The sequence below is a fragment of the Hibiscus syriacus genome, unplaced genomic scaffold, assembly GCF_006381635.1.
Source record: "Hibiscus syriacus cultivar Baekdansim isolate YM2019G1 unplaced genomic scaffold, ASM638163v2 tig00110030_pilon, whole genome shotgun sequence".
NCBI lineage: Eukaryota > Viridiplantae > Streptophyta > Magnoliopsida > Malvales > Malvaceae > Hibiscus > Hibiscus syriacus.
The window spans coordinates 1,295,893-1,367,981 of record NW_024062572.1 but is presented as its reverse complement, the minus strand read 5'-3'; the positions used below and the strand labels follow the sequence as shown (position 1 = coordinate 1,367,981).

The 72,089-nt window shown below is 34.5% G+C and overlaps 2 protein-coding genes across 2 annotated transcripts; one reads left to right on the top strand and one right to left on the bottom strand.

Annotated features, from left to right (window-relative positions):
* Positions 1-38,419: 38,419 nt before the first annotated feature.
* On the top strand, positions 38,420-39,589 carry LOC120213557 (inositol-tetrakisphosphate 1-kinase 1-like). The gene has a single exon (XM_039211664.1). It carries the CDS (start codon positions 38,536-38,538, stop codon positions 39,445-39,447), a length of 912 nt encoding a protein of 303 aa, XP_039067595.1. The 5' UTR covers positions 38,420-38,535; the 3' UTR covers positions 39,448-39,589.
* An 11,707-nt stretch (positions 39,590-51,296) lies between these two features.
* Positions 51,297-51,929, bottom strand: LOC120213556 (norbelladine synthase-like). Its single transcript, XM_039211663.1, has 2 exons — positions 51,701-51,929; positions 51,297-51,626 (listed from the first exon to the last, which is right to left on the bottom strand). The coding sequence occupies exons 1-2, from the start codon at positions 51,888-51,890 to the stop codon at positions 51,334-51,336; spliced, it is 483 nt and encodes a 160-aa protein (XP_039067594.1). The 5' UTR covers positions 51,891-51,929; the 3' UTR covers positions 51,297-51,333.
* Between the last annotated feature and the right edge of the window lie 20,160 nt (positions 51,930-72,089).

The window sequence follows — 72,089 nt, the reverse complement described above, 5'->3', positions numbered from 1 at the left end:
GAAGCCATTTCTTTGTCGTTTACTTTGGGAATTAGTGGAGCTTCTTCAAGGATCGTCTCAAGGTTGTTAAATCTTCTAATGAGTCAAACTCTTATACCAATTATTGGGATTATGAAGAGGCTTAATTGAACAACCGACAAGGTGCAAAGGGGTTTAATTGATAAAAATTAAATTTAGGGAGTAATGAGAGAAAAATATAAGACAATTTGGCACAATGATTTAAAGTGGTCCAACTTATCAACAAAGTCTACATCCAATACCTTAGCTCCTCACTAAGGATTTTCTAACAAATTTACTAATTTGTTCTTTATTTTTCAAGGACAAGGAGATAACCTTTACACTCCCTATCTTTTCAATTGGCTAAGATTGAACCAAAAACCCTTTACAAAAAGGAAAGAAATATAAACAAGAAAACCCTTACAAGGTAGGTGTTTACAAATTGAAGCTCACTAAAACACAATATTTACAAGAGAAATGAAAATAAGATTGAAAAATTATTCTCTTGTGTTTGATTGCTTCGATAAGTGTTTTTAACCCTTCTTCAAGTGTCCTCAACTTGTATTTATATATTGGAATGTTGTTGTAACCGTTTCTAGCCATTGGAGGTGGTTTGGAGCCGTTGGTGATCAATTTTCGTGCAAAATAAAGTTGCCCAGACCAAGGGGTATCGATACTCCTAAAGGGAGTATTGGTACTACCTTTGTTTATATTTAAATCAACTAGTCGTTAATAGCCATTGGGGCCTAATGGTATCGATAATACTATACAGAGTAGTATCAGTACCCCTTTGGGTATCGGTACCATTTTTGCATTCTAAAATTTGAGCAAAGCTGGTAGTATTAGTACTACCTAGTGAGTATCGATACTTCCCTTACCTTGGTATCGGTACCATATGAATAGTATCGGTATTTGTTCATGAGGTATCGATATTGTAAGAATAGTATCAGTACTACATGTACAAAAACATATTTTGTGCTCAATTCCACTTTTAAGGACTTTGAATTATTTTTGAAAAACTTTGAAAACTTTCGAATAAATTCAATTCAAGTCCAAAAAACATTTTGCCTTAATTGTTATATCAAAATATAGTTCAACAATTACATTTATATATTTTAACTAATTTATAATTATACGTTGATCCTTTAGAATTTTAATTTTTTTATAAATTAAATTAATGATGTTCACCCATCATATTTACATGTCGATAACTATGTTAGCATTGTAAACTATCATGTCTATATCATAACACCAATGATATTTTTTAAACAATGGAAATAGGCCAACGGGAGAGGTTAGGAAGCTTGGACAACAGAACCTTTCATTTGCCGTAAAGGTATTGTAAACATTCATTCTCATCTGGGACTTTGTTATGAGTTTTAACACACACATATATATATATATATATTATAGTATATTTTTAAAAATATGGTTTTTTGAAAATATATATGGTATAATATATAATATATTATTTATTATATATTTTTGAAAACATATAGTTTTTAAAAATATGTTTAATATATATAATTTTTGAAATCATACGGGTTTTGAAAATATAATATATATTATACAATTTTCAAATATATAGTTTTAATATACATATATATATATATAGTATATTGTTAATATTATTATCTTCTTTTCTTTTCCTTTTGTTTAATTTTTATCATTATATATTTTCCAGATCCAAAATGATGTCCAAAGTCCAAAAGTCCAGTGGTCCAGCTCCAGTCATGGTCCAAAACACAGGCCTGCCTGCTTAACCCAGTAGAGGAGCCTGTTAGGGTTTCACACTCAAGTCAAGCGCCGTACAACGAGGGACCGCACGATTTAAAGGAAATTAACGATCAAGATCAAAGGTTGCTACGGGTTTTAAACCCTAAAGTATATGGCATCTGAGCAACCAATCCTAGGCTATTAGATATGCAGCCAATCAATGGCCAGGAAGGCCCCAGAACATTCTAGAAGATAGAATACCACCAGCAAGTAAAAAGACGACACGTGAAGTTCACGTGCCGACTTGAACATCACTCTTAGATTTCCTCAACTACGATTTCAGGGGAAAACTTCCCAAAACACTGATCGAAGCAACAATCAACACAAAGCAAACATCACAATCAAATCAAAACAAAACTGGGAACAAATATTTTCCCGTGATTCCCTGCCAACACGAACAATAATAAACCTGAGTAAATCAGGGATAAGGGAAACAACCCCCGTCGAGGGTATATATATACCAACAAATTGAACAAGAGAAAGACATAGAGGAGAAGCATCAAAATACCAAACAAAATTGAGCAAAACATCTTGTAAACCGTAAAGAAAAATCATGAAACCAATACTTAGTCTCGTGTTTGTTCGAAGGATGAAAGGTTGCCAAAAGTTGAAGAGACACGTTGGAAAAGGTATTAACTGAGTGTTTATTTTAAATATACGCTATTAGGGTTTTTTTTTAGAAATTTGGGCTCGGTTTTGGCTTCAAGATGTTGAGAGGAGTGATTTAGGCTAGCTTTTAGGACTTTGGCCATCGATGGCGGTGGCCGAAGCGGCGGTTCGGGCAGTGGGGCTTCGTCGGCAGGTGGTCGACTTTTGGCCAGTTTGGGAGAGAGTTGGGAGAGTTGATAGAGGGTTGGAAGAGTTGAAAGAGAGTTTGGGTGAGTTTAATTTTGAGAAATGGTTGAAAATGAATGAAATTTGTAATGTTTGGGCTATTTATAGTGGACCTTTGTGTAATTACTAAAATTTTAAATTATTTTTGCACTCCCTGAACTTTTGATGAGTAGTTCATTTTGATCACTAATTGTAATTTTTCCTTTGAATTTTGAATTAAATCAATTTAATCCTTTCATTTACTTTTATAATTTTAAAAATTGTTACCATATACCATTTTTTACTTTACAATATTTTTATTATTTATTTATTTCTATTTAACACTAATTGTATATTTTTAGGCAATTTTAAAACATCAAAAATTCATCAAAGGTAAGCAATTTGGATCAAGTGTTTAAATTTTAATTTCAATTTCAATTTTCGCGTTTAAGACGACCGAACAATCATGTTGGTACCAAAAGGGCAAAACAAGGGTGCTCATCCTCCCTTGACTGTAATCGACTCCCGAATCTGATTAATTTTTGGTAAGTTGTAGATCAAATAAATAATGAATTTTAGGTTTCTGGTCAACCTAACCCAATATGATAGTTGGCAGCTCCATCACACTAATTTAAGTCGAAACGTAATTCTGGGACCACTAGAAGGAACGTTACGATAGCTTGGTGACTCCGTTGGGGACGGTAACAGAGTCAGGCCAAAAATGATTCTCGAATCTCTTTCTAAGTGAAAGTTGTAAGTTTGGATTATAATTTATCTTTTTGATACTTGTTATTTACCTTTGATTATTATTTTTCAAATAATTAGTTGGACTAATGGTTTTCTAATGATGTCAGCCTGTTTTAAAAAGACATATCTAATATCAAGCTCTATACTTGAGCTCCAAACCATTTTTAAATGGGGTGAAAGTGACTCATTCGTGAGAATTTATTCTCCGTATAGGTTTAGCAAGTAACATTCAAGATTCATTTACCTTATTCCTTTGTGTGAATTTATTCTCCGTACAGACATAAGGGAATGTATCCTATCGAGTTTAACTTGGTCTATATGAGTTAGTGATGGGCTTAGGATTGGGGATCTGGCAGGCCCAAGGGGGCACCGACAAGGAGAACCCGAGTACCTTTTTTAGAACCAAACTATGATGCTGCAAGGAATTATAGCCCTCCCAAAAACTTCCTTCAAAAACTAGGATGCTTTATTTATTTCTTGCTTTATTTTTAATGTTCAATGCATGCGAATTAGAAATATATGCTGTTGGGATTCGTTTAAGAAAATAACATGGGGATAGAAATCATGTCCGGGTAGAAAACAATGATGTAGGGTAAACATCATGAGGGATAGAAATTTCTATTTTCATTATTATTTTAATTATTGTTTCTATCTTACTAACTTGTTTCCTTTCATTTTTTATTTTATTTCCTTTTTTTATCATGTTCATCATTTAAAGAGGTGTTGATCCGCAAAGTGTTCGTTAAACCTGAATAGTTTATATTAATGGACAAAGGGGTTGTAAGAGATAAAAAATGCAGAAGTACGGTTGTGGTAAGAAAAGACTCAGACGGAAAAGGGAGACAGACTGAAAGATAGTTATGTGTCAGACCTGGCTGGCTACGCTTCTATCAGCCTCAAACGAAATTATATTCAGGAGTTGCGGAACATTTGGGACAGTTAGAAAAATGATAAGAAATAAAGGTTTTACTAGCAATATAGAGATATCGCACACCTGGTCTATTTCAAGATAGACGAACCTCTAATTTGAGCCCTAATGCAATTTTGGAATCTGAGGTACAACTGCTTCAACTTCAACCAAGAAGACATGGTGCCCATAATTGAAGAATACACTACCCTGCTACATTGCAAGGGAATTAGAATGGATCGAGTCTTCATCAAATACATCAAAAGTTAGCCCTTCAAAAATGGATTGGAAAAGATTGTAGGGGTTGATGAAAAGTGGGTAAATAACCGAAATCAATACAAAGGGAAATGAGAAGGAATTGCTTGGGTTCACATTAAGCAGTTAATGAAGAATCACCATGATGAATGGAAGGTGATCGATCTTTTCACACTAGGTATCCATGGCTTGGTTATATCCCCAAACACTTTCGGATACATTTATGCAGTTGTGGTAGAACTATTCAAATAATTGCCTAAAAGAGTGAACCCTGCTCTAGCAATTCTAGCTGAAACTTTCCATTCACTAAACACTGTAGGAGGACGGGTGGAGGATATTTTATAGGATGCATACAATTACTTCAGGTTTAAATTTATAGTCATTTTTGAAAAACTGATGAGATTTCCTACCGTCGGTTTAGTACGATATACTATCCTTTTGAGGAATTCCTTACACAAAAATGGCGAGAATACATTTCGAAGGAAAAGTGGGTAAATATATTTATGTACCTACAGGACAAAGACATAGTTTGGAAAGCACCTTGGCTGACTCATAGTGCCATTTTTTATCAGTGTGGAGATTCAGGGTAGTAATGCTACTTGGGTTGTGAGGAGGAATTGGATACACTCCGCTCTTTGTGCTCCGGTAGTAGGGGACACATCAGTTTGTCCTAATCACACATAAGATATATGGATCTGAGTTCACATATATCATGAGGATAATTACAAGAAAAAAGTTAAAGATGTAGCTGAGTCATGGAAGAAAATGATACCATTCCCATACCAGATCATTAAGACACTCGGACCATTGAGGAGCATTTTAAACCAGTTTTATCTGATATAGAGATATCAAAGAATGAGTTTGAAGCTGAAAAAGATGAATTGAGGCAAAGATTGAAGGAGTTAGAGGCTGAAAAGTTCCAATGGAAGTTGGACGCCGATACTCAAAAAGACCGAGCAGACAGGTTGGATCTGAGAAAAGGGTATCAAGAACATGTAAAAAAGTACTAGTTTGAAAAGATCTTCAAAGTATTGGAAAGATTAAACCGATAACATGAAGAGGAAATTCGAAGCACAAGATGACAAGGAAGTGCTGAAAGAACAGTTAAGTACTTCCCAAAGACAGTTATCAAAAAGTCAATACAAGAACAAGCGGTTGAAGACCAAAGTTACTGTTATGGGGAGGTCCCTTCAAAGGCAACAAGAACATGATAATAAAGCTATGAAAAAGCATATAACCGAACTGGAGAGCATCGTGGACAAGTACATAAAGCAAACAAATGAGCTCAAAATAGTTTCTTTTGATGGAGATAACCAGTGGTGTTTCCGTCGGGAACAGGCTTAGCAAAGGGTAAAAGAAAGGGATGTAGTCATTCAGGATTTTTTAGAGTAGGTACAGAAAGCATCCCGTCACTTGTATGTTTTGGAAAGCGAAGCTAAGGTGGTTTGAAAAGGTATTCAGCCAGTGACAGATGAAATAAGAAGACTTATGAACTGATTAGAAGCCATTCAGGGTCTAAAAGATCTAGCTATAATGTACCTCTAAAATGTTTTTGGCCTCTTAGTAATAACATTTTTGTCTCAATGAAGACTATTTATAATAACAGACTCGTATTGGATCAATGCCTTGAAAGTTTCATGCATCTTGAATTTTTACATTTTTTTATTTTTTTTACATTCAAAATCAACTAACAGAAAATGTCTTATCGAAAAAAGGAACAATCACTGGACATACCTCATCCTCATAATGCCCGCTCAAAGAATAAGAAGATGGAAGCTAAGATCGCTCAACTTGAGGAAAACATGTTGAAACTGCAAAGAGAACTTGAGGATAAAATAATCCAGAGTCATCAAAATACTCTGGATTCTATCACTAGGAACCAAGATTTATTGGTTGATCAGATCGTTACAAGGTTGTCTGGCTTGATCAGATGAATGCTCCTGGAATAGGGGCATCTGAAGGGGTAGTTGTACCACTCACTCTGTAACTCGTTATTTCACTTGGAATCTTACCTGAACTTCAAGGGGACTCATCTGTTGAAAAAGCACAAGCTTCTGTAACCAACCCTCTGAATAATCTAGAAGATTACCGCATTCCAGATTTTGATTAGGATGACAAATCAAAAAAGATAGAGAAAAAGATCAAGCATTTGTAACACCAAATGAAAACAGTTAAAGTAGAGGACACCTTTTATGGAGTCGATGCTTTAGAGTTAAGTCTAGTCTCGGATTTGATTCTTCCCCCAAGTTTAAAACTCCAAAATTTGAGAAATTTGATGGCAATAGTTGCCCCTCAACTTATATTACCATGTTCTATCGAAAAATGACAGGATATATTGGTAATGACCAGCTCCTGATTCACTATTTCCAAGAGAGTCTGGTGGGTTTAGCCATCCGGTGGTATAATAAACTGAATCATTCTCACATAAGGAAATGGAAAGATCTTGTCAAATCGTTCTTGGAACAATACAAGCATGTGAATGACATGAGACCATATCGTGTTATGTTGCAAAGTATGGAGAAAAGTATAACGAAAGTTTTAGGCAATATGCACAATGATGGAGGGATTTAGCCATGTAGGTTCATCCACTTTTGGATGAAAAAGAAACAAGGAAGCTCTTTGTAAATACTTTGAAGGCTCATTTCTTTAGGTATCTGGTTGTAATCACATATGAGAATTTTTCTAATCTGTTTATGGTCGGAGAAATAGGGACGACCAATAAGAAAGGGATAATAGAAGTGGGTGAGTTAAGCAGAAGACCTCCTATGAAGAAAAGAAAAAGAGAGATAAAAAAATGTTGACACTTATAACACCATCCAAAAGTGTTACGATCTCTAAATAAAAACCAACTGCAGTTGCATTGTCAGGTACTTCTAGACAAGATTTGAGGGAACCAAGGAAAGAAAGAGAAAATGAGCATTTCAATCCTATTTCTATGACATATAAAGAACTTTACCAATAATATTTCGACACACACATGGTGTCACCATACCTAGTGGAACCTATGAAGCCCCCGTACCCAAGGTGATATGATGAAAATGCACATTGTGAATATCATGGTGGTGTAACGGGACATGCTATTGAAAACTACCTCGCCTTTAAAAGGATTGTTCAAACAATGTGCAACAAGAACTGAATTCATTTCAATAATTCATAATCACCCAATGTTGCACATAATCCTCTGCTTAATCACCAAGAGACCTGGGTTAATGCAATTATAGAGGAAAAAGGAAATAAGGTTAAGACCAGTGTTTCTAAAGTGAAATCTCCTCTAGCTTGGGTATGGAAATAAATGGTAAATATAGGGTTTCTTACACCACATCCTAGCACATCAAAATACAAAGGTGGCAATAATTGTTGTTATCACAATAAGGAATGAAATGATGTAAAAGAGTGTTTCAATTTTAGAACTTTGATCCAACTAATGATGGATAAAAAAAAGCTGGAGTTTTACGAGGAAAACAAGGAAGCGGATGTTTGTGCAACTGGAGATTCATCTGAAAAGGGAAATGGAATGTGTCGTCCTTTGATAATTACCCCAAGGCAAAGATAATGGATAAGGTACCGACAAAAGTGGTGATAGCAGCAACAAGACCTTTCCCTTATAATGGCATTAAACATGTGCTTTGGAAATATGAATGCCAAGTGAGTTCTATAAAAGAAGATGTCATTAAAGTGGGGCATTCTATAAGAAGTGGGAGGTGCTACTCTCAAAAGCCTAACTTACCTCAGAGAACACTTGAGCCATTTGAAGGAGATGAAACAACAGTTAATGAACCAATAAAGGAAGAAGAAGTTGCAGAGTTCTTGAAGTTTCTAAAACACAATGAATACAACGTTGTGGAACAACTACATAGCTTACCATCTCACATTTTAATATTGGTATTACTGCTAAGTTCGGAGGCACACAAGGAGGCATTACAAAAGGTCCTGAATTAAACTTATTTGCTAAAGGACATACCAGTCAATAAGTTGGACTGACTAGTTAACAACATCCAAGATGATAATCTTATCTCATTTTCAGATGATATATTCCATCTAAGAGAATGGGTCACACCAAAGAATTACACATTACTACACATTGCAATGGGGCATGCTTTACCAAGTGTACTAATTGAAAATGGTTCCACCCTTAATGTAATTCTTGTGGTCACTCTTAAAAGGCTACCAATGGATACATCCTACATGAGAACATGTCAAAGTGTAGTTCGGCCATTTGATGGGATAAAAAGAGAGGTGGTTTGGAAAATTGAAGTACCATTAACCATTGGATCTGTCACTTACAATATAGAGTTCCTAGTGATGAACATTATTCCTTCATATAACTGTCTTTTAGGAAGGCCATAGATTCATCAAGTTGGGGCAGTACCATCAACATTCAACCAGAAAGTCAAATTCGTTATTGGCATGACTCTTATAATCATCAACGCTAAAAAATACATGGTGGAAAGTGTAACCACCGATGCCCTGTATGTTGAGGTGGACGATGAGGCTCTAGAATGTTCATTTCGCTCATTACATTTTGTCAATGCCACATTTGTGGCTGATGGGGGAAGATTTCCAAACTCATACTTTCAGAATGCACCAAGATGGAGATCAAGCAAACCTTGGGAAGAGGTGTAATGATAGGAAGTGGGTTCAGAAGTTCTTTGTAAGGAAGAATTAGCTCTATTCACCCAATTGCTAAATTGGATCAGTTTGGACTTGGATTCTAACCCAGTCACCAACAAAGAAAGAATGAAATCTAGAAGTTCCAGGAAAGAATAAGAGCGAGATTGACTGGAGAAGAAGTTCAACGGGAACCAATGGTTTTTCCTCATCCTTACGATACATTCAGGTATAGCGGTTATGTGTTTGAGGGAAAACAATGATGGCCTTACCTGAGTTGGAGGAAGCTCTAAAGGATTTGAATATCAATTCTATAATAACAAATGGTGCTAAAGAGGTTGATAGAGTTGGAATCCTTCCGTTACCGCCAGGGTTTATGCTTAATAATTGGATTGCTGAAGAACTACATGTGGTTTTCAAATCTCTTTCAAAGTAATGCTCAAGCTTTCCCTATTTGCCTATACCCGGGGCAATAGGTGATCTTTTGTAAGGATAGACAAATTGTTTTTATTTATATTTCAATAAAAAATGTAATTTATTTTCTAGAAAACATATTTTCCTTTCACCTCTTTTCATACATTGGTTTCCATGTTCTATGTGTGATTTTTATCTCTCACATGTATATATTTCTATTTTATTTTCCTTTCATGTCTTTAAATGTAAATGATATGGATGACGATGATGATGACCTAAAGGTTGATTTTGAGCAACCCAGGTGTCTTGGTCAAACAATGAGTGTGATAATGAGGAAGAATGCAACCTACCTTCTAAATGATTAAGAATGGCAGAAAAGGAAGAAAAAAAATTGTTTCATACGAAGAAAAGATCGAAGTTTTGAATTTGTGAACAGAGGAAGAAAAGAAAGAAGTTAAAATCAGCAAAACACTCTCATCTAAAGTAAGAAAAAGGTTGATAGACTTACTTCAGGAGTACAAAGATCTGTTTGCATGGTCATACCAAGATATGCTTGGATTGGACACGGTTATGGTAGTCTATAAACTACTAATCAAGCCAAAATGCAAACCCGTATAGCAAAAATTAAGGAGGATAAGGCCTGAAATGCTTCTTAAAATTAAAAAGAAGAAGTTAAGAAGTAATTTGATGATGGTTTTCTCCAAGTAACCAAATATCCAGAGTGGGTGGCCAATATAGTGCCAGTACCAAAGAAACATGGGAATGTGCGTATGTCCGTGGATTATAGAGACCTCAATAGAGTAAGCCCTAAAGATAATTTTCCATTACCGCACATAGATACTTTGGTGGATAACACTGCCGAAAATTCTTTTTTTCTCATTTATAGACGATTTCTCAGGATAAAACCAAATAAAGTTATCATGATGAAATGGAAAAGACCACATTCATCACAATATAGGGGACATTTTGCTACAACGCGGTGCCCTTCGGACTAAAGAATATTGGGGTAATATACCAAAGAGCCATGGTGACATTATTTCATGACATGATGCATAACGGGATTGAAGTTTATGTTGATGATATGATTTTCAAAGCCCAAACTAAAGATGAACATATCGAGAATCCGAGGAAACTCTTCCAAAGACTGAGAAAGTTTCAGTTGAAACTGAACCCAAACAAATGTACCTTCGGAGTAACGTCCAGAAAGCTATTGGGCTTCATTGTTAGAAAAAACAACATCGATATTGATCCAGACAAAGTCAAATCCATCCAGAATTTACCTCCTATACGTACACAAAAAAGTTTGAGGTTTTCTGGGTAGGTTGAATTACATTGCTCGGTTCATATATCAATTGACAGAAAAGTATGATATGATTTTTTGTCTCCTTTCAAAGAATAATTATGAGGCATGGGATTATGATTTCTAACTCGCATTCGAGAAAATAAAGGAGTATTTGTCTCCCCCTTTTTTAATTCTCTTATTCCAAGAAAACCTGGAAAACCATTTTTATATCTATCAATCTTTGAGAATTCAATAAGAGTTGTCCTGGAATAACATGATGAATCTGGGAAAAAGAAAAGAGTCATTTACTACCTTAGCAAGAAGTTTACTGATTATGAGGTCAGATATCCACCAATTAAGAAGGTTTGTTGTGCTCTAGTATGAGCTACACAAAGACTCAGACAATACATGCTATACCATACCACTTGGTTATTTTTCTAAGTTGGATCCATTAAAGTTTGTGATGGGTGTACCTATTCTCTAGAAGGTTGGCTCGATGGAAAATGTTATTATCAGAATTTGACATTCAATACGCAAGTCAAAAGGCTATAAAGTGAAGCCTCGTATCTGACTTCCTCGCAAGAAGAGCTTACAAAAAATTATAGACCATTGGATTTTGACTTCCCAGATGAAGACTTGATGGCCATGTCTCTAGAAGAAGCTAGCACTTCCACATGTGCTTCTTGGAAAATACACTTCGATGGTGCATTGAATGCATTAGAGCACGGTATTGGGACTATCCTAGTCTCACCCAAAGGAAACCATTACCAATTTACCAGCAGACTGAGTTTTGATTATACCAACAACATGGTAGAATATGAAGCATGTGTCTTAGGGATTCGAGCTATTTCTGGATAGAACATAAAGACATTGAGGGTTTATGAGGATTCTACTTTAGTGATTTATCAACTCTGAGGAGTGTGGAAAATGAAATACGGCAAAATGGTGGAATACAAAAAGCTCATCTTGGATTTAATTGAAGAGTTTGATGAAGTCATATTCCATTACCTGTCCAGAGAGGAGAACCAGATGACAGGTGCTTTAGCTACCTTGGCGGCATCATTCAAGGCTGGTGGAGAGTCTGACATGATATCAATTGAAATGCAATCATATGAATAACCAACTCATTGCTATCACATTGAGGAAGGAAAAAATGAAAACCCATGGTACCATGACATTTTGATATACATTAAAGTCAAAGTTATCCAGAAGAAGCTACTGAAAATAACAAGAGAACAATCAGAAGAATGATTGCAAGATACATTTTTATGGAGAAATCTTATTCAAGAAAAGTCATGATCAAGTCTTGTCAAGATGTGTGGATGCAGAAGAGGCAAAAATGATTTTGGAAGAAACAAATGACTTAGTGTATGGAACTCATGCAAACGGGCATATGATGCCAAGACAAGTCATGAGATGTGGATATTACTGGTTCACATTAGAAAGTGATTTTATCAACTACACCAAAAAATGTCATAAGTGTCAGTCTATAGAGATAAAATAAATGTCTCACCTCGTCCTCTTCATATAATGACAGCTCCATGGCCTTTTTCTATGTGGGGCATCCAAAAGCTTCAAACAGTCATCGATTCATCCTTGTGGCAATCGACTACTTTACCAAGTGGGTGGAAGATACATATGTTAATGTCACTAAATCCACTATTTGTAAATTCTTGAAAAAAAAGATCATATGTCGATATGGTTTACCAGAGAGATCATTACCGATAATGCATCCAATTTAAACAACAAAACGATGAAGGCATCATGTGAACAATTCAACATAAAGCATCACAACTCTAGTGTTTACCGACCAAAGATGAATGGATCGGTAAAAGCAAAAACATGAATATCAAGAGAATAGTGGAAAAATGACTGAGACGTACAAAGATTAGCACAAAAAGTTACCTTTCGCTTTGTTTTCCTATAGAAGTTTGGTGTGGACTTCGACTGAGGCAACCCCATTTTCACTTTCTTATAGAATAGAGGCGATGTTACCCATTGAGGTGGAAATTCCATCACTTCGGGTTCTGTCCAAAGTTAAGATGGATGATGCATAATAGGCACAGGCTCGATATGATCAGTTGAACTTGATAGAAGAGAAAATATTGAAGGACATTCACCACGGTCAGATATATCAAAGACGAACGATTCGAGCACACAACAAGAAGGTGCGTCCAAGAATATTTCATGAAGGAGATCTTGTTTTGAAAAAAAAATCCCTATTCACAAAGACTTTCATGGAAAGTGGATGCCAAATTGGGAAGGGCCTTATATCGTGAAAAATGCCTTCTCTAGAGGAGCATTAATCTTGACTGAAATGGATGGACTATAATTTCCCAACCCTGTGAAATCTGATGTTGTTAAAATATATTTTGCTTAAAAAAGGGTATTTATAGTGAAAATCCAAAAAATGTGCTCTAGATAAAAAAAATAGGGTTCAAGAGGAAAACCAAGAAAGGGCATCTTGAAACAAAAGGAGATCTCGAGTTGAAAACCCAAAAAGGCATCTTGGTAAGTGATTTAGGATTCGCGCATGGGAAGATCCTGAATCAGAGCAATAAAGGCATCAAAAATGAAATATGGTTTCCTGAATGCTCATAGACTTGATAGTTTGAAAGGAATTTTGCACTCTTCAAGGCATTGTCACAACCTCTGAAGTCCCCTTGACATAAGCTACACTCAATCCATCCAATAACATGATAGTTTAAAGGAAGTTCGCATCATTGATATTTAGGGCACCTATTGTTTTCTTTGCATTACTTTTCCATCAAATATTTGTCATGTACTTACCAAAAATCTTATCACTAATATAAATATAAATGATCACTTTTCTTTTTGAGCCCAATTTTTAAGAATCTTGTATTGATTTTAGATAAAAATAATTTATTCACCTCAAAGAAAGGTCAATGTGTATTTCTGTATAAAGATTTTTTGAAAAGTACAACTACTTGGAAGCTGATAGGGGTTCTTACACAATACTCGGTGGAATGGCATGAGCATCAGTTCAAAATCTATTGCATATACATTATAGGATTAGAAAAATCAAAACTTCTCTCTTAGACAGAAAATCCTAAAATAACATATTTACATATACATTTTAGGAATACATAAGGCCATCGCATCTATAGCATTGCACACATGTGTACAATTTTGTAAATTTTTTTCATAATCAATTTCAATTTCACAATGAATGATATTGAACTCAAAGAACACTCAAGATTAAATTAAAACAACTTATCTGAGTTAGATTTCAACTTCACAACGAAATATATCTAACTCAAAAGAATATTTAATCTTGACTCAACTTCACGACGAATGAGTCATCCATGATTTCAACTTCACGATGAAGAATATCGTGGCCAAAATACTCAAGATCGGCTCAACTTCAGTACGAAGGAGTTATCCGCAGTATAGCTCAACTCAACAGAAAAGATCTATTTTTGAGATATTCAAATTGAATTTCAAGAAGATCCAAAATCAATTGCAAAGTAGTTTAACTCGACAACGAGGATCCACATTCTAGTGCAGATTTTGAGCATAATTTCAACTTCATGACGAAGGATATTATGCTCAAGCCATCCAAAATTTACTCAACTTCGCGGCGAATGGGTCATCTGCAAACTAGTTCAATTCAACGATGAACTAAGGTCTATAAGTTGGATTTCAACTTCACAACGAAAGATATTGGACTATAAGAAGACCCAAGATCAACCACTATTTTAACTTCATGACGAAAGATATTATGCTCAAAGTCATTCAAGATCGACTCAACTTCATGACAAATGAGTCATTTGTAACTCAACTAAATAGCATGGAGCCATTTTCTAACCAAATTGATTGCAACAAACCAATCACAACTAGAGTTTTCAAGTTAAATTTTAACTCCACAGTGGAGGATTTTGGACTAGAAGCCCAAAATCGACGGCAGTATCTGGTAGATTCATAACGACATCGAATTTCAACTCCACAGTGGAGGATATTTGATAAGAGAGTTGACTATAACATTGAGTCAGATTTCAACTACACAGTAAAAGATATCAGATTCATAGGAGCAAATTTGCTTTTGGAATCTATTCATACCGAAAGAAATTTCATGCTTTTTTATCTTTGTCTTATTATCGTTACACGAAAATAGATAAAGAGGGACAGCTGAAGACACTCCTTCTCGTCCGAGACTTTATTATGAGTTTTAACATATTATATATATATATATATATATATATATTATAGTATTTTTTGAAAATATGATTTTTCGAAAACATATATGGTATAATAAATAATATACTATTTAACATATATTTTTTAAAACATGTAGCTTTTAAAAACATGTTCAATATATATAATATTTGAAATAATACAGGTTTTGAAAATATAATATATATTATATAATTTTGAAAAATATGTAGTTTTAATATATATAAATATATATAGTATATTATTATTATTATTATTATTATTATTATTATTATTATTATTATATTCTTTTTCATTTATTTAATTTTTATCATTATTTATTTTCCAGATCCAAAATTATGTCCGAAGTCCAAAAGTCCAATGACCCAGCTCCAGTCAAGGTCCAAAACATAGGCCCGGTTGCTTGACCCAATAGAGGATCCTGTTAGGGTTTCACACTTAAGTCAAGCATCGCACAACGGGGAACCAAACGATTAAAAGGAAATGAACGGTCAAGATCAAATGTGGCTAGGGTTTTTAAACCCTAAAGTATAAGGCATATACGCAACCAATCCTATGCCATTGGATCTGCCGTCAATCCAATGGCCAGGAAAGCCCCATAGCATTATATAAGACAAAATACCACCAGCAAGAAAATGGATGGCGCGTGAAGACCACACGCCAACCAGGACTTCACTCCCAGATTTTCTCAACTGCGATTTCAGGGGAAAACTTCCCAAAACACTGATCGAATCAACAATCAACACAAAACATACCACACAATCAAATCAAAACAAAATCGAGAAAAAAAATTTCTCGTGATTCCCGGCTAACACGAACAACAAAAAACCAGAGAAAATTGATGATGAGAGAAACAACCCCCTTCGAGGGACTATATATACCTGTAAATCGAACAAGAGAATGAAAAAGATAAAAAGCATCAAAATACCAAAAAAAATCGAGCAAAGCATCTTGCAAACCGCAAGGAAAAATCATAAAAACAAGACTTAGTCTCATTTTTGTTCGGAGGAGGAAAGGTCACTGGAAGTTGAAGAGATACGTCGTAAAAGCTAAGAACCGAGTGTTTCTTTTATATCTACGTTGTTTGGAATTTGTTTTGGAAATTTGGGTCTCAGGTTTAGCTTCAGGATGTTGAGAGGAGTGATTTAGGCTAGCTTTTAAGATTCCGACCACCAGTGGTAGTGACCGAAGTAGCAGTCTAGGTGGCGGGAATTAGTCAGTGGGTTGCTGGCTTTTGGTTTGTTGGCGAGAGAGTTTGGATAGTTGGGAGAGTTGCGGGAGAGAGTTTGGGTGAGTTTGGTTTTGAGAAATGGTTGAAAATGAAACAAATTTATCGACAACGCTTTTCGTCTCGTTTATTATTATTATTATTACTATTATTAATTCTATTTTATTTCTTACAGATCCCAATTACAATAGCCCAAAAATGGGCCCAAATTACAAATCATTCGGCCCAAACCCGGAGCCCAACATGCTCATACCTAAAGCCCAATAAGCAATCCAACCCAAACCCAGATTTTGCCAACACTGCCAACACCATGTTGTTGCCTCACCTCTGCACCAACAATAGAACACGTCAACATAATGCCCTGCCATATAAGAAATAAACACAAGCAACCCCAAACACAGATCCACACGCTAAAACATTTTTGTAATGATTTCATAGAGCAAAAACATGGTAAAATATTTATAAATCGAGGGTTATAAAACCTTGAACCATTGTAAAAAAGGGTTTCAATTTCTAGTTTCGAAAAAAGAAATAAAAGGATAAAAAAGTCGAAAGTTTCAAAGGTATTTTCTGGTGTTTTATTTTAAATTTTTTTAGCTTTCAATAATAAAAAATAAAATAAAATAAAAAAAGGGAGTTACCTTCAGCCGAGAACATCACCGGAGTTTGGAAGGTTAGCTCACAGATCCGAACAATGAGAAGGAACGGTGTGTCCCCCAGGACCTACATACTTTGATTTGGCATCGATCCAACGGCGGACAACAGAGATCCAGGCGGTGGGAGCCAAGAGGTTCTCGGCTTATTTCGGGGAATTGGAGGTTGTTTTTCACAAAATTAAGCCCGGATCTGTGACCACCACATCGAGACGAGTAGGCCTATAAAATTTGGTGACCAACGGCCACCGACAGTGATACGACAGCCGAGACGGCGGTCGGCGAGGGTCAGGTGTCCAACGACAGACCAGTTTCTAGAGAGAGGGGAGAGCTTCTCTCTCTAACTTTTAAAAGAATAAAAATGAAAAAAAATAAAAAAAGGAAAATGTTGTATTTTTAAAAAATGTTGGGAGAAATTGCACTTAGGTCCCCCTATTTATGCGTGTTTTAACAAAATAATCACCTGTAGGGACCTAGTTTTAAATTTACCCATTTATGTTTATGCTTTATAATTTTTAGTTTAATTTATGTTTGGTCCCCCTATTTTAGCCGTGTTTTTACATGTTAATCACCTATAGGGACTATTTTTGTGATTTACCCACTTTTATGCTTGTTATTTATTTTTTTGTTTAATTTTTGTTTAGTCCTTGTATGTTTAGCTTGTTTTTACGATTTAGTCATGTGTAGTGACTATTTAATTTTTTTAAATGTTTATGGACTGATTTAGCATTTTTCCTTTTCTATTCGAATATATATATTTTAGTTTAGGAAAAGTGGAATATTTGGGAAATAGTCCCTGTAGTTTATGCATATTTCTATTTTGAATTTGAATCTCTTTTTTGTATTTATTTTAATTTGTCCATGTAATTTTATTTTATTTTATTTTATTTAGTCCCCATGTTTTATTTATTTTTATTATTTTTAATTTTAGCACTTAATATTGAAAATGCTCCTTTTAGTCACTTGTGTAGTTTATTTTGTTTTAATTTTGGCATGATGGTTTAATTGTTTATGTTGTAATCCTACTTTTATTTTTATTTTTATTTTTCATGTTTCTTGCATATTAGTTCATTTTATTCCTAATTAATTTCGTATGATAGCCTTATAAGCATCACTTAACTCGATTCGAAATAAATTGATTAAGGGTAATAGTCATTCATTTTAATATTGTCGTAAAGTGTCTGTCTTAACAAATAAGAAGGTTACTTTCGATGATTTAAAATGAAGGTATATCCCATTTATTGACACGAAGTAAATCAAATTCATTTTAAAATTGGTGTATTGGGAAAAAGATCATGTTCTTTTAATTAAATTCATTGAGAAAAGGTTGTTAGATTGAATTTAACGTTTCATCTCGAGATATTTAAATAATTGAACATCCTTAATTAATTACTTGCTTGATATGCTTTTAATTTGCTTTATTTTTGAATGTGTTTTCCAATATATTTTCGAAATTATAACATTCGAATCGATATTGAGAATAGTAATATTTTTTTCTTTTGTGACTGAGTGGTAAATGAATTCTTTAGGATAAGAGAGGTCATTTATTCTCGATTGAAATCATTAGATATTATCGTTTTCACTCAAATCGATATCGAATTTTAAGGCGAAATAATAATATATCTTTATTTCAATTGTGGTGATAAATGACTATTTTAATGCACGAAAGGTCATTTATTATCGATTGAAAATAATTAGTTATTATCGTTTTCACTTTTAAAAGTATTTTGGTGTTGTTATTTTGAGTTAATAGTGAACTTTAGAATGTAATTTTAATATTTCTTTATTTCGATTGGAGTAGGTATCGATTGTTCCAAGGTATGAGATATTGATTCTTCTCGATAGGAAATAATTAAATATTATTATGTTTCATCCAAAAATTGAAAGAATATTATTTTTAGGGAATCTTAAATTAAATTAGACTCAAACTTGTAAATTTTATTACAAAGACAACTAATTAATCGACTAGGTATCGATTTAGGACTATGTGGGGGTGTTAATCCTTCCCCACATGTAATCGACTCTTGAACTCGAATTTTGGTAACGCAAACCGTAAGTTTTTCATTTTAATTAAAGTTTATATTTTTTAAAATGGAAAATACGTATTCAGGTGCCCAATCACACCCTAATCAAATATTGGTGGCAACTCATCAAACTAGGTTTTATATTTAACCGGTCATCAAAAATTATTTCGAAATGAGACACCCTCCCCTTTTCCCATTTCAAAAAACCGTTTCAACAGCTTGGTGACTCCGTTGGGAAATTTTTTTAAGAGAGTCAGGACAATAGTCGACTAATTAATTGTCTTTGCAAATGAAAATTACAAGTTCGTTCTAATTTGGTTTTTGATCCCTTGTTTGGTTTAAATAAGTGTTTATGATTTGATTAACCACTAAATAGTTATACTAACTTGTTTGTTCGTGTTTTCAGAGATAATTGTTCAAGCTTTTATACTTCTGTTGGTGTTGTTTGTTTTGTTTTCGATTTTCCTCACACACTACATAGTTGCATTTGCGTAACATGAGCTAAAACCCTACTCTGCCCTATTTAAGTATGAGTGAGAAGCTACTCCCTCGTGTGGTTTTCACCACTGTACGGGATAGTAAATCCCTCTTGGGGCTCACGCCTTATGGTCCTCATGATGGTTTTCACCTCCGTATAGACATAAGGAGGTGTATCATCTCGAATTGAACTCAATCTGAAAGCCTGTGATGGGCCAGGATTGAGGGTTCGACAGCCCAAGGGGGCACTAGCAAAGACAATTCGAGGACCTCTTACTTTAGAACCAAACCCAGCATGTAGTAAACTTAGAACCCATATAGAGCCTTACCCAAATCATAAGAATCTCGTGAGGTGAATACACTAGGAAAAGCCTATTTGAGCCTTTTAATTGTTGTAGTGTGATTTTGATTCCCAAATAAATGTATGCGAACTAGAGACCGTGCAGTTAGGTTTATTTTTCGAATAAGCATGTGACCTAGATGGCATGAGATTAAGATTTTCTATAAACAAAGCATGTGGGTAGAAATCTTGTTTGGGTAGGATCTACTAAAGCATGATTGGGTAGCAAGCATATGGGGTAGGTTTTATCGACAAATTATATTATATCCGATTAATTCATTTATGATTACTATCTAATTTTATCTTATCCTTTTGTTTTATTTTGTTCTCATCTTGCATTGCACTATTCATCCCATTGGTGTTGATCTATGATCGATGTCCATATAAAAGGCTAGTAATATGGAACGAATGATTCAAAAAGAGGTAGAAGATAATACAGACATTCTGAGATGGTCTGAGCAGTCCCAACTAACGAATGAAGACAATTTACAGCCTGGGTATGTGTCAGATCTGATTGGGTACACTCGTATCAATGTCCGTCAAAATGACCTGAACAAGCTGATAGAGAAGTCAGGGAAAACATTGAAGAGCTTAAGCATAGTAGACATCAGGCGAAGTTACTTTCAATAGAAAAGAGTGCACTAGAGCAACAACTACAAGAGAGTCGGGCCCGAAATGAGAAATTGAAGGGTATAATCATGAGTTTAGAGACAATCTTAAGACGGTACCAAATTTTAGAAAACATTTAAACCGTGCAGAAGTTGAAAGCTTAAAGAAGCGTGTGATTGAATTCGAGGCAATGGTTTAAGATTTTTAGAGAATAGCAACTGAACTTCTATTAGTCCCTATGAAGAAGTTATACGGTGGCATCATCGTTGGGAATAGGCTCAATGGAGAGTTAAGCAAAGGGGTGACTTCATCACGAGCTACCTGCATCATGCTAAATGAGTGGCTTAGTACTTGCTTAATTTATCACATGAAGCTGATGTTGCAAGTGAAGGATTGGAGCCCGAGACTGAAGAAGCTCAGAGGATTTTATATTTACTGGGGCACATCCAGTAATTAAGAGAAGTAGCTCAGATTCATCTGTGATATGTTTAAGCCTTGTAACCAAACTTCGTTTCTAGTATAAAACGGTTTTCTAAGGAATCGGTCCAGAATCAACACCATGCATTGCATTTTATTCATTAATAGTCATATTTTTCACCTTTATTAAAAATATTAATAAAGGGTACTTTGGTAGAATTTATGAGAGCCAATTGCAGTTACCCAGGGTGTGTCTCTAGAAAGATCGAAAGCGATGAATAAAATATTAGCACTTATTAGTAGGATCGAGAGAATCTAGGAGAAACTTGTAAAGACCCAACAAGAGATGATCGATCAAGCAAAAAGGTTCTAGAACGAATCAAGAGAATAAAAATGTCCAAATTAATAGAGATGGTGAATGTTGTGATCCATGGAGAGAAGCCACTATAGTATCCCATTGTAAAGGCTTTGAATGGGATTATGGATGTTAGTGGTGGAGTCAAAATGACAATGATAGGGATCAAGTACCTGTTAAGGAGCATGATATCTCTAGCCAGCTTAAAAAATCAGATGTGGTCTTAGCCTGCCCCACTGAACCAGTAATGAATGAAGGAGTAATGAGAGATAAAGGTTCCTAATTGAGAGATAAGCTTTACTCAAAGAGGAGGAGCATAGAAAAATACTCAATGCTGATCAAGAAAGCTAGGAAGGATCAATCCCCCATGATTCAATGATTTAACCCTTCACAATCATCTGGTCAAGACAACCAAGTTATATCTCTAAAGTCATCACTAAGTAGCCTCTCGTCGGGGATTAGATGAGAGTAAAATAGAAATTTCAGGGCTTTCAGTTCCATTCCTTCCATTTTTAATGCGAAAAATTGCATTCAGAAATGCTCAAATCCAGGTTGATTACACCATGATATGTCCAGCCAGAGTGGCCTCAAAATGAGAAGTGTACCTATAAAGAGGTTCCTTGAATAAACCAGATTGGAACCCCATATTTCTCAACTAAGGTTCCTAGCAATATTAAGGAAAATTCTAGGATCCTTTAGAGCAAGAAATTCAGAGGTGCAAGGTATAAAAGAAAAGAGTTAAGATTCAATTCCCATAAATCTTTGCCTCAACAGAGATTAATATAGTCAAATCCTGTGAAGGACACATGGAGCAAGAGGATGGTAAAGGATATCCAAGTAAAAGGACTCCAATGGATATAATTTGATATTGGCCTATAGGTTTAAATTGGGTATATATAACCCTAAAGACATTTTAAACACCTATATCAGATTTCCTTGTGGCAAGTGGGGCTTTAGATAATTTATAGAGTTTGATGAATACTACAACAATCACAGCAGCAATATATATTAAGAACCAAGCCAAAACTATCATCACCAAGGACAATCGCTTTGGATCTAAATTTGGGCCCAATTTCCAACCAAGGAATAAAAGGCTAAAGGGACAATAACAAGAGAAAGAGGCCAACCTGAAATAAGAGGGTAGTCTTTTGGAGAATAAGAAGAATACTTTCTAGTTTGGGAAGGTTAATATTGAACCACAGTTGGTAGATGTAACTGAGGAAGAAGATTCGATGGAGGATCCAGAGCTACACTTCAGCAAGATGCCTAAAAATGACGGGAATAAAAGTCTATGATTAGTATCTGACCACATTTTCCATGAAAAAGAATCGAATAATTGGTCTACATAGGATCTTCTTTTTAGTTTTTTAAAAGAAGTTCAGAGTAATATTTAGAATTAACCCTTATGTTTTTTCCCGCGAGCATTAAGGAATCTTTTGTGAGGACTACTATGTTAATTGTACTTTTTTTGCAATTAAAGATGATTTCTTTCATTTCTCAAGTGATAATCATTTTATACATTTTCACATTCTTTGTCATTCTTTACATTCTTTATCATTTTTAACACTTCTATTATTATTAGTATTCTTTTGTTCATCCCATACAAATGTCTATTACTTTTTCGAATGTATATATTCATTCAAAATTTTCTTTGCAGATGCCTCAATCATTAATAACATGAATGTTTCTAAATTTTAATCGTACGATAAATTTTGAGTGACATGTATTTAGTAGAAACCTATGAGTGTAAAAATGAGGTAGAATATGAGGTTTCTAACAAATTTTTTAGGCTGGTGGAAAAGCAAGGTAATCAAGTCTCATCTCACGAATAAAAAGTTAAGATTCTGAGTCTGATAATGAATAAGAAAGGAGATAGTTAAGGATTTGTAACACTTTTCCAAGAATCTGTGGAGTTGCTTCAAGTTGTCAAAATCATCTCTCTCTGGTCTTATCAAGCATACCAGGATTGAATATAGAGGTGGTAGTACACAAGTTCCTGATAGATTATTAATCCTCTATTTGATAGCCTTCAAAAGTTCATTGAGATGTGCGCGGTGGGGGCAACATAACAAGTTTGGAAAGAAGGGGAGACTCATCAGTACTGGGACAAGAGGCTCACCAATTACGAGACCCAATAATTGTTGATCCATAAGTCATGATGTGCCAAAGTATACTCAAAGGCTCATACACTATATGTTTCCATACTACTTGGTTAATATCCAAACTTGTTCCTCTAAAGTGCTTGATGGAGTCACCAACTTTGACAGACAAATTGGCGATGACAAATATTGTTTGACATCGTATATGTGAGCCTGAAAAGCATTAAAAGAAAGTTCCAACGCAAATTTTCTGACTAGTAGTGCACTTGATGATTATGAGTCCCTGAGTTCCTGCTGTGTATATCCACTATGGAAGAAATTGAATTAGATGACAAATCCTAAGAGCTTTATTCTGATGAGGTATCGAATGATTTAGGATGAAGAATTGAGACAATACGTCTACCATCCTCTTACCAATAGATTAGAGTTCTTTAGCATTGACAGTATGATAAAATTTGAAGTTTACGCTATGAGGATAAGAGCGGCCATATAAAGAAAATGGTTGAAATTACATGGGTATGATAATGAGAATTGTCATAAGAAATTGTCCTTCGTCATGTATGCATGTTAAACGTCAGTATGTACTCGAACAAGGGACAATGCTGCTCCTATTTGGTTTTTATCCTTACTTATTGTGATTGAGATTCCGTTACTTCAATTTTTGACAAAGATAGACATAAGACCAAGCTGAATGCGCTCAAGCTCAACAAGATCATTTCAACCTCATTGAAGAAAATAGGTCAGAAGCTATTTGTCATGGACAGATGTGTCAGAAGAAAAAAAGCGGGCTTTAAAATTTTGAGATGATGATCTGTTGATTGAAAAGATCTTGCCAATTCATAAGGATTTCCATGAGAAATAGGTGTCTAAGGGAGAAAATATCATATGTTGTCAATAAGGCCTTTTCTAGAGAAGTGTTATTTTTTATAGATATTGATGAAGATAAATTGAGAGGCCCAGTAATTCTGATTCTAGTTAGAAATACCACAGTCGAAAAAAGAAAAAAAAGAAAAAAAGAAAAAAGAAAGAAAGAAAAGGAAAAAGAAAAAGAAAAAGAAAATAAAGAAAGAAATGATAAATAAGGAAGAGAATTAGGAAAATTTAAAGGGGCTCAAGACGAGAATCCACAAAGATCGTTTTAATACCAAATGAAGGATTTGAGGTGAAAATCCAAAAGGGCGGCTCAAATACATTTTGATAGGACTGGGCAAGTAAAACACCCATAAGATTTTGATATTTTGAGAATAGCTTCACATATACAATTTTGGCAACATTTTGTTCTTCTAGACATAAGCTTATCTCAGTGCTCCAAATTATATCAAGTTGATTGGTTCAGGAACATTCATGCTGGTGATGCTTAAGGCACTTGAATTTATTTCTTGATTTTTATCTTTTCCATGATTACGATGACTTTGTAAAAATTCCAATTTCCTCATTTCAGGCCCTAATTTTGTTCATTTGCAGACGTCTTATAAGTAGGTTAACATAGTTCAAAAGAAAACAAAAGATTTCTAGGTATTACTTTAAACTGATATTTTAAAGTGTAGGGAACCCGAAGTAGCCCAAAACCTTGACAGTCGTGTGCATTGTTAAAAAGTGTATGAAAAGGAATGATATATGAGTTGAATTCATGTACGTAACTACGTGAGGATAGCTATTTGATCCCCATCAAAGACATCTCTCTGATATGTATGGATCTGGGCAAATAAACAAGTTGATTTCTTGAGAATGATGGAGATATTAGAAGTTGTTGAGGCTTATTCTACCTCAAATAAGAGTAATATAGGAGTAAGGGAGATATTCTCCAACCATTGGAACAAAAAAAACCTGACAGAGTAGAAGACTCAAGGATAAGACTTTTCACACTTGTTTGTTCAGGGCATTCCTGTACTAAATGTATTGATCACTTGTTTGAGCAAGTTTTAAATAAGAAGTTTTGATAATGATGTCCCAAAAGCTTCATGAGTGCCCACATTGGGACCACAACCAAACACCTAGATAATTTTGAGATGATAAGTTTGATTTTTGTTCAAACTTCATTGCTTCAAAAGAAAATGAATCCTCCCTTGGCTTCAAGATTTCAACAATGAGTCATGAAAGTACCCATTTCGGGCATGACCATGAACCCATATCATGTTGAGGTAACAAGGTTCAAACCAATAAGGCATTGAGAATGAGTCTCACAACATGAAGTGTCAGGGACAAACCTTGAAAATGAGCATAGCTTACCTTATAAAGCAAATCAGTCGAGTATTAACTAATGGTAGAATCCCGGAAAAACAACTCTGACAGCGTAATTGAGTCAATGACATAATGGGTATCATGGTCATATTTCCAACCATAGCAAGAATTCGAGAGAGAAAACACATTCTCCGAAATAAAGATAGAAAACAAATACACAAAATGATTAAGCAGATCTTCAGAAGTTGCAAGCATAAAATTTTGAGTTGCTACATCGGTATATGAGTAAACCTTATAGAAGAGTGATCAAGAGGAGGAAGGCATGGTTCCTTATATTGGAGTCAAAGGAAAATTGAATCAGCATTTATGCTTTCATGATAACATCATTTGCATAAAAGAAAATGCATTATATTGTATTCGCATTTCACACATAAATGTATGGTTTTAACATGTCTTCCAAGAAAAAGGAAAGATTCATGGTATTAAAATCCCAACAAGTGGAAGCTAGAATTAAAACCTCAAATATAAGGAATCATGTTTAAGGAGGTAGAACCTGAAGAGCAGGGTGGACACAATCCACAGAGGAAGAATTACTTTGAAGTTGGGCATGTTGCCCTACCATTATGTCGTTTTATAAGTTAAAAAATGAGAAAGGTTAAAAAATGAGAAAGGTTTCTCATTTAAATCTGAAAATTGAAATTTGTGAAAAGTAAGAAAAGTTTCTTATCTATTAAACTATTTTCAAACTTGGTAAGTCCTTCGAGCCATTAGTAAGTCTTTAGAGCATGATGTTTAAATCCTTCGTCTCATTTGTAAGTCTTTCGAGCAAGATGATAAGTCCTTCGGGCCATCCATAAGACCTTAGGGCAGGATGTTTTCACATATCTCTCGGAAAATGAGGTTTCTCATTTAAATATGAAAATTGAAATATTTGAAAAGTAAGAAAAGTTTCTTACCTAGTAAACTTTTTCCAAAGTTGGTAAGTCCTTCGGGCCATCTATAAGTCTTTCGAGCATGATGCTTAAATTCTTTGGGTCATCTGTAAGTCTTTCAAACAAGATGATAGTCCATCGAGCCATCCATAAGACCTTCGAGCAGGATGTTTTCACATATCTCAGAAAAAACTGGAAAGGTTTCTCATTTAAATCTGCAAATTGAAATTTTTGAAAAGTAAGAAAAGTTTCTTACCTAGTAAACTATTTCCAAAGTTGGTAAGTCCTTGGGCAATCAGTAAGTCTTTCGAGAAAGATAATAAGTTCTTCGGGCCATCCATAAGACCTTTGGGCAGCATGTTTTCACATATCTCTTGAAAAATGAGAAAGGTTTCTCATTTAAATATGAAAATTAAAATTTTTGAAAGTTAAGGAAAGTTTCTTACCTAGTAAACTATTTCCAAAGTTGGTAAGTCCTTTGGGCCATCAGTAAGTCATTGGAGCAGGATGATAAGTCCTTCGGGCCATCCATAAGACATTCTAGCACGATGTTTTCACATGTTTTTCAAAAAAAAATGAGAAAAGTTTTTTACTTAAATCTGAAAATTGAAATTTTTTTAAAAGTAAGAAAAAATTCTTAACTAGTAAACTATTCTAAAATTTGGTAAGTCTTTTGGGCCATCAGTAAGCCTCTCGGGCATGATGCTTAAATCCTTCAGGTCATCTATAAGCCTCTCGAGCAAGATAATAAGTCCGTCGGGCCTTCTATAAGTCTTTCGGGCAGGTTGTTTTCGCATGATTTTCCAAAAAAAATGAGAAAACAATTTCCAAAGTTTCTCATTTAAATCTTTTCCGAAAAATGAAATTTTTGAAAAGTAATCGATTCAGAGTCCTAAAAAGCGAGAGATTCAACTGACACTCAAGTAAAGATAGACTCCCATATTCAGTGGTTGTGAGACAAGTTTCCACAAGAAAAATCGATTTTCAAAGATTATCGTGAAATCCAAATGTTCAACTATAAATTAGTTGTCCCTTATTCCCATATGTAATAGGGTAAGAGGGAGGTAGGATAGTAGACTGCCCCCAACGCCAGGTTGAGAGCAGCTTCCGTGGGAGACCTCCGAATTATGAATTGCCCACCGTGGTAATGTTTTTCAAATCCATATCGTGAAATCCAAATCTTCAAATCCAAATTATGAATTGCCCAAATCTTCAAGTATGATTTTTTAAATTTCAAACATATACTAACAACTGGTAATATTTAATTTGCAGATTTGATAATTCTCAAAGATAAGAGAAATGAATTGAACTCGATTCAATCTTCCCTGAGTAACAATTGAATGAATCAACTTCCCCATATCTGATTTTACCTCAAGAAGAAGCGGAACATATCTTTATTTTTCAAGATTAGATATTCCCTGAGTAACAGTGAAACAAGTCTGCCTCGATTCAATCATCCCTGAGTGACAGTGGAATGAATCAACTTCCCCATATCTGATTTTCCCTCAAGAAGAAGCAGAATAAATCCCTCTCTTTCAAGATTTGATATTCCCTGAGTAACAGTGGAACAAGTCCACCTCGATTCAATCTTACCTGAGTGACAGTGGAATGAATCAACTTCCTCAGATCTTATTTTCCTTAAAGAAGAAGCGGAACATATCCTCTCTTTCAAGATTTGATATTCCCTCATTAACAATGGAACAAGTCTGCCTCGATTCAATCTTCCATGAGCAACAGTGGAATGAATCAACGTCCCATATCTGATTTTCCCTCAGGAAGAAGCGTAACAAATCCCTCTCTTTCAAGATTTGATATTCCCTAAGTAATAGTGGAACAAGTCTACCTCGATTCAATCTTCACTGAATAATAGTGGAATGAATCGACGATCCCATATCTGATTTTCCCTCAAAAAGAAGTGGAGCAAATCCCTCATAAGATTTCAAAGCACAAAGTCAACCGGACGAAAACTCGTTGTCTCTTCTTCTTTGCTCTATTCTTGTTAACACATGAATGGGCAAAGAGGGGCAGATGTCGACAACGATTTTCGTCCCATTTATTATTATTATTATTATTATTATTATTATTATTATTATTATTATTATTTCTATTTTATTTCTTACAGATCCCAATTACAACAACCCAAAAATGGGCCCAAATTATAGATTATTCGGCCCAAACCCAGACCACAACAAGCCCATACCCAAAGCCCAACAAGTAATCCGGTCCAAACCCGGATTCTACCAACACTACCAACACCATGCTACTACCTCACCTCTGTACCACCAACCAAACACGCCACCACCATACCCTGCCATGTTATAAACAAACACAAGCAACCACAAACACAAATTAACACGCAAAGACATTTTTGTAATGAATTCATAGAGCAAAAATAGGGCACAAAATGTTTGTAAATCAGGGTTATAAAACCCCTAACCATTATAAAAAGGAATTCTATAGGGGGTTCCTTTTCCAGTTTCAAAAAAAAGTTGAAAGTTTTAAAGGTATGTTTTGGTGTTTTATTTTTTTTAGCTTTTGACAATAAAAAATAAAAGAAAAAAAAGAAAAAATAGGGGAGTTACTTTTGGTTAGGTACGTCACCGGTGTTCACAGAGTCGGCTCGCAGATCCGAATGGTGAGAAGGTGCAGTGTGTCCCCAGGATTGACAAACTTTGATTTAGGCTCGATCCAACGACGAACGATGGAGATCCGGGCGGTGGGAGCCGAGAGAATCTTGGCTTATTTTGGGGCATTGAGGGTCGTGTTTCATAAAAAATAGCCTGGATCTGTCACTACCGCGTCGATCTGAGTAAGCCCGTGAAACTTGGTGGCCAACAGCCACCGACGACGACGACAGCGTGGCGGCCAGCGACCACCGGGACGGCGGTTGGTGACATGCCAGTTTCTAGAGAGAGGAGGGAGCTTCTCTCTCTAACTTTAAAAAAATAAAAAAATGAAAAAAATGAAAAAAGGTTGTATTTATAGAAAACTTTAGGGGAAATTGCACTTAGGTCCCCTAAGTTATGCGTGTTTTTGTAAAATGGTCATATGTAGGGACCTATTTTTTAATTTACCCATTTATGTTTGTGCTTTATAATTTTTGGTTTAATTTCTATTTAGTCCCCTTAGTTTAGTCGTGTTTTTACATGTTAATCACCTATAGGGATTGTTTTTGTGATTTACCCACTTTTATGCATGTTATTTATTTTTTGGTTTAATTTTCGTTTAGTCCTTGTATGTTTAACATGTTTTTACAGTTTAGTCATGTGTAGTGACTATTTAGTTTTTTTAAATGGTTATGGAATGATTTAACCTTTTTTCCTATTTTATCGAATATATATTTTAGGCTAGGAAAAGTGGAATATTTAGGAAATAGTCCCAGTAGTTTATGCATATTTGTATTTTGAATCCGAATCTATTTTTTGTATTTATTTTAATTTGTCCATGTAATTTTAATTTATTTTAATTTAGTCTCCATGGTTTATTTATTTTTATTATTTGTAATTTTAGCACTTAATATTGAAAATGCTCATTTTAGTCACTTGTATACCTTATTTTTATTTTAATTTTGGCATGATGGTTTGAATGTTTATGTTTTAGTCCGACTTTTATTTTTATTTTTATTTTTATTTTTGCATGTTGCTTGCATATTAGTTCATTTTAGTCCTAATTAATTTTGTATGATACCCTCATAAGAATCATTTGACTCAATTCGAAATAAATTGATTAAGGGTAATATTCATTCATTTTAATATTATTGTAAAATGATTGTCTTAACGTATAAGAAAGTTACTTTCGATGATTTAAAATGAACGTATATCCCATTTAGTGACACGAACTAAATCGAATTCATTTTAAAATTGGGGGATTGGGAAAAATATCATGTTCTTTTATTTAAATTCATCGAGAAAAGACTGTTAGATCAAATCTAAGGTCTCGTATCGAAATATTTAAATAATTGAACATCCTTATTCTCATTAAATATTGGTAAAATAAATAATTAATCACTTGCTTGATATGCTTTTAATTTTTTTTTATTTTTGCATGTGTTTTCCAATAGATTTTTGAAATAATAACATTCAAATCGATATTGAGAATAGTAATATATTTTCATCTCGGACTGAGTGATAAATGACTGCTTTAAGAGATGAGAGGTCATTTATTATCGATTGGAAATCATTAGATAATATCGTTTTCACTCAAATTGATATCAAAATTTAAGACGAAATAGTAATATCTCTTTATTTCAATTGGGGTAATAAATGATTGTTTTAATGCACGAAAGGTCATTTATTCTCGATTGGAAATAATTAGATATTATCGTTTTCACTCTTAAAATTATTTTGGGTGTTGTTATTTTGAATTAATAGTGAACTTTAGAATGAAATTTTAATATTTCTTTATTTCGATTGGAGTAGGAATCGATTGTTCCAAGGTATGATAGATTTATTCTTATCGATAGGAAATAATTAAATATTATTATGTTTCGTCCAAAAATGTAAAGAAATTTTTTTTTTGGGATCTTAAATTAAATTAGACTCAAACTTATAAATTTCATTGCTAATCCTTCCCAACACGTAACAGGCTCCTGAACTCGAATTTTGGTGACGCATACCACAAGTTTGTCGTTTTAATTAAAGTTAATATTTTATTAAAATGACAAATGTGTTTTCGGGTGCCAAATCACATGCTAATCAAATATTGGTGGTGACTCCTTGAACCACGTTTTATCATTAACATGCCATCAAAAATTATTTCAAAACGAGACCCCTTCCCTTTCCCTTTTCGAAAAATTGTTTCAACAAAATTCGTGATTTTTGGGCTATTTATAGGGGCTCTGTGTAATTAATAAAATTTCAAATTATTTCCCCAGTCCTTGGACTTTTGATGTGTAGTTCATTTTGATCACTAACTGTAATGTTGCCTTTGATTTTTGAATTAAATCAATTTAGTCCTTTTAATTTGCTTTTATATTTTATAAATTGGTTTCTTAATCCATTTTTTTGTTTTGTAGTATTTTTATTTTTTATTTCTTTCTATTTAACACTAATTGTATATTTTTAGGCAATTTTAAAACATCGAAATTCGTCAAAGGTAAGTAATTTGGATCGAACATTTAAATTTTAATTTAAATTTCAGTTTGCTCATTTTAGACGACCGGGCAATCATGTTGGTACTGAAAGGGCAATACAAGGGTGCTCATCCTTCTTTGATTGTAATCAACTCCCGAATCCGATTAATTTTTGGTAACTTGCAAATAGATAAATAACGAATTTTAGGTGTCCAGTTAACCTAACCCGAAATGATCGATGGCTGCTCCATCATACTAATTTAAGTCGAAACGTAATTCAAATACCACTCGAATGACCGTTACAATATGTTTTTTTTTTTGAAAATATGAAAAATAAATGTTACAACATGTATTAACGAACTTGAAGGATCGTTGAACCAAAAACACTCCAAATACTGATGAAGAGCCAGGTGAATTTCCCCAAAAATCACCCTTAAAAACTTTATTTCCCTGTTAGACACCCAATCGACTTCATTTCCTGATCTAACACCCTTTTCAGGAAGGCGCGACCCATGCACCGTGCCTTACGATGATCTGGCGCCACGTGTGGTAAGACGCAACCCATGCACCGCGCATTATGCTGACATGGCGACACGCTGAACAAGGCGCGATGCATGGGCCGCGCCTTCCTAACAGTCTGACACTTGTCAGGATAGCGTGGTGCATGAGTCGCGCCTTCCATTAATTTCCCAACCCCCGACCGTTCACACCCCCATCCCACCCCTATAAATACCTATATTCTCAATCATTTTCATCACACCAAATCCTCTCAACTTCTCTCAAATCCTCTCAACTTAATGTACATTTTATTATATTTAATATTTTATTAGTATTTTATTTAATTATTTAATTATTTTAATATTTTATTTAATTAATTTTTTGTGCAGTTATAAAATAGAAGGCGGTCTACTTCGTTTGGATGGAAATCATATATCGAGTCATTATGCTGATATGGTAACATTTTTACATTTTATTTTAATTTAAATTATTAATAATAATTTATTTATTTAATGCATGATTATTAGTTTATAAATTAATTTTTGTAATTATTAATATTTTAGGAGAGCGATTATATATTAGATCATTTTATTAGGAACCTTAAGTTAGTGATATCTACTCGTTTCTGGCCATATTTAGTCGAGGCTGGATTCGGTCACATAGCTAGATATTAAGGCCATTGTAGGATAGAACCAAACCTGATTTCTGCATTAGTGGAGCGGTGGAGGCCGGAGACCCACACATTCCATCTTCCGTGCAGGGAGTGCACGATTAAGCTTAAGGATGTTTCTATGCACTTGGGGTTTCAGTGGATGGAGATGTGATTTCAGGGATGGCACACAGTAACTGGACTACTGTAGCTAATAGGAGGGTTGCTGATGTCAAACAAATCACGCAACCAAGTTCATTATATGTGTTTGTGACATCTTGGTGACTTTCATCTGGCCGGATCACTGAGTTGGGGCTCAGCGGTTTTGGCATTCCTGTATAGGGAGATGTGTCGAGCGACCGACTATAGGAAAAATGCTATCGACGGATGTCTCCTTCTTCTGCAGCCTTAGGCATGGTATCGCTTGCCCTTTTTATATCATGTTGTAAAGAACTCGTTCGTATTTCCGCTACTATTGAGGTAATTACAAAACTTATTTTGTATATTGATCATTTTATCCAGTGTATAATAAAAAAAATTTCCTTGAATAGGTAGTCTATTGATAGGAAAAAACATCGGGATCTACCTGATGAATTAGAAATAATCAAGCTGCTAATTGATCAGAAGGCTGGCATAGAGGTATGCATTTTAATTTTTGAAAATTAATTTTGTATTATAGTTATATAATTAGATTATTATTTTGAAAATAATTATATATATTTGTTTTAGTTTGAATGAGCTCTATATTATACTAATGATATGAGGATGTGCATCCCACTTGAGTTGAGGGGACCATAAGATATTTGGATGGTGGTGGTCCCTCTGATCTGTTATGCGATTGTCGAGTGGCACCCCACTGATCGCGTGCTCCAAAAATTTGGTTTTGTACAACCAATTTTGGAAGCACCTCGTACTATGGATGACTTACATAACATAGAGCAACGCGGAAAAACGGATACAGATTGGCTGGTGAAGCATTATGAGTGGGTCATGAAGTGAGAGGATCGACATCGGCGCCTTACCCATAGAGAGCCCATTTATGTTGATGACTTGACGGTTGCAGATGATTATTATGAGTGGTTTAACAGCAATGGGAAACTATTTCTGCTTTCTGAGGATGCACGAGGATGGAGTATTCATCGATGTCGACAGAGACGTGCACCGTCACAACCCCATCGTCCCCCGACTCATGGACGAAGAGCAGGTGTTTTTGGTTCGTCAAGAGCTGCACCACCAAAACCTTCACAGCAACCACCATCTGCAGCGACTTACACCCCGCAGCCATATCTGATGTCGCTGCCATCTTTCCCTTACCAGATGTCACCGCCGCCACCGTCAAAGAGTTATATGACCCCTCTTGGAGGATAATATGGGTCTATGTTTGCATATCCAACTTGAGGTTCATATGCTATTTATTTGGCGGGTGCATCCTCATCATCGATGGTCGCCGCACAGACACCTCTTGTACAGTTTTTTCATTCATCAATGTCTGTATTTTCTGAGTTTTCTGAGTTTTTTATGAGCGATGGGTTAGTCAACCATACACCTCTAGGGACCTTATTCTATGGAGGTGCTACATCTTGATCAGTTCCTCATCAATAAAATGTCTCTGCTCCTGACGACGACGAATATGATGATGGTGATGATGATGATAGTGAGGAGTCACAACCAATTATACGAAGAAATCCTCATCGAGACCGACAGCCACCGCCCTGCGGAACACATTCGCACCGCAGACATCGATAGTTTTTTATATTTTATTATATTTGTATTTACTTTTTTATTGGACTTTTTTATTGTAATTTTTTTTTATTATTTATCATTTAATACTTAATTTATTTTGTTAATTTTTTTGGACTTTTTATTAATTATTTTTGTTATTTTTGTTTATTGCCATTTAATACTAGTTATTGTAATTTTTTTATTATTTACCATTTAATACTTATTGTAAGTTTGTTGTATTTAAAATTATATTAAAATACGAAATTGCTATTAGTTGAATAAAATTTAATAATTGTGTTTGATAACTTTCTTAAGTTTGTCACTTATTATCTCTTTTATTATAATCACATATAACGGCAACGTCGAATATCGTTTTCATTTAATTGTTTTTTAATCGTCATTAGTGGTTATCAAATGACATTAACTATCAGTGGTTATTATTTGATAAACAACAACTACATCAATTTCTCATCAATGGTTACTTGATGACAAAATAAGTGGACATGTTCTTTTAGTGTGTCCTGAGTTTCTACAATGCCCATGTTTTTTGTCGTGTCTACATGTTTCTTGAATATCCATATCACAATGAATTCGAGTGGATTTTGGAAGACCATGCTCCCTCAATAAAGTCAGATCTGGTACAATTGGAACCCAATTTTGAACATCATCAGCGTCTCTGTCATTACCTATGGGAGAACTCAAATTCGTATACCTTAAACACTTCTGATAGTAGGTATACGGGATCCAAAAAACGGTTATAGTCTTGACAGGTATGCAAGCAAGCTGCTATCACATGAGAGCATGGATAATTCAGAGCTTGAAAAACCCGCAGTCGCACCATCTGTACCGTATATTTACTCTTAACGACACAACTTCAATCCCTTGAAGAGGTCGCGGCAACTCTGTGACACGAAACAATTCATGCGTTATAGAGAAGCTTGTTACAAACATTCCATTTGATGCAACAATTGTTTTTTTATAGATCTTTAAATAATATAGGGTGATAGACATGACCGCCTTGCATCCATGTTTGAGCTTGTCCCCCGAGCTTCGCAAAAAGTGCCCCCAAACAAAAATATATAGTTTTTACCAAAGCCGCTACAGGTAAGTGACGTGCACCCTTTTGGTCGAATTGATTGCCTCAGCCAAGTTGGTCGTCATGTGTCCATATCGATATCCACCATCATATGCGTTGGTCCACATTTCCTTATCGATGAGGCTGATGTAATCGTATCCTTCCTCGTTATTCGCCCGCAAATCTTGAAACATGGATTCAAATGTTCGAGGTAGTAGTTCGTAATCTGAGCATAAAATGTATAACTTACTAACTTTGTTTCTTTAAAAAATGAAATTGATTGAAAGAAAAAAAACTACAGCAGTTTCACTTAGCCATGCGCACAAGTAATTGATGCTTTAAAAATGAAATTGATTGAAAGAAGAAAAAAAACTACAGCAGTTTCACTTACCCATGCGCACAAGTAATTGATGCTCATCATTCTTCTTGATCCTTCCATGGTAGTTCGCAGTAATGTATCGGATACAATACCTATGTTAGACAAAGGGTGGTTTCCACATTGGACCTAAAGACTCCATTGCTGCTTTGATCCCAGCTCCGCGATCTGAAATGACAGATTTCTCCCTCGTGATAACATATAAACGTAAGTTTTAGAGGAAAAGACCTAAGAATTTGTATATTCTCTTTCAACAAGAGCAAAAGCAACAGGAAGAATGTTGCGATTACCATCTTGGACAATTGTCAATAGTAAAACTTGCTTGTATTTTCCATACAAGAAAGTCTCGTCGATCTGGACCACAGGCTTGCAGTATTTGATAGCATGAAGGCACTGTGGATAAGTCCAAAATACCCGGTAGAATTGGCATCGATCACGAAGAACTCGATCATTATGGTATGCATGAGAGGTTTCGAAGTCCACAATTATCCCAGGATTCAACCTCCACACCACCCTAAACCAACTTGGAAGTTCGTTGTAAGATGCATCCCATTCGCCGTGAAGTTTTTTAATGGCATTCTTTTTTGCCATCAATGCTTTTTTGTATGAGACGAAATACCCATACTGCGATTGTATAGCTGAAATCAACACAGCAATAACTATATGTGAGCTTGCTTTTACCATGGGCATGATGGCTTGGCAGATCACTTTAGAGTCAAGTTGGGATGATCTTGGTTGATCCCTCCAGTACAACATGTGTAAGGACCGTTGTATACCGTTAGTTCCCATATATTGTTTTTTCTCTTCCTCTTCGATACGTGAACCATCCAATTGCATCCGTTTTCACGTCGGGCATAGTGTTATACATATTTTTCTTTCGTAGAGCGGGCGACTCTGGATTGAACAGAATTACGGATATTGTAATTTTTTATAGCCATCATCGCTTCTTTTTTGCTTGAAAACTCCATGCCTAAAGATAACTCACCATTATTTATTGATGAGTAAAATCCATAGCCACCGAGATGAGGTATATCCGGAAATTCTGACCCGTACATTGCACCATAGTCAGCTTCATATATGTGTGCTGGAAGCTCAGTTTGTGCCACATTTGAGGGAACTTCATCTACATCATCATCATCATCGGAGTTGAACTGCGGTGATTCTAGGTTAATGAATAGTCTAGTCTCAGCACCATCCGCACCTGGCTCACGAAGCGGTTATTCTGGTAAAGATGATGGTTCCTCCATGCTCTCCACATTTAGGTCGAAGAACCTACTACTTGCATGCCTTCCCCTTGAACTAGAAGGCATATCGACATTGAGATCGAAAAAGATCGCAGTCGAATGGCTTCCCTGGAGCTTGAAGCCATCATGTCAAATAGAAACTGCACAGATTGTTGCGTCGAGGGCATCTCCATATTAAGGTCAAAGAAATTGGCAGATGAATGTCTTCCCCTTAAACTAGACGCGATGTTGCCATACGGATTGTTCGTGGACCCACCTCGGTACATATCGTAAGGAGTTGTTGATGAATGTCTCCCCATTGAAGTTGATGGGACGGTACCATGATGCGGATTTCCCATTATGGCATTAAAATCATTACACATTGTTGTAGTCGGGCTGTCAACTTGATCAGCTTGTTCAGCTAGCCCATAGTGGGAGCTTAATGATAAACCTCGAACAACACGCACTTCAACAAACTTTACATGCATCTAGGTAGCGACTTCTAAATAATTATTTTGAGAATCAACCATCATTTCAACATCATCATTGTTCGATAGTTCGAACGTTGTATAAGTTAATGGCAACAATGATGTTGGAAATATGTACTGAAGCGACGACATTCTTCTAGTACTTCCAACATAAACCTTCCTTGAAATCATCGTTATCAGCTCCTCAAGAGTTACGTTTTTCTTGAAGGATATTTTAACATAATGATTTGATGCAAAAATAACGTCGGTTTCATCTTCCCGAATTTCTCCATCATAATAGACAATGGCTGAAATCCGCGCCATTCTTAGATTTTGAAAGTGAGACAATCTTATATCTGTAAAAAATAAACCTGAAATAAGTCTAATTAAATAAATAATATATAAATTAAAATATAAGGAAATACAATTTTTACACAAAAACGTAAATAATTTAAATAATATAATTTTATATTATTACTGTATCGGTAAAAATATTTCGACATATGCTCCCGTTTTCCAATTTTACAACCACAAAAATTAATTGAAAACAATTAGTATAATATTTTTTTTCCAAATAATCATATATAATTATAAAAATAATTCCTTATAACGAAAGATCGATCGAACTTCTGAATCAAATATAAGAGGATTGTCGGGTGATATTTTCGAATTGAAAGGATTATTGTACTAATTTTTCGGTTGTACAGTTGTTGTGTGAAAGTTTACGGGGGAGAGGGTATTTATAGCAGAGAGGAAACGCTTTAAAGCCGAGAACAACATATACAATTATACAAGGCGCGACCCATACACCGCGACTTGCCCAACACATCGTCATGTCAGCATAAAACGAGGTACATGGTCGCGCCTTACCACACGTGACGCCAGAATAATGAAATAAAATTTTTAAAGATAATTTTTGGAAAAAATCGTCGAAGAGCCATCTTAAAATATATATTAATCTCAATAAATAAAAATAAAGATTAAATTAACAAAAATGTAAGTTAGTCTGGATCAGCTGTACCCATGTCGTAATTAGATTTCACTTCCCACGTGCTTGTCATCGTGCTTTGAAGCTGATAAATTTTCTCAGTTTGCTGCAGTCACAATTCCATTTTCTCATCTTCCAAACAGACCTTCCTCTCAAAGATGTCCAGTCTTTCTTCAAAACCCTACCAAGTCGGCTATGCTTTAACTCCAAAAAAGGAGAAAACTTTCATCCTACCTTCCCTCCTTTCCCACGCCTCCCAGATTGGGGTTACTTTGACGAAAATCGATCCCAGCAAACCTTTGATCCAACAAGGACCGTTCGATTGCATCCTCCACAAGTTGTACGACTCCGATTGGAAACAAAATCTTCAAGACTTCGCTTCCCAAAACCCTAACATCCCCATCATCGACTCCCCAGGTTCCATCGAGATTCTCCACAGTAGAATCTCAATGCTCGAAACTGTTTCAAAACTGAGAATAAGCAACATCGGAGTCCCCAAACAGATTACCATCACGGAAGTTACGAATTCGGAAAATCTGGGAATCAACTTCCCGTCGATCGCGAAGCCGTTAGACGCGGACGGTAGTGAGACGTCGCATAAAATGCATCTCGTCTTCGAAAAAGATGGGTTAAAGAACTTACCGCTGCCGTTTGTTTTACAGGAGTTTGTTAATCACGGTGGCGTAATCTTTAAGGTCTACGTTGCCGGAAAATATTCCCGGTGCGTGAAACGGAAGTCGTTGCCTGATATTTCGGAGGAGAAACTTGTAAATTTGCAAGGTTCGCTGCCGTTTTCACAGGTTTCGAATCTGACTGCTGCTGGTGGCGGTGCCGAAGGTTGTGAGTTCGAAAAGACGGAAATGCCCCCGGAAAATCTAGTAAAGGAGTTGGTGGAAGGGCTAAAGGAGGAGTTGAGGTTGAATTTGTTTAACTTTGATGTGATTAGGGATATCAAAAACAAGGATAATTACATGGTCATTGATGTCAATTATTTTCCGGGGTACTCGAAAATGCCGGATTTCGAGTCCGTGATAACAGATTTTTTAATCGATGTGTGCTCGAAGAGATGAAATGTGGCAAAAATTGAGGATCGGAGGTACTTTGTTGAACATTTGAAGTTCTAATAAGCTAACATTTTAGCATGCTTTGTATCATCTTACTATGGTAATTGTAATGCATGGATTTTTCCAATACTTGTTTTCTTTTCGTTGACTCCGATTTTGATTACTATGTCAAATGTGGATTCCGAGTCATTGATAACAGATTTCTTACTTAATGTGTGCTCGAAGAGATAAAATGTGGTGAAAATTGAGGATTGGAGATACTTTGTTGAACATTTGAAGTTCTAATAAGCTCACATTTTAGCATTCTTTGTATCATCTTACACTGGTAATTGTAGTGCATGGATTTTTCCAATACTTGTTTTCTTTTCCTTGATTCCGATTTTGATTGCTAAGTCAAATGTGGATTTCTAGTCGGTGATAACGGATTTGTTACTTAATGTGCGCTCGAAGAGATGAAATGTGGCGAAAATAGAGGATCGTAGGTACTTTGTTGAACATTTGAAGTACTAAGAAGCTAACATTTTAGCAAGCTTTGTATCAATTCATCTTACACTGGTAATTGTAGTGCATGGATTTTTCCAATACTTGTTTTCTTTTCCTTGACTCCAATTTTGATTGCTATGTCAAATGTGGATTTTGAGTCGGTGATAACGGATTTCTTGCTTAATGTGCGCTCGAAGAGATGAAATGTGGCGAAAATTGAGGATGAGAGGTACTTTGTTGAACATTTGAATTATCTAATAAGCTCACATTTTAGCATGCTTTGTATCATCTTACACTGGTATTTGAAGTTCATGGATAATTCCAATACTTGTTTTCTTTTCCTTGACTCCAATTTTTTATTACTATGTCAAATGTGGATTTGTTTCTGTTCTTGTTTGCCTGTAGTTTGCAAATTGAGCTTTAGTTTTATGTAGAGGAAATCGATCTTGCTGTGCCATGTTATCAATATCATCTAGTTTCAGGAGTCTCCGATATAGTTACATTACATGTCTACCATGGGATTTCTTCTATTTTTTTATGTACTCAGAGGATCGTATTGTATACCATATTCGAATATGTATTGGATGCTTGTTTTTAATGAGGCCTAATATTCCTATCAAAAATATATATGTATTGGATGCCATAGGTATATCTGAGGGAATAAGTAGTTTGGTTAACATAGACTTGTGATAGTTTGAATAACATAGCTACTTGTGTGATAGAGATAACCTCTAATCTCCTTCCCCCCAAAGATTATAGTATGCAAATGAGAATTATGGCTGTTGTTGAGTTATTAGGTTTAGCTCTGTGTTAGGCTCAATGTTTAAGATTTGCCATCTAAGTTTAAAGCGGAGAATGGTAGTCGGATGAAGCGTCCGCATGCCATGCACTTGGGTTTTTCATTTTTCATTGTTTAGGCCATAGATGAACAGGTTTTTATGATAGAGAGAACAGCTTCGTTTGCTCCATATGCTCATTTTTCATTGTTAGTGCATATATGCAAATGGTGGGAAAAGAATATTGGGAACATTGTGGGTGTTGAAAAATAGGGAATACCTGTGTGAATGCAAAGTTTGATTTAGTTAAGACAAAGAATAATGCCAAAATTAGTCTCCAAGGTTTTTAAAAATGGTCATTTTGTCTCCAATTCGATTTTTTAGAGCATTTTGGCTTCCTAATATTTTATTTTGGGGTAAAAAAGTCCATAACATTTAATAAAATAATTATTGTCCTTTTTTTTTTGACATTTTAACTTTCAACGTTTTATTTTAGATAATAAAAGCTCTTATCCCAATGTGAAACTTTCACGTTGGGGGCTAAAATGTTAAAAGAAAAAACTAAAATGACCGTTTAATTATTATTGGGTTAATTTTTGGCATTATCTCTTAAAGATAATGGGAGGAGAATAGTTCTAAAGCAAAGTATGCTTGTCTTTTGCTTTTCTAGTAACTGATAAGATCTGTATTATGAAAACTATATCCACCTTTACCTGTCTAAACTCCTGACTTACTAATTGAGAAACTATTAAAATTTCCTTTTATCTAAGTAATAATTAATATTATTATAAAAACTCTATTATCTTTTCATACCTTTTTTTAATAATTTTTAAATAAAACAATTAAAATGAGTTATTCCTTCTTCTGTATAACTTTTGGATAAGAAAATTAGAAAATACTTATCTAAACTGACTAAGTTTAGTTCGGTTGATGTTGTTGTCGATATGTTAAAAAAATGAGATCAAGTATACTTAAGTGTTGAATATACTTTGATTTAAGACAAGAAAGAGACTAAGTAATACATGTATAAAAAAATTAAGGGTAAGGTACGCAAACGGTCCCCGATTATACTACGTTATTTTATTGAGTCTTCTGACTATTAAAAATTACAAAATGATTTATTGACTATAAGACATTGTTTTGTTGAGTCTTTTAACTATTTAATGTTATAAAATGGTCCATCGACTATTCATATGTTCCAAAATTTTCTTGTTTTCGCTAAAAAATTAACGTCCGTCTGAGCTGGATGTTAACTTGTTGATTGAGATATAATAAAATCATATTTTAATGATGTCTGTTGGTATTGCCGTTGCTTTCAAACACTGGTTAGCCAGCATAATGTTTCAAGCATTGCTTGACGACATAATATAAATGGAGATTTGATTCACAAAATACAACTAAAATGATTCTGAAACCATATTTTATCATATCTCAATCAACATGTTAATGCTCATCTCAGACGGTCGTTAATTTTTTAACGGAAAAAGATAAGTTCGGAACATAGGAATAGTTGATCATTTTATAACTTTTAGTAGTCAGAAGACTCAACAAAGTTGTGCTTTATAGTCGGTGGATCATTTTGTAACTTTTAATAGTTAGAAAACTCAACTAAACAATCCTCTATAGTTGAGGGACTATTTGTATACTTTATCCAAAAGTTAATTATCTAGAGAACGAATATGTTTTTAAAATGATTTATATTGATTTTTTTTACCAGTCAATTTCTAATTATTATTAGATGATTTTTTTTAAAATGTTAACATCTACGATGTATGATTTTAAAGTAAAGCTCACCTCAGAATGTTTGGTCATTTTTCACCTTCTATGTTTTACATGCACATTAGTTTGTATCATGAGATATGTTGGTTCAGCCAATACCTCAGTGCGTCTTATTTAAATTTATCCAAATTAAATTCAAGCATTATTATTCTAATTTAAATATGAATTAATTCAATGTGAGATATCATAATTCATTAAATATGAGAATTTTGTAAGTTTGATTTTTTTTTTTTTGTAATTTGTACTTAGGAGAGGGAGAAAGGGAATTATGCTCTTAATGAGTATTAAACTCACAACCCATAAAAAATGAAATATATCAACTAAGAACTTTTAACGACCTGTTATAAAAATTGTTGACTAAGTTGAACGTTTCTTTAAATAAAAAAAATTTAATAATAAATATTTGCATATTAATATCTAAATTTGAATATTATATATAAAAATCTCTATATTAAAGTTATTGTATATTAAATCATAATATAACAATAATATCAACTAAATCAAAATCCAATCTATATTATTATAGGAAAATTCTATAACGCTTGACGAGCTCGTTGAGCGCCATTATTTTAATTTATAAAAATTTAAAATTCTAAAGAATTCAACGTATAATTATAAATTAGTTAAAAATTAAAGGTAAATTATTTAAAATAAAATATTAATTAATAATGATCAACAATATTTATCGTTAATGGTACTTAACGGTTTTTGTCAAATGTGGCAAATTCATCCATTATTATATCATATAAAAGTATAAAATGTCACAAACATTTATTTGGAAACTCGGAAAAGGTCAAAGTTTGTCACAAAAGACTTTTGGAAAGGTTAAAAAATGGTCTAAATAAGTTTTTCTTTTTTTATAATTACCCCATATTAATAAAAAGAAAATCTTAAATTTATGTCACAAATATTTGTTAGGAAGCTTGAAAGAAGTCCAGAAATCTAGAAGAATTGAAGTTTATGAATGAAGTTTCACTGTTCTAATTATTTTTGAATTAAAACAAAAATAATAATAAACTTTATGTTATCATCACGTCATTGCATATCAAAATATACACTACATTTTTCTCTTTCTAAGTAGACTTGACAAATTTGACCCATATCTGTTTATCCGAATGATTTATCTGGCATGAAATTCGATATAGATCCGAATAAGGTGACCCAAAATTGATTTGGAACCCGAAATAACACATATCAAATCAAAACCGACCCGAATTTTAGTTGGACCGAAAGTAATCTGTCAGAAAACAACTCGAACCAAACAAATCGAAAGTAACCCAAACCCAAAACAACTTAATTTAGTTTACTTATACTTGATCCGAACTGATTCGACCTGATTTTAAACTGATAATTGAGTCTAAGTGAATGAATAATTTATTTATTTATTTATTTCTGTTTAGAACTTTGATAAATAATAAAATTATGTATGTTTTATTCTCATTTTATATTATACTACTACTTAACCACCACTTCTAGTAGTACTTTAATTGTTTAATATAATTTTTTTCTCAGTTAAAAGATTATCTCTATATCTAATATAATAACTTCTAGCTCTGAATTTTAACTGTGACAATATATATTAACATAAAATTCTTGATTTTAAAACTCTGTTGATTTGATTGATTTAAACTAAAACTTATAGCTATGAATTTGGAATATGACAATATATATTCACACAAAATTCTTGAATTATAAGTAATAAAGAGAAATACCGAAAGCTATGACGAAAAAGAGCGATATCAGTTGACTTGCAAATCTAAAGGTTTTTACGAAAATATAAATGTTGACCCGAAGTGAAACCGATCAGAATTTACCCAGAAATCTAATGGTTGACTCGAACTAAAATCAACTGATCTGATATTGACCTGATCTGAAGTCAATCGATCTGATGTTAATCCAAACTAAAAACTAAATGATTCGATTTTGACCGGACCCAATATCCGACCTGAACTAAATTTTCATAGACCCGAACAAAATTCGAACAAGATCTGATCAGACTCTAACTAAATTCGAACAAGATCTGATCAGACTCTAACTAAATTCGAACCAAATCCAACTTGACATAAACTGAACCTAAATCGAATAAAATCTAGACCTAGAATAATCAAACCCAAATCCTGTCTGAATGATCGGATTTCTACCTCTATTTCTAAGGGAGGAGAAGGAATCGAGGGTTTCAACGCTTATATAATTCTAGCACGTGTTTCGTCACTATAAATTCTTACTCCATTAGTTTGCAAGATAGTTTGGTGTATATTAAAAATTATTTATACTTATATGAATAATAGATATAATAGCAAAAATACCCTCCAAATGTTTGTATAAATAATCATTTTGTCTGTCACACCCCAAAATTAAGGGCAAGAATTTATTAATTTTAAATATCGAATTAAAGTTGTAATAAGGAAAATTTATGATCAAATTGTAAAGTTCTGAAATATTTGGGTTAATTTTAGAAGTGCTGGAAATCCAAGGACCTAGTCCTGGATTTGCCCATTTTTAATGGTCAATGAAAATTTAATTGTCCCCATCAAAATCAAAACCAGCTGTTAAATAACCTAGTTCCAGAAATTTACATCGATCCAAACAACTGCTCTATCATCGTTCAATCACCTCCTGCTAGCGGTGAAATACATCGCCCCTCCTAGCTGCATAGCCACCATCTCGCGACTCTAGCTCGGACCACTAAACACCAGATCAGTTGCCATTCGTCGGGATCCAATCGTTGGAAGTTTCACAGATTTTAAAGCCCCGCCGCCAGAATTTTGTTGATTCTGATCGCTATGCTCGCCGATTCACCTCACCGCCCCGAGCACCGGACTCCCCACCTCTGTCCGCTCAAAACCCGGCCCATGAGTTACTCTGTTGCCATCAAAATTTTCGATCGTCGGTGTGGGTAATTTCTCTGATTCTTTTCTTGTTTATTTAAATAACTTTGGTTGAAATTTTTGGACTCAAATTGGTTGATTGGGGTTAGTGGAAGCTCGTGGATGAATCGGCCGATCGCCCCAACCGTTGTTGTTGCCGCACGCACTGCCACACGCCGGCGATGCACGTGGGGCTTGTCTTGGTCTAGAGAAATTTCCAGAATCGGGTCAACCCGACCCGCCTGGTCCGGTCCAGTCACCTAGTTAACTCGGTCCGAGTCAACCCATTGACTTTAACCGTTGACCGTTGACTTTGACCAAAAAGTCAACTTTTTCGAAAAAGTCTCATTTTATTCTTTTCGACGTCCTAAGTTTGAATCCGAAGTCCATTTTCCAAATTTGCACCCGGTAAGCCGTTTTTCAGAGATTTACCTTCGGATTCAATATGGTTTTTAAATTAAGTTCAGTTTCTGACGTAAATTGGGTAGCTTTGTATCCAAGGGATTATTGGAAGTTGAATTAAAGTTTGAGGGCAATCGAATGGAGTTAAATGGTCGATCGGTATGGCACGGAAACTGAGGTAATACATTACTACTTGTTTCATGCTTTATGAAACATGTTAGTATTGATTCCTATATGGATAAGTATAATTGGTCACATATATGTAGTGATTATTTCCTAAACTCGATCCGAATACTATAAAATGTCAGTAACCGGATAGAACTTATATGGCTCGCTTAAGAAAGTGGAAAATCAATCGTAAATAATAATAATAAGCTTGGTGATTCAATAATGAATAAATTGACTTCAAGATCCGTAAATTTTGATTAATTTCTTTTAAAGTTAAATACGGATAATATTTGGATAATACGTTACTAAAATAGCCCTAAGGGGTAAAATTATGAAAATGCCCTTGTATTGAAGAGTACCAAGACTTTCCTAGTGGTGAAATTAACCTTCAGTGAGAAAATGAGCAAAGTAATCTGAACTTTAATAGAACTGAAATACTTTCAAGCCTACGTTACCCAAAGTAATGCCACTGACGGAATTGAATGAAATTACGATAATACCCTTAAAGAGTAAAAAACAATATGTATAACTATGATAATGTGGACAACCTAAAAGCTCATATCTTGATTCACTTGAACCTTGGAATCATCGATTTAAATTCTGGATCTATATTGGATTTATAGAAATGCCCTAAAGTGTAAAATGACCAAAATACCCCTAAAGTGTACAATAACCTAAAGTATTTTCAAGACCTGGAATGACTAATGCCCTCAAGTTTTGAAATGAATAAATCAACCTCGAATACCTATATGACTATATTATTTGACCAAGTTAAAGGAATGAAAATATTGTATGTATTCAAATTTGCAGAAATGACAGAATTACTCAGGGAACTCCTAAGCGACCAGGATAAATTTGAATACTAATTGAATTAAGTTAATAACTTGGATAAGTCTAAAAACACTGAGTATCTTATATGTTTTATTGTCCCTATGGATTTTGAACCACGAATTAAAGTACATCGACAATTCCTGATATTGTTGCAATGTAGAAATGAAATAAAGATCATTGGGATATATGTTCTTCTCCTTAAGATCTATTCAGCGGTGGTTCAGAAGATGATCTATGGCCAACAATTGTTGGTATTAAAGAGTGAATACCCTGGAAGGGCAATGAATTGACCAGTCGACATGCGTTAGTTCTGAGAGTTGTTAGCTCGAGTTATTTCGATAATCCGATAGATCGACACAGATTGAAAATATCTTGAATCTTCGTTTCTCCCTTACTAGCTCAAATCACTCGAGTCATATCTGATCACACAAGTAACTTAGATGCAAAGGATCCTGAATACCCCATTTGGTTCAATTGGACTTAAAATCCTGATAATTTAATTCATAATCCTGAATACCTCTGATTGTTGAGTAATGGAATTACTCATAGTAAATCTGAATCTAGAATTATTCTATATAAAGGTTCTTGAACACCTTCCCGATGCACCTGGATTATAGCGGGATTCTAAAGTATCAACTTTAAATGTCTGATTAGATCCATTAGTAATCGATCCCTTCAATTAGACTTCGTTCCTAGAATCGAGTCAAAGTATATAAGTTTCACGTTTTCTTAATAACTATTTTGTGCTTCTGAAGAATACTTAGATCCTCTAGTGTATTCCATATGTACTACATGACAATTTTATATGTTTTGAAATGCGTTTTAATGAAATTATTGATTTACTGGTTTATAAACCATTGCAACATGGTATGTGTTCTCCGATTTCGGTTTTCACCAAAAATATAAATTGTTTCTGATTTATGGAATCATGAAATTTACTAAGTTATGAACTATGGTTTCCTGTTTCATTGGTTGTTACTTGAACTGTTTTATTGTGAAAGTATCTGGGTAGACTGGATTATGGAGGTACAACTCTGATCAAGCTGGTAAATCCTTACAGACCTAAGGTGATCCTTGGGTAGGCTCTTAGGCCCCAAGGCACTCCATTGGGTTAATCATAGGACTACTTATGTTGTACAGGTGGAGATCAGTTATATGATTTATTTCATTATCACAACATTGTCATATTACTGGATCACGATCCAAATATTACAATTTACGACTAAAACTGATTTCTACTGGATTATTATATGGGTAGGATTCTGGAGTATGGAGGTACAACGTTGATCCAGCTGGTAAATCCTTACGAACCTAAGGATACCCTTGGGTAGGTCTACAGGCCCCAAGGCATTCCCTTAGGTTGGATCCCTTTGTTGTGTGCTTAGGGTAAACCTTTATGGATGCATTTATGAGGAACTGCATAACGGTGTTCGGTTGGAGGGTTCTACTATGGTTTTGAAAATATGTTGTAAACAATTACTGTTTTAAAAAGATTTATATCTTTTCACTGGTTTTGGTTGGAACACACTAGACATTCTAATCAATCTCCTGAAAACCTGATACTATGAATGTTTTTTGTGAACTAAGATCTCCATGGCTTCTACTCGATAAACTACCAGTTGAACCCCAGCTTATCTCGAAAACTCGTATACGTCTAATTCAATAAGGAAATTTTATCGTTCTACATTTATCTGCATGTCCTGTAGCATCAACTGGTAGTATTGTATTACTGAGTTTTCTAAAGCTCACTCTGTTACTCACCATTTCAGGTTAAAAGAATCGTACAAGTGCAACTATCGACTTTATTAGGGGAGTTCCACCAGCGTTGCTTGTGGAGTACGGTGCATGTGATTAGGGGGAATGTAAGTTGTACTTTGTTATATATACAAGTATGAAAATATGTTTTATTTTTGAATACTGATAAATTTTACTTTTGTATTATAAATTGATTTTATGGTTTTACATGTTTTAACAAAATTTTAATTTTTCTGAGATTTTTGCTCCGGTGGTCCTAATGTGACACCCAAAATCAGATCGAACCACCCACATCGGTCTGAGATGGTTACATTGTCTTTTATTCTTTTAGATTTTTTGAGCATTTTACTTTCAAAGTTTCAATTTTTGCTAAAACAGATTATGTTGGATAAAAACCATTAGTTGACTATCGGTCAATTCATGTTACCAATGTGATATGTGCCACACCATCCAAAATACTGAAGTGACATGTGTTATATCACTAAAATGATGACATGACATGCCAAATCAACGAGGGTGATAACATGACACATGACACGTTACCCAAAGTGATGATATGATATGTGTCATGTCATCTAAAGTAATGATGTGACATATACTACACACTAGTTGAAGATATGTAAAAATGTCATGTCAGCAAATGTATTAATTGTTAGTTTACTAACAATTTTCATCCCACATGTATGTTTTGATAAAATATTGAAATGTTAGAGGATAAAATATTAAAAAATAATATATAAAGTGACTATTTGTGCAAATGTTGGAGGTAATTTTATCATTATGCCTACATAATAATAACAATAATTTGTGAGAAAAAATATAAATATATAAAAAGATATGGACTAAAATATAAATTATAAAAGTTATAAGAAAATTTCAATTTGGTCAAACATTAAGGTTTATTCAAGGAAATCAAGTAAATCATCTAATTAAATTAGGGTTTATTAGAGTTGTTTAAGAATCATGTTATCCACCCAAATTCGAAGGTTTATTTAAAATACTAAGTTCGAAAGATGGATTTGAACCAAAAAAAAAATTAAGAACGTTTAAAATGTGAGTTGGACTCAAACTTCAACATTCAAGGCCTGGACTTCATACCATCCAATCCGCTTTCTAATTTTCTAATATATTACTTTAACCTTAGTATAATTTTTCCCAAAATAACTTTTTTGAATAGATTATTTGTTTGGTAACATTCTAGATTCGATCATTATGTTTAAATTGTGTATTGAATGTTATATTTTGTAATAGTTGAGTGCAGTTTTAACTCTCACACTATTTAACCTACTTATTATATATATAAGTTTAGGTCAGAGATGACTATTCCGTTTAAGATCATGGCATATCTAAGATTCATTTAGGATTTACATAAGAATTTATAGATTGCTCACTAAGAGTGACATTGATAGGATTTGAATTTGGTCTTACAAACTCAAATTCCTTAAACCTAACTACTTGTGCTAACACTCATTGGCCCTACTTATTTAATATATGAAAACGTATTTTTCAAATAAATTTTATTGAAAGTGAATTTAAATACTAACCCATAAAAAGTAAATTCAAAAGATTTTTCTATGAACATATGAGACTCCAATGCTATATTTTTAATAGTGTTCGAATGCTAATTCAAATTATAGCTTCTTTGTTTACTTTTATTATAGGCAGGCTTGTACCTGAGCCACCTGTTTAGGGCCCCCTTTATTCTAGGGTTTCACGTTATAAAATCCACATATAATTAAAAAAAACGATAAATAATTTATTTAGTCACTCATCTATTATTTTATTTCTGTTTCGGTAATCTAATTATTATTTTTCTCAAAATCATTACTCGACTTTACATTTTATTTCTTTTTTTATTAAACACCATTAAAAGTTAAAAGACAACACTGGTGAGGCATTTTTAAATTATTTTTTACTTTTCACTTAATGATTCTTTTATTACTTTTTTTTAATAAGATGGAGAAGGTTGAAATCGAATTTGAGCCCTCTTAAGAGGATCATGCTTTTTTTATGTGAGTAGTTAGGTATTTAATAATTATTTTTTTGATGTTTTCTATTTAAAAATTGATATATTTATTAGATAATTTATTAAACGTAATAAACAATAATTTACAAGTAAATTTATTTATTTTTGCATGCTCTTACAATTCAAATTTTCTCGATATTTATTATTAGAAGCCTAATTCCTATATTCGTCCTAAGCCATTAAAATCTCATAAACGGATCTGATTGTAGGACCAATACTATATCAAGTAGACATTGAGTAGACTATCATAAGAACTCGACACCTTAATGTAACTCTTATCCGATTGACTCAGCATACACTACAAATTCAAAATCTATAGCCCTCACTAGATTGGAGGGTACCATCCAGAGAAGATAAGAGTCCTGGTGTAAGGAAATCACATCCTATTAGCTAATCTTCACGTCCTTTAAAACAAAGGGTGTATACCTAAACAAAAGAATTCAGATATTTTATTGAAATTGAACCTTTCATTGTTACTCTAAATTAATAATAGTTTTATTTTACTTCGATATGTTTATGCCTAAACAACGTTTGAATCAATTTTTTATTCAAATTTTAAAACACATCGAACTTTCTCAACATCGAGTTTACTTCATAATTTCTTACAGGATATACTATGTCGGCCAAAGCATGTATTAATTATTCGTATACATTATGACTACCAATCAACAACTAAAAAAAATTCTTCGTATATAACGGTAAATCGAGACATATTCTTCGTATACATAATACTAATAAAGGCATAAAAAGTGACAAGTAGAATTGAAACCATTCCATTTAACCAAAAGTCCTTGCAAGCCCCTATCTACTGAGTGGATTTGTATTCACTGAGATGTTTGCCGATTATTTCCGCCATTGTCTCCAGTGGCTTAACGCTCACATGGGAAACAACATCCTCAAGCTTGTCATCTCCTTCATATTCTATAGATGACCTGACGATACACGATTCAGAATCTTTCTCAATGATCTCCAACCGAACCCGAACCATATTGAATCCGAGCGCTTTGTATCCCCCTTCAATAATTTCCGTTTCTTTAACTAGATTTTCATCATCAATCTTTGTGAATTTTTCCTTCATATAAACACTTTCAGCGCTTCCTACAACCAAATATATTAATGTTCCAATTCAAATGTCAGCTATATACATATATGTAGTTACCTATAGCAAGTACCTGGTGCAGGTGGAAATGTGAGTTTGGCAATGGTTCCGACGCCTCCATCGCCTTCTAAGAATTCCACCCTTCCCAGAACGTCCGGTGCTATTTTATCGACAAGCCTTCCGAGCTCGAGACCACGGTATACATCCCATATTAAAGCGGCTGGAACACCAACCGGAGTATCCGATGAGATTTGGCCGTGCATATTTTTTCTTTTACTTATAAATAACCTGGTTTTGATGCTTTCATATATAGCCTTGTTTGATGCTTTCATATATAGCCTTGTTTTGATACCTTTCCTCAGCCTTTGCTGAATGACATCGATCCCTCAGTTTGGAAGTTAGTATATGGGAATATCAACCATATTTGTAAGCAAAAGATACTTTTTATTTTTTTTTTGTCCAGAAGCCGGACTGGACGGACCAAATTGAATATATCATTTTCCAACTACAGTAAATTGTGATTATATTATATGTTATCATTTGAATGTGTGGATCAAATTTGGGGTGTATTTTTCAACGCTGATATTAGTCATCTGAGTTGATATTGAACAATCCTCCATTTTATCATAAAAAATATATGAGTAAATTTTATATTTAGTCATTTAATTAATTTTTCTAAATTATATTTAGTGTTATATTTTGTTCCGTTTTGATAATTTGTTGTTAAGAAATTAACTGTAATACTAATATATCATCCTAGATTATTATCACATCATCATTGAAAATATAAAATAAAAATTGTTGCATCAACAATTATGTTTATTTCTTAATGGCGAGTGACAAAAACATAATTAAAATGGTAAACTGCATCATTCATTATTAAACTTTATTATCTCTTATTCCACTTATTATACTTTTAATTTTTTTCAATTTACTCACTGAACTTTCGAATTGCTCCCATTTTGATCAATCTGAATTATTTTATTATTATTTTGGTATGACATGACATTTTTTTATTATTTAATATAAAAATAATTTTAAATATAAAATTAAAACCAAATTATGGCCGTTCATTATTCGTCGTCGTTGGATGCCACCGTCGAGAACCATAGATGGCGTTCATTCAGTTTTAGATTTCATCGGTCACTTGTCTCAACCTCTAAGTCTGAATCCAACCTCAATTTTGTCAGGACATGCTCTGAACCCGTTCAAAAGTGACGAAACCGAAATGCTGAAGGCCATAGATGGTGGTCGTTTGGTCTCAAATTTAATGGGTCTCTTCACCTCGACCCTCTGAGTCCGAATCTGACCTCCATTTTATTGGAACATGTTTCTGAAGTCCACAAATTGAAGATTGAAAGTGAGGAAATCGAAATGTTTTAGTCGAGATTCACAGGTTTTGGGACATTTTCCGGTGAAACAAGCACCGGATTCAGACTTAGCGTGTTAAAGTGAGTCTCTCAATACAATTTGGGATCAAATGACTATTGATCCCGAAAGCTGACGATGGTCGACGGTGACGAGAAGGGGTAATGATATCATTTTAAATTTAATAATAATAAATATTATTTTATTATTTATTTTAAATTATTTTTATATTTAATAATAAAAAATGCCACTTCATAGAATAATAATAATAAAATAATTTGTAGTGATCAAAACAAGAATAATTCGGAAGTTTCGTGAGTAAATTGAAAAAATTGAAAGTATAATGAGTGAAATAAGAAATAGAGTAAAGTTTAGTGATGAATGGTGTAGTTTACCCTAACAGAAACTAACGTTAGGTACAAGACTTTAGTAGGATATGTGTTTTCTTTATTTAGGGTTTTGTACGATTTTTATATAATAATTGATACCTTTTGCTATAGCGGTAGTTTTAGAATAAAAACTAATAAATAGAATGTTCTATAAGGAAACTTATGTGACTAGGGTTTTTATATTAAGCAAGAGTGGTTATTATAATTGAGCGGGAAAGTATGTTGGCCGTTAGACTACAACAGTTGATTCTCTATGTTAAAAATAGGTTGTTGCATTTGTGAATAAGTAGCTGAACAGAAGTAGTGACATGTTCCTAATTTCACTCATGATAAAGAGGGTTGAGAGTTGGTGTAGTGAAAGACTTCAGGGGAAAACTCCCAAAAATCTTCTTCTACTCTGTCGTAATTTCTACCATCGCCACCAACCTACCACAGTTGCCGCATAGATGAAGATCACCTCGAAAGATGAAGGGTCTATCGACATTTTTTTCTCTCTGGTCATCATCAACAGTGGATTAGTTTCTTTTGTTGTTCTTAATTTTGTTTCAATTTCTTCTCCTTTTGTTGAAATGAACTAGATTCAAGCTTGTGTATTTGTTGAATATTTGGAATTTCAGTTCAATAAAGTTGTAGCATTTTTAACTTCACTTTAGTTGAGTGCTTCATTCCAACGACATATAAATATAATACCTAGATTATATCTTGACACCTGATCTGTGATATTCAACTACTATGTTACTTGGGCCCATGAAAGAAAGGCTGTAGCATTTATGCCCCTTGTGAGGTTGCGTATTTACCTTTTACAAAAAGGAGTTTGAACTTCATCATCATAGGGCCATAGAAATATGTTACCTTAGGATAGTGTCACTACTACTACGGTGTAGTGAGATGTGGGTGCTTAGTTGAATTAGATCTGATGTTGCTTTGCTGATGGAGAAACTAAATTGGATTCATTACTCAACTGTTTTATTTGACTGGAATTAATTTTTGTCATTGCCTATACCATGAATATTTGCATTCCATTCTTTTACCATCTGTGTACCATATTAGTCGTATCATTTTTTAAATTAATCACTGGTATCTGATTTATTGATCGATTAATCCAGATCGGATATTGCAGAGGTGAGGGTGACATTCCCAACCCGGTTTGCTCCATTCGCAAATGTCAGGGTTCAAATCCCTGACTTTACTTAAGGAATCTAGTGCCTCATCCCACTAGACTAATTGGTTGTTAGTATATTCGTCGTAGCATTTAGTTGTAGCATTAAATAAGTTTACTTTCACGTTACTCAATCATTGTTTAGAACAATTCACATTAATACTTGTGGTCATTTGGTGCATCTTTATTCTGTGGGATCGACTTGTGCATATTGCACTACTTGCCACGAAACGTGCACTTGCATTTTAGCTGTTGCATTTTCAACAGAAAAGATAGGCAACTATTCCAGAGGAGCTTAGGAAATAAACAATTTCCTCACCATCTTTAAAAGTAATAATTGATGAATACTACTTGGATGAGCTTCTCTACTTGTTAGTTGCCACCGCGTTTCTAGCTTTGCTAAGGAAGTACACAACATCATCATTATTATCGATCGAATCAAATTGCATACAAACATCGGTTTTTCTCATTCACCCATAGTAATGAATGCTAACATCAAGTGACCGGTTTGTTATAAATTGATAACTTTAGTGATCAAATTATTTGTTTTTAAATATCAATGGATAAAAGTGAAACTTAAACGTAAGTGACTATTTATTTAGTTTACCCTAATAAATTTTATAAAAAAATTGATTCATGGTTTTAAAAAATTAGGGTTCTAGTACAACTGGTCGAGGTCAATGTACATAATGTTAGGGTTCTATCAGGGTCGGGGTTAAGACGTTGGAGGCCCTGTGTAAATTCTTAAAAAAAGATAAGATTTACAGTTGTAGCACAATTCTAATTATTGGTATTTCCCTTATGACTTCAACAATATTCAACTGTGATCAATTATTTGTTTTTAAATATCAATGGATAAAAGAGACACTTAAACATAAGTGACCATTTATTTAGTTTACCCTAATAATTTTTATAAAAAAATCGATTCATGGTTTAAAAAAATTAAAGTTCTAGTACAACTGGTCGAGGTCAACGTACATAATGTTAGGGTTCTACCAGGGTCGAGGCTAAGACGTTGGAGGCCCTGTGTATATTCTTAAAAAGAGATAAGATTTACAGCTGTAGCACAGTTCTAATTATTGGTATTTCCCATATGACTTCAACAATATTCAACTGCAGGTTCTGTGGTTTTGGACCCAAAAAATTTACCACTGATCCATAATATTTTTTTTCTTTTTTATTGTAACAATAGTAATAAATCTAATTTTTTTAGACCCTTACTATTCCGGGACCCTGTTCCGTCGTGCACATAGCAAGGTCCTAGCCCCGCCTCTGGGTTCTACCAAGATTGAGGCAAGAAAACTGACATTGGTTTATACATCTAAGCACAATGAGGACTTTGATGCAGCTTACATCATAGAAAGTACTTTTATGGTTGAATCTAGATCGTATTTGCATTGATTGACAATGGCTTTACATTCTTATATATTGCTAGTACTTTATATGGTAGTCTGGTAGTCCAAGAATTAGGGTACTTGAGATCAGGCTCGTTCAATCACAAGTGTGGCATGTGATCCGTCACAAGATCCCAAAATTTAAGAGCTCCACACATGAATGTCATTTAAGCTTGTTCATGTACAATATTTGTGCCTTAACGACATTTTCGTTTGAAGAGAAAACAAACTTTTCGTTTGGTTCTCGGGAAAATGACCAATTTTTTTAAATGAATATTTTGATATTATCTTTAATCGATAATGAATTTTGGTTAAATGACCTCATAGGTCCCTCATAATTTTAAATTTTAAAAATTAATCTTAATATAAAATATTTTAGGAGTCTATTTTGAAAAGTAGTACATGATCTACACATTATTTGCGATGGGACTGCATGAGATAATCTAGAAGATGTCTGTTGGAGGGTCATTTTTGACTAGACTAATAGAACTACCTTTGTGGAGTTTGACTTAATTCTAGGTATGAAATGACTAGTTTAGCATCAAATTAATCTAGACCGTGCTAACTACGAATAACTTTAAAAAGACTAATGAGAAGAAGAATGTTTTGACTGTTGAATGTAGAGTATATTTGTATAAAAAGTTGATCTGACTATTGGTAGTATTCATATTTCAGATTTCTTGTTAGATGAACTACATGGATTGCCTTCTGACCAAAAATTTTGATTTTGGGATTAATGTCTTGTTGAGTATAGCCCAATGTGTCATCTTCGAGAGCTTTAGTTCTATTTCTAAAGAGAAAAGTCGAAATATTATGACTATGCATTAACTATCTATTGTTCGACAAGTTAATTATAGGGTTAATTTGAAAATAAGTGTACAAACTATATATAAAGTTAACTTTAGGTGCCGAAAGAAATTTTCTTTAAAAATATATGCCTAAAATTTAACGTTACTCTTTTAGGTGTCTGGACTGTAACCCCTGTTAAATTTGGATGTTATCTGACAAGTGTTATGCATATAAAATTTCAAGTTTTTATTTAAAAATACACTTAATATTATAATTTGTAAAAACCCCATTTTTTTTGAAATTATAAAAAAATCCCATATTATTTGTTTCCTCCACCGCCGATTAGCCATCGTCGTTCTGTGGTCATCACAGTTGATGCCATCAGAATTGTCTTGCCATTGCACCCAAAACTCAGTTCCCCATCTACCGTGAAACTGCTCTGATAGTCTTCGAAAGTGCTGCAAAGGGTCATCGAAATTCAAGGTTTTTCTTTGTTATTTTTCGGTGATTCTGATGGCTCTTGTTGTCCGTGTGTTACGCGATTGCCACCATTTAATTACTCTCTTTGCTTCAAACAAAACTCAACCGACAATGATCCTTCACCGTCAGATGTGGGGGATGGAAGGGAGAGAAAGTAGGGGCTGAAGGAGGGGACGAATCGGGGGATGAGATGATTTTTTTTTAAAATATTATTTTTTAAAAATAATATTTTTATTTAAAAAACATAAATATGACACCCATTTTTAACGAAAAATTATTTAGGCACTAAAATTTTAACTTTTGAGTATTGTCGAAATGATTTTTTAAAAGGTCTCGTTTTCGAATAATTTTGTGACCCGTTAATAATAAAACGTGATTCGAGGAGTCGCCACCAACATTTGATTAGCGTATGATTGGGCACCCAAAAAGTATTTTTCATTTTAAAAAAATATTAATCTTAATTAAAACAACAAATTTGCGGTATGCATTACCAAAATTTGAGTTATGGAGTCGGTTACGTGTGAGGAAAGATTAGCAGCCCACAACGCCTTAAATCAGTATCTAGTCGATTAATTAGTTGTCTTTGCAACGAAATTTAAGAACTCGAGTCTAGTTTAATTTAAGATCCCATACTCATAATATTCTTTGGATTTTAGGACGAAACACAATAATATTAAATTATTTCCTATCGAGAAGAATCGACTTCTCATGCCTTAAAGCAATCGATTCTTACTCCAATTGAAAAAATAAAATATTATAATTACATCCTAAAGTTCAATATTAATTCAAAATAACAACACAAAATAATTTTAAGAACGAAAACGATAATATCTAATTATTTCCAATCGAGAATAAATGACCTCTTATGTCTTAAAGCAATCATTTATTACTCCGATCGAAACAAAGAGATATCACTATTTCATCTTAAAAGTCAATATTGATTCGAGAGAAAATGATAATATCTAATGATTTCCAATCAAGAATAAATGATCTCTCATGCCTTAAAGCAGTCATTTGTTACTCCTATAGAAATGAAGAGATATCACTCTTCCGTCTTAAAAATCAATATTGATTAGAGAGAAAACGATAATATCTAATTATTTCCAATCGAGAATAAATGACCTTTTATGCTTAAACAATCATTTATTACTCCAACCGAAATGAAAAGATATTACTATTTTCAATATTGAGTGTTACTATTTTGAAATCCCATTGAAAAACACATGCAACAATAAAACGAATTAAAATCATACATCAAGCAAGTACAATTAATTATTTATTTTACCGACATTTAATGAGAAAAGGGATGTTCAATTATTTAAATACATTGAGACGAGACCTTATTTGATTTAACTGTCTTTTCTTGGTGAACTTAATTAAAAGAACATGGTCTTTTCCTCAATCCCCAAATTTTAAAATGGATTCAATTTAATTCGTGTCACTAAATCGAATAGAATTTCATTTCAAAATTATCAAAAGTAACTTTCTTATACGTTAGCACAGTCACTTTACGACAATATTAAAATGAACGAATTTTACCCTTAGTCAAGTTATTTTGATTCGAGTCAAGAAATGCTTTTGAGGGTATCATGCAAAATTAATTAATGACTAAAATGAAATAACCCACAAGCAACATGCCAAAATTAAAATAAAACAAAATGTAAATAGAACTAAAATATAAATAGTAAAATCATCATGTCAAAAATTAAAACAAAATAAAATGCAAAAGTGACTAAAACGAACATTTTTAATATTAAGTGCTATAATTACAAAGAATAAAAATAAATAAAACATGGCGACCAAATTAAAATAAAATAAAAGTACATGGCTAAATTAAATTAAATAAAAAAGATTATAGTTTGAAATATAAACATGCTGAAACTATAGGGACCATTTCATAATTATTCCTTTATGGTCTAAAACATGCTTTTAAAGAAAATGGGTAAATTACCTAATTAGTCCAAAAACATTAAAAAAAATTAAATAGTCACTACATATGACCAAAATATAAAAACACGCTAAACATAGAGGGACTAAGAAGCAAATAACCCTAAAAAGATATAACATCCATAAAAATGGGTAAATAGAAGTTCGATCCCTACAAGTGACTAACATAAAAAAAACGCTAAACTACAGGGGACTAAACATCAAATTTCCCAAAAATTATAAAGCATACATAAAAATAGGTAAATAGTAGATTCGATCCTTATAGGTGACCATTTTGTAAACAAACGCGAGAGTTAGGAGACTTAAGCGTGATTTTACCCTAAATATTTTCTATATATACAACTTTTCATTTTTTTATTTCATTTTAAATTGATATCTTAAAAAATGAAAAAAATATTTCTTTTTTTTCTTTTTTCCCTCGGCCGACCTACTGCCGGCTGTCTTACAACGCCGTTCGGCCACCGTTTTGACCTCCACAAACGGTGGTCAAAACCCCTAAATTGACCTAAAAAACCCTAACGCTCAGATCTACCTTCCTAAGCCTAGATCTAAGGGCTAAACCACCCAAAAAGGCCCATCATCATTTCGGTTTCCCTATCTCCGACGACCTCCGATGAAGACACCTACAATTCAGACAACCGTGGATCCACCCTTTCTCTTCTTTTTCGAAACTAAAAATAAAATAAAAAATACCTTGAATCATTTTTGTTTTTTGTTTTCCTTGCATTGCTTTTTTTTTTGGAAAACCAAGAGGGGAGAACCACTTTTTATTACAAAATGTTCGGGTTTTATAACGCTTGATATTATAATTTTTTTTAAAAAATAAAGCATCATTATAACTTTACGTGTGGTGTGGTTGCTTGCTGACTTGGGTGAACTGACATGGCAGGGGACTGGTACGTGGTGTTGGAAGTGGCGGTGACTGGGGACGAGTGCAACAAGGCGGTGACAGATGATTGGTGGAAGTGGCGGTGGCTGAGGACTTCATCTGATGGCGATAGCGGTGGGTGGCTAACCCTAAAATTAGGGTTAGTGAAACTTTATAAATTAATGAGCCGGTTGTTAGGCTCACTGTTTGGGCTGGGTTGTAGCGAGCTTCTTTTTTTTAATTGTATCTAGGCCTACTAATACTAATAATGTCGGGACGAAAGCGAGTGTGGACAGTTGCCCCTCTTTACCCATTCTTGTGTTAATAAGCATAGGGCAAAGAAGAAGAGGTAGTCAGTTTTTGCCTGGTCAAATATGTACTTGGCGGTTAGATATTGTCTTAAATGAGACTGAAAATGAACATCTCAAGAGAGATTTTTGAAGATGGAGTCTGAAAAGAGATATGCTCCACTTCTTCTTCAAGGTAGATCAAATATGGAATAATTCCACTGTTCTTCATGGAAGATTGAATCGAGGAAGACTTGTTCCACTGCTACTCAAGAAAGACCAAATCTGGAAAGAGGGGATATGTTCTGCTGTTTCTCCAGGTAAAATCAGGTATGGAGATATTGATTCATTCCATTGTTCTTCAGGGAAGATTGAATTGAGACAGACTTGTTCCATTGCTACTCAGAGAAGATCAAATATGGAAAGAGGGGATCTGTTTCGTTGTTTCTCTAGGGAAAATCAAACCTAGAGGTGTTGATTCATTCCACTGTTCTTCAGGGAAGATTGAATTGAGGCAGACTTGTTCCACTGCTACTCAGGGAAGATCAAACCTGGAAAGAGGGGATCTATTCCATTGCTTCTTCAGGGAAAATCAGATCTGGAGACATTGATTCATTCCACTGTTCCTCAGGGAAGATTGAATCGAGTTCAATTTGTTTCTCTTGTCTTTAAGAATATCAAATCTGAAAATTAAACATTAACCCTTATTAGTATATGTTTGAAAAAATCATACATGTAAGTTTTGAGAGGATAATCCTTGGAAATTGATTGTTCTTGTGGGAGCTTCTCTCACAGCCACCAAATATGGAAATCTGAATTGGTTACTTTTATATTGGGTCTCGACATCTCCAACCTTTCCCTTTGGAGAACTTGTAAGTACTCAATTGCATTTATCATTATCATTATTTTATGAATTTTATGATCCTATTTATGCCTAAAATGTGTGCAATGGTTCAATTTTAGGGTATTTTCCTTTTCTCAAATGAGAAATCTCTTTTCTCGACCACCTTGTAATTTCGTCAAATCTTGGGCATGAAAATAGATAACAACTCGTCCCAACTGACAATTTTGATTAGACTCTCTTCGATTAAACATGACTTTGATTATCTTTACTCTCTTGAACCCAAGCATTATTCATGACCAGCTACTTGATTAACAACAAACATCTTGGATTATCCCTACATGTTGAGTTTTACGTGCAGCCCAAGGTTTTAACTTTCTGTAGCCCATCATCATGTAAGGCTCATGCTAAAGCCATTTCTAGCATTATAATAGCTGCATTTTTCCAAAACTTTTTGTATAATAATACACAATGATCTCATGTTTCCCAAGTTAATCCTCATGTTTTTATTTTCAAATTAGGATGCTTGCGAACATGGCTTTAACAAATAAAGACTTCTTTTTATATATATAAATGTAAAGAGTTTTTTGGTTAAATACATGACAAACTTTTAACTGGAAAAATCAAAACAAAATAAAGTAGGTGTCCTTAGATATTAATAGTACTAATGCTTTTGAACTGGAACGCCACAGAATGACTCAAGTGTAGCTTCTATTAAAGGGATCTTGAGAATTGTGACAATGCACAAAGGTGTGAAGTTCCCCTGTACTACCAAATTCCCCGAATGTTGGATGCCTTAAACTAGTTTTTGAATATCATGTACTCTTTATTTCTTTTGTGGTTATCCAAGCCTTTTTCAATCTCTTGTCCTAACCCTGACCACCATTTGGTATCACTGTTCAAGTCTTCAAAACTAATTCAGAACCTCCACCATATACGAATTCTAAATTTGAATAGTTCTCAAGCCGCCCTTTACGAGTTTTCAACTTGAGACTTCCTTTGGTTTCAAGACACCCTTTACGGGTTTTCATCACAAACCCTCTTTTTAGTTATTAGCTTTTCTTTTTCTTTTTTTCTCATTTTTTCTTTCTTTTTCTTTTCATTTTTTCATTTTTCATTTTTCATTTTTCATTTTTCATTTTTCATTTTTCATTTTTCATTTTTCATTTTTCAGGCGAAGTATTTCTTGATAGCGTCAGAATTCACAGGGTTAGGTAACTCCAGTCCATCCATCTTGGTAAGGATCAAAGCTTCTCCGGAAAAGGTCTTCTTCAGAACATAGGTCCATCTCAATTTGGCATCCATTTACCTCTGAAGTCTTTCTGAAATGGCAAAATCTTTTTAAGAACCATATCTCTTTCCTAAAACTCTCATGGGTGGACCTTCTTATCATGTACCCTCATCATACGTTTATGGTACATTTTCCCATGACAGATAGCTTTTCATTTATTCTCTTCAATCATATTCAACTTTTCATACCTAGATTGTACCCCTTCTGCTTCATCTAATTTAACCTCTGATAACACTCGAAGTGACGAAATTTCTACCTCGATGGCTAACACAACTTCCTTCCCATAGGCTAAAGGAAAAAGTGTTGCCCAGTTGATGTTGAAGTTTGATAGGCAAACAAAGCAAATGGTAACTTTTCATGCTAGTCTTTATCAATCATTTTCTCTATGAACCTCTTGATGTTCTTATTCGCTTCCTCTACTGCCCCATTCATCTTCGGGTGATAAGTGTTGGAATTATGATGTTTTATCTGGAACTACTTACATACTGATTCCATCATCTTATTATTTAAATTCAAGGCATTATCAGTGATGATTCTTTCCAGTAATCCATATCGATAAATAATCTATTTCTTTAAGAACTTACAAACTGTTGACTGAGTGACATTTGCATAAGAAGCCACTTCTACCCATTTGGTGAAGTAGGCTATTGACGCCAAGATGAAACAATGACCATTTGAAGCTTTGTGCGAAATATACCCAATGACATCCATGTCTCATATAGAGAATGGAAACGGAGCAGTCATCAGTGCAATGGATGAGGAAGGATATGGTATTTGTCCCTATAAATCTGGCACTTGTAATATATTTTGGCATAATTGATACAATCGATTTCCAGGGTCGACTAATAATATCCAAATCTCATTATTAGTCTAGACATTGCATGTCCATTAGCATGGGTACCACATACTCCCTCAAGTACTTCTTCAATGATTGTTTTGGCTTATTTGACATCCACACACCTCAACAAAACTTGATCATGAGTTTTCTAGTACAAGATCTTGCCATCAAGCACATGCCATGCAACCATTCTTCGAATAGTTCTTTATCATTCTCAGTTGCCTGTTCAGGATAACTTTAATATTTGATGTATTACAGGATATCATAATACCAGAGATTTCTATTATCTTCATCTTATATGCTATAGCAATGGGCTGGATACTCATAAGCTTGCATCTTAATGGGTATCATATTTTAATGGTCATTTACTTTAAAGGATGCTGCCAAAGTGGCTAGAGCATCCGCCACTTGATTCTCTTCTCTGGGGAGGTAATGGAATGTCATTTCTTCAAACTCTTTGATAAGCTCTAGGACCAACTTATAGTATTCCACCAACTTAGGATCTTTTGTTTCCCATTCACCTCTAAGTTGATAAATTACTAGAGCAGAATCCTCATACACTCTGAGTGTTTTTACTTTACGCTCAATGGCACTATGAGACCCAGAATACACGCTTCATACTCAGTTATGTTGTTTATACAATCAAAATTCATCAGACTGGTGAAAGAATAGTGTTCTCCACTAGGTGAGACCAAAATTTCTCTAATCTTATGCCCCAATGTATTCGAAGACCATCAAAATTCATATTTGAATGTTCATCAGTAAAGGAAACTACCTCTTCAATTGAAATAGCCATCAAATCTTCATCAGGGAAATTGATGTTCAGTGGTTCATATTCTTCAGAAGTCTTGCTTGCAATGAAATATGCTACATCACTTTCTTTAATTGCTTTTTGGCTGGCATATTGGATGACAAAATCAGACAATAAAATCTGCTAACGAGTCAATCTTCCAGATAAAGTTGGTATACCCCTTAGATATTTCAGAGGACCGAGTTTAGAGATCAACCAAGTAGTGTGATACAACATACACTGCCTGAGCCTTCGAGTCGTCCAAACTAAAGCACATCACAGCTTTTCGATTGGTGAGTACCTTGCCTCACAATCAGTGGACTTTTTTTTGGTTTGGTCATACTTCCCTAATACACACCCCATTGAATTCTTGAAGATCGACAAGTAAATAATTAGTAGTTTGCATAAGATTGGTGGCATTAAGACTGGAGCATTTGACAAATATCATTTTATTGCTTCAAAAGCTTATTGGCAATTATCGCTCTATGCCCCTGTGTTATTTTTGTGGAGAAGACAAAAAAATGGGATCATATTTCTCGATTAATTGTGAACTAAACTGGGCGATGTAGTTTAATCTCCCCAGGAATCTTCGAACTTTATTTTGTGTTTATGGGGTGGTAAATCATGAATAACTTTGACTTTGTCCAGATCAACATCAATCCCTTTTTTGGTCACTATAAACCCTAAACATTTCCCAGATGTCACACAAAGGTACACTTGTTTGGATTGAGTTTTAGATGGTATTTTCTTAATCTTTGAAAGAACTTCCTTAAATTCTTCACGTGTTTCTTCTCTGTCTTGGCCTTAACGATCATATCATCGATATAAACTTTTATTTTTTATGCATCTTGTCATGAAACAGTGTTACCATGGATCTCTAGTAGGTTGCCCCTACATTATTTAGCCCAAACAACATTATCTTGTAGCAAAACATACCCCATATGATAATAAATGTAGCATTTTTCAAATCTTCTAGATGTATCTTTATTTGATTGTAACCCCAAAACCCATCCATGAATAAAATTAAGGAGTTTCCAGTAGTATTGTCCACCAATGTGTCTATGTGTGGAAAAGAAAAATTATCTTTCGGGCTTGCCCTATTAAGATATTTGTAGTCAACACACATATGAACCTTCCCATCCTTCTTTGGTACTGGGATGATATTTTCCATCCACTCATGATACTTGGATACTTTAAGGAATCCAAAATCGAATTGTTTCTTTACTTCTTCTTTAATTTTCAGTAGTATTTCGGGTCTCATCCTTCTGAGATTTTGTTGTACCGATTTACATTCTAGCTTTATTAGTAATTTGTGTACCACTAATTCAATATCTAAACCAAAAATGTCCTCATATGACAAGGTAAACAACTCTTTGTGCTCTCGAAACAGTTTGATCAAACTCAATCATCCCTCAACAGATAGGGTGGTTCCTATCTTTACTTCTTTCTTATTTTCCTCTGATCCCAGATTCAAAATTTTAATGGGCTCTTCATGAGGTAGAATATGTTTATCTTTCTTCTCCACCATTTTTATCAGTTTAGAAGGTAAGTTACATTCCTCATCATTATCATATCTCTCGATTTCCCCTTGACATATGGTCAGCTCAAAATCAATATTCGGGTCAGTATCATCAGCATTCATACTATTGATACAGGAGACCTGAAAGAATAACGAATGAGAGGATATAAATACATAAACCCATACAAAAATCTATCCCATATCAAAATAGAATGAAATAATATATATATATATAAACAATAAAGAATGAAAAAAATATGCACGAGAGAATATTTGCCATTTTGTCAATTGATAGGAATGCAACTTTCACTGAATATTTAAAAATAAGTAGATTAACCCTTTACAAAAGATCACTTATTTCCCCGAGTTTTAGATAATAGGGAAAGTTTTTGTGCATTACTCTGAAAAAGTTTTGTAAACTACAGGTAATTCCTCTACATTTTAATTGTTTAGTACGAGGCCTGGCGGTGTGTGATAGATGCCTACAACTCTTCCTTTTTCAGCCTCATCATGCGATATCACATTGATGCTTAAATCTCCCAAGGCATTCTCGAAAATTTGTTCCTTAGCTGACCGACTTCCTTAAAACATATGGCCTCCAGATATGAAGGTATCACACAGTGGTGGAAAAGGCATAGGCTCCCACTTAATATCCTCCCCGACTAGCCTTGATCTCCTCCTTTCCTGGCTATTCTGAATGCCTTTCAACTTCTCTTTTAAGGGTCGGGTGATATCCCAAGTCAAAGTGGTCTCATTTGATGGTGGGAGAAACTGGATTAACATATCTCTATAGGCAACTCCCAGGCCCATTTCTTACCTTGGATCCCCTAGCCAAAGTCATTTTTAGTTGCATTCTGGTATAGTTGGACAACCTAGGCTTTGATATCTTCTTCCTCTTTACCATAAAAGTGATATTAACAAACTCCAGGGCTTTGAAGGAGCACTCAACAACTTCTTCCTCCACTTCAACATATGGGTCGGTAGTAGACACGGAAGCAATGATGTCTTCCTCAGCATTAATGCACATCAATTTCCCCTTAATTACGAACTTGAGACTCTGATGCAGTGTAGATGACACGTCCCCCTCCTTGGTAGATCCATGGCCTTCCCAATGGCAATTGTAAGTCCGCATGTTATCCATGACAAGGAACTCGACCTCGTAATTTGATGGGCCTATGGTCAAAGAAATATCAATCTTCCCCAGCACTTATGTTTTCTTTTTTGTTAAACTCGAACGACGCTCTAGCAATTCCTCATGTGTGTACTGTCGATGGGTAACTTCTTTAGGGTCACTAATGGCATTACATTCAGTGCAGAGCCATTGTCAACTAGCACTCAAGATAACACATGCCCTTTGCACATGATGGTAATGTGTAGGGCTTTGGGATTGCCAACCATCCTGGACGGGATCTCGTCATCAGAGAAAGAGATAAAATTATCAGCTTGGATATTTGCATCAGTCAATCTATTTTTTCCATAGGTATATATATCGGCACGAAAATCTTATTCAATACTTTCAACAAAGCATTTCGGTGTGCCTCAGAGCTTAGTAAAAGAGCCAGGATCGAGATGCGAGCAAGTAGCTTGTGCAGTTGATCCAGGATGTTATACTCGCTATGTTTAAAAAAATTTAAAAACTCCACAGTCTTGTTTTCTGTTACATGCTCATTAATGATCGGCTCATCATATTTCAGTAGTATTTTGAATTTCTTCCATTTATTGGCGGTAATTCTTTTCTCCAGTTATTCGGTCTGATTGGGAGAATAACATTTCACACTTCTGGTGAAATGGCCTACCTCATCCACTTCTTATTTGGTGATCTTTGAAGCACCCCGTTATTCATTTGGCACTCGTATCTCCAAGAGACTTGTTTATTATCCTTATAAGGGAATGAAGACAGGGGTGTGATCGCCACATTAGGAGTTACTCTCTCTACCACACGAGCTTTTGGTGTGATGACTAGAGGATAATTGGCATTGTAAACTCCCTTGAAAAAACCCATCTCCTTGGTAAAATTCCATCTCCTTGTCATTCATCATTCTATGTACGAAAGCTCGAAACTCAGAACAATCTTGTATGATATAACTCTCACAGCCGTGATATTAACATGCATGCTTACTCTTGTGGACGTTAGAGGCCAACAAGTCTGCCTTGATCATGCCCCCATACCCAATGCATGGGTGACTTCACCTCATTCACCTTGGTTACGATATTCTTTCCTTTTTTCTTGACAATTGCATTGGCACCTGCACCTAAATGGTTCGACAGTGAGTTCTGAGCCACATTTGGGTTCTTATTGTCACCAAAGTTTATGATGTTCCTCTGCCTTAATATTTGGACAATATTTTTAAAGGTAACACAATTCTCTATTGAATGTCCTAAAGCCCTTGCGTGATATTCGCATTGGGCATTAGTGTCATACCATTTAGGGTAGGGAGGTTACATCGGTGATGTATGGTAAGGTGACACCACATGCTTATCATATAGAAGCCTTTCCCTCTCCTGTCTTGGTTCTCTTATCCTTTGTCTGGTAGAGCTATGTGTGGATGACCCTGTGGCTTGAGTTTGAGACACAATAATGTTATTGGGGTCATACTTCCTCACATTACGAACCTTATTATCCTTTATTTTCATTAGTATTTTCCTTTTAGATTCTCCTTCATCAAGCCTCTCACTCTTGATCGCCATTTCAATCATTTCTCCTACTGTAACCTAATCAAGAAAACTCTTTGATGAGTTTCCTATAAGGTGGCCAATGAAATGAGCTCTCAGAGTGTTCACAAAGAGAATGTTGGTTTCCTCTTCTTCAAGTGGAGAATGAACTTGTACAACCACATCCATCCACTTCTGGGCATATTGTTTGAAGCTTTCATTAGATCTCTTCTCTATGCTCTACAACATGATGCGATTAGGCCTAATATCTTTTACATGCTTATATTGCTCTAGAAAAGCTTTAGCCAAATCCTTCCAGGATTTAATTTGAGCCCTGCTCAATTGATTGTACCAAGGGATGGCTGATCCTGTCAGGCTCTCTTGAAAATAGTGGATTAATAGTTGATCATCCCCCACATAGCTGGTCATTTTTCTATAGAACATAGTGATGTGTGAAGAGGGACATCTCATGCCATCAAATGTTTTTGAAATCCGAAATTTTAAACTTTGGAGGTAACACTAAATCAGGAACCAGACTTAACTCTTTGGCATCAATCCCATACATGCTAGTATCTTCTTTCATAGCTCTGTTTTCACTTTCCAGTTGTTTCCATTTCTTCTTGATTTGCTTACTGTGCTCTTTTTTCCCCTCATCATCGAAATCTAGGACATATTCAATAGGGTGCAGGTTTACAGAGGTGCCATGTAAGTTTATGAATATTCTTCCTGGTTGAGCAGTCGCTGCTTGCTGTGCTTTAACATGCGGTAGTGTAAAGCCAGGAGGATATAAGGGTTCTTTGGAGGAACCAACAATGGGAGCCTTTCCACGATTAGCCCATGGTTCGAATCCCGAGGATACACATGTTCTTCGGTAATAGCATCGACAATTAGAGTCTCTTCACGACTTGCATTCTTTCCCTGTAACATGCTTGCAAGTTTTTCCATCATATCATTCTGTGCTTTTAACATTTGTACTCATATCTCCTCTTGATCTTTAATGAAACTTTCCTGTATTTTGAGTCGAGTCTTCTCAATTTGGGCAATTCTCTCGTCCATTCCCTTTTTTGGGTATAGTATGGATGCTTAGAAGTTTCCAATATTCTACCAAATAATCCTTTTATTAATATTGATATTTTATAAATAAATATGAAAAATATAACTATTAATGACTAAGATGCAATGCGAAAAGTAAATGCAATGCAGATGCAAAAATGTAAGGTGTTGATTCTAGAACGATTCTTTAGAACAACTTTTTATATTAGAAACGAAGTTTGGTTACAATGCTTAAACATATCATAGATAAATCTGAGCTATCTTTCCTAATTATTGCATATGCCTCAGTAAATCCAAAATCCTCTATGCTTCTTCAGTCTCGGGTTCCAATCCTTCGCTTACAACATCAGCTCCATGTGATAAGTCAACCAAGTACTGAGCCATTCATTCAGCATGTTGCAGATAGCTTGCGATGTGGTCATCCCTTTTCTTAACACTCCACTGAGCATGTTCCCAATGATGGCACTAATGTATAACTCCTTCATAGGGGACTACCGGTAGTTCACTTGCCCTTCTCTGAAAATCTTGAACCATAGCTTCAAGTTCGTTCACATGCTCCTTCAAGTTTTCAACTTCCGTATGGTTTGAACTGCCTTTTCGACTTCGATACTTTCGCAAAACTGTCTCTAAACTCAAGAATCTACCCTTCAATTTCTTGTTATGGGCTCGACTCTCTTATAGTTGCTGTTCTAATGCACTATTGTCCCTTGAAAGTAGCTTCACATGATGTCTACTCTGCTTAAGCTCTTCTAAACTATTCTGGTATACCTCATCCTTCATTCTCTATAATGTCTCCTTCCACTGTTTTCTTTTGGCCTTAAAATCACGTTGGGCTAGTTCTAGTGGAGATTCTATCACACTGAGATGTTCTTTCCATAGGCTGAGTATTTTCAAGATTTACCATCGGGATATTATCATTAACTCTGTTACTTCTCCACTCTTCGTATTACTGTGACAGCTTGAAGTCGAAGGTAATGAGATTTACTCTACGAGTATGCTTTCATGCATCAACAACCCCTTTGACTTTATTCTTGTACTTCTCTCCTTTGAATGAAAACTCAAACCTAGATAAATCCTAAGTTGTTGGAATGAACTGTCTCGAACCAAACTCTTGGGAAACCAGTAAGTCCAAAGAAACCTTCCACGAAGTATGCCATGATATATCACTGTATCAGATATCTTTGAAAATGACCATTCACTTTTCTTCAGTGAAACCCCAGGCCAATCTCGAGAAAGAAAATCCTTCAAAGGCTATAATCCTTCTAGAAACACTCGATCTGGTGCCCGTTCGACATGTTTGAAGTGATTGAGGATGCAGACTAGCAAAAGTGGTACTCACCCTATGAAGTGTATTTCTTTTTCTCGTCTTCAATAATTCAAGGAACATAATATTTCTACCAAAATAGCCAGAACGAGATCCACAAGTTTGTCCAATCTCTTAAAAAATTCAACCACTAATACATCAACGTACCCCAGAACCTTTGCGAATATGACCAGCCCATAAATACTTAGAGCAAACATATCAATCTTTTTTCTCTTGTATGGATGACAATCAATTACTTTTCTTAGAGAGGTCCAGGTAATACACTCACTATCTCATTTCTTCTTGATGCCTTTTAGACTCACTCTTCACTCATACCGATCATAAAAAGTAGTTTCTTCTTGAAAGAATGAGTATTTGGTGGCTTAGTGTACACCTTGTCTGGTTGGAATCTCGGACAACAAATCAAGGCATGGTAATCTGTTGAGTTAATCGATTGACTGAATCGGCCAAGGGGGTGAATTGGTAATAAAATTTTTTGTGGAAGCTTTTGCAGAAAATTGAAAGAAATTGCACAGCGATTTAGAGTGGTTCGACTTTATCAACCAAAGTCTATGTCCACTACCTTAGCTATCCACACTAAGGATTTTCCAAAAAATTCACTAATTTGTTCTTTCTTTTGAGGCCAAAGAGATAACCTTACAACTCCCTCAAGAATATACCCCAATTCTTGAGAACACTCTTTTCTCAAAGAGAAATACAAATTTGCAAACTTACAAGAAAAACCTCACAAGGAAAATATGTTTGCACAATTATAGAACAAAGAAAGAACACTCAAGAATAAATAAAATTGAGCACAACAAGTGTTCTTGAAAGCAAAATGAATATTGAATGAAAAATAGGCTTGAAATGCTCAAACTTGAGGTTTGATGCTTTCTCTTTGATTCTCTCTTGATTCTAATTGCTTGATGTTTCTTGTTATTGATCAATGGCTTCTAAGCTTGCTTAAATACACCTTGAATCACTTCTGAACGTTGGGGATGATTAGAGAAAATAATATAGCCGTTTTAGTGTGAAAACAATTAAAAAACAGTTTGGAGCGTGGGGGGAATCGGTACCCCCTATGGGGAATCGGTTCCCTAAGTGTAAAATTCAAATATTTCGACCGTTATACAAGGGGGAATCGATACTCCCTGGGGGAGAATCGGTTCCCTCCGAGCATATTGGGATTCTCGGAGGCAAACCATTCAGGGGGAATCGGTACCCCCTTGGGGGGGAATCGGTTCCCTCTGAGCAATCTGGAATTTTTGGCTTTGAAATGGTTCGAAATACTTTGTAAAATTATTTTGAAATTGTTTTAAGATTAAAAGTTAATTTTACACTTTGAGTAAGGATTAAAAATGATCTTTGAAAGATTTGGAGTAATGTTTTGATATTCGAATAATTTTATCAAATATACTTAGAAAATCATTTGGAAAAGCTTAAAATCCATTTAACTTAATTTGTTATATCAAAATATCAAAATGTTTTCAACAA

Excerpts from the sequence above, each read along its gene's own strand:
- LOC120213557 (XM_039211664.1), top strand. The coding sequence starts at position 38,536 with ATGTCCAGTCTTTCTTCAAAACCCTACCAAGTCGGCTATGCTTTAACT.
- LOC120213556 (XM_039211663.1), bottom strand. The coding sequence starts at position 51,890 with ATGCACGGCCAAATCTCATCGGATACTCCGGTTGGTGTTCCAGCCGCT. Across the intron at positions 51,627-51,700 it reads CACATTTCCACCTGCACCAG|GAAGCGCTGAAAGTGTTTAT; the intron begins GTACTTGCTATA and ends ATTTGGTTGTAG.